This window comes from Sander vitreus, chromosome 4, assembly GCF_031162955.1.
Source record: "Sander vitreus isolate 19-12246 chromosome 4, sanVit1, whole genome shotgun sequence".
Lineage (NCBI taxonomy): Eukaryota > Metazoa > Chordata > Actinopteri > Perciformes > Percidae > Sander > Sander vitreus.
In genome coordinates, this window is record NC_135858.1 from 5,821,016 (window position 1) to 5,874,526 (window position 53,511).

The 53,511-nt window shown below is 40.9% G+C and overlaps 3 protein-coding genes and 2 non-coding genes across 5 annotated transcripts in view; all 5 read right to left on the reverse strand.

Annotated features, from left to right (window-relative positions):
* LOC144516528 (protein transport protein Sec61 subunit alpha-like 1) overlaps positions 1-6,354 on the reverse strand; it is a 6,697-nt gene extending 343 nt beyond the window's left edge. The window contains exons 1-12 of the mRNA XM_078247889.1: positions 6,244-6,354; positions 5,283-5,350; positions 5,125-5,190; positions 4,934-5,012; positions 4,563-4,694; positions 4,269-4,378; positions 2,897-3,050; positions 2,159-2,319; positions 1,832-2,029; positions 975-1,166; positions 807-883; positions 1-694 (exon numbers count right to left, since the gene is read on the reverse strand). The exon at positions 1-694 is cut by the window's left edge and continues 343 nt beyond it. Coding sequence (XP_078104015.1) covers positions 508-694; positions 807-883; positions 975-1,166; positions 1,832-2,029; positions 2,159-2,319; positions 2,897-3,050; positions 4,269-4,378; positions 4,563-4,694; positions 4,934-5,012; positions 5,125-5,190; positions 5,283-5,350; positions 6,244-6,250 — 1,431 coding nt within the window. The 5' untranslated portion in view covers positions 6,251-6,354 and the 3' untranslated portion in view covers positions 1-507. The remainder of the gene's footprint in view (positions 695-806; positions 884-974; positions 1,167-1,831; positions 2,030-2,158; positions 2,320-2,896; positions 3,051-4,268; positions 4,379-4,562; positions 4,695-4,933; positions 5,013-5,124; positions 5,191-5,282; positions 5,351-6,243) is intronic.
* A 10,380-nt stretch (positions 6,355-16,734) lies between these two features.
* Positions 16,735-24,139, reverse strand: LOC144516529 (inositol hexakisphosphate kinase 2-like). The gene is made up of 5 exons (XM_078247890.1): positions 23,624-24,139; positions 22,016-22,196; positions 19,520-19,680; positions 18,848-19,023; positions 16,735-18,177 (listed from the first exon to the last, which is right to left on the reverse strand). Exons 1-5 carry the CDS (start codon positions 23,892-23,894, stop codon positions 17,551-17,553), a joined length of 1,416 nt encoding a protein of 471 aa, XP_078104016.1. The 5' UTR covers positions 23,895-24,139; the 3' UTR covers positions 16,735-17,550.
* Positions 24,140-43,275: 19,136 nt separating this feature from the next.
* trnaf-gaa (transfer RNA phenylalanine (anticodon GAA)) lies at positions 43,276-43,348 on the reverse strand. The gene has a single exon. It is a non-coding gene; the product is annotated as a tRNA-Phe (tRNA).
* A 2,522-nt stretch (positions 43,349-45,870) lies between these two features.
* Positions 45,871-45,943, reverse strand: trnaf-gaa (transfer RNA phenylalanine (anticodon GAA)). Its single transcript has one exon. It is a non-coding gene; the product is annotated as a tRNA-Phe (tRNA).
* Positions 45,944-50,562: 4,619 nt separating this feature from the next.
* LOC144516176 (G-protein coupled receptor 22-like) lies at positions 50,563-52,092 on the reverse strand. Its single transcript, XM_078247373.1, has one exon. It carries the CDS (start codon positions 52,090-52,092, stop codon positions 50,563-50,565), a length of 1,530 nt encoding a protein of 509 aa, XP_078103499.1.
* Positions 52,093-53,511: the final 1,419 nt, after the last annotated feature.

Below are 53,511 nucleotides of genomic sequence, written 5' to 3' on the forward strand. Positions count from 1 at the left end.
TATTTATACTTTTCACATCCTACTATAGGCCCCTAGAAACCTCAAGCAGGATTGCTACTTGTGATGAACATGACATGGTTTTCTTTCAACTCCCCCGAAATGTCCAGGCAGTGCTTTCAGCTTGAAATAAGCACCAACACATTGTCGTTGTCCTAGTGTTCTTTGAACATGCTGCAATGAACAATGCCTGAGGTAGGTCAAAGACAGCACCTCACCCTTGTGTGCGTTTAGACATTCTTCAGCTGATAAGAGAGCCCGCAGAGAGAGGGGTAATAGCTATTGGAGTAAAAGGACTGAAGACGCACAATACTATGCTCAACGCTGGGAATAACCAAAACGGTTTTCTCAGCATTGACACGCTGGAGAGGTAATGGTGGAAAACACAGGTGGTGGAGAAAAATGACATATGTCAGCTGCAAAATGTACCGATTGTGCAAATTGCAAAAAAAAAAAAAAGAATGATGGGGGGGGCTTTGTGTCTGATGTGTGTCAGAAGGTTGGAATTTTCTAGAAAAGCAGCGCTCCCATGCTGCCCATTTCGCTCTGCTCCTTCACAAAGATTTCAAAGTACTGGTAGATGATTGTCACAGCCAAGAGGATTCCTGTACCCGAACCAATGGCACCCAGGAAGTCAGCCATCACAGACAGCCCTCCTATGCAGAGGCCACCAAAGGCAGCAGCTGTGGGGATGTACCTGTGAATAGTAAATCCATTATAAATACATGAAAATTGTGGAGGACAACTTTCCATATGCTGCAAGCAACAAATGTGAAACCTGAGACTCTGTTTGCAAGGTTGCTTTGTACCTGTTAAGCTCATGCACCATAGAGGTCTCTCTGTGTCCCCTCATTACCATCTGCTGCTCCTTTAGCTGCTTCGCCACCTGAGACACACAAAGTGATAGATACGCAGGTTCATTTCATGTGGGACTGACAAAAAGCAAGTTGCAAATGCTTGTACAAACACAGACTTACGTCTTTGGCAGAGGATCCTGAGACCTCAATCCAGGTCTTGGAGAAGAAGGCGCAGGAGCCGAGCATGAAGACAATGTAGATAACCACATGGACCGGGTCATCCAGGACAGAACCAAACGACTCTGGAGGAGAAAGGTAGTAGCAGAGACCGCCGACTGGGTAGGCCCGAGCTGGTCCACTACTCGTGGAGTCCTAAACAAAAAAGATTTAGTTAGTAATGGCGTTTTTCCATTACATGGTACCTGCTCGACTCGCCTCGCCTCGACTCTACTCGACGCACTGTGCGTCCGTTTTCCATGGCAGATTTTAGTACCGCCTCAGCGTGGCTGGTCGTCTTATATAGCAGCGCCGTAGTAAACTGCAGTGACCTAATGCGACACACACACAGAACGTCGAAGGTGTGTTGTTGCTGCCACAGCCAGAAGACACATTTTGTTTCAATTGAAGCTGGAGGCAGCAAAAAAAAAAAAACTGGCTAAACTATTTAAAAATGCCAGGTTTGTTCAGGACACCCCCGTCTGTCGCTTTCACGTCACCTTTTGGTATCAGCTCAGCTCGCTTGGAACCTCGACAGAGGTGGTACTAAATAAAGTACCTGTTAGCAGGTACCAGGTACTTATTTTCGTAATGGAAAACCAAAAAAGGCGAGTAGAGTCGAGGCGAGTCGAGCAGGTACCGTGTAATGGAAAAGCGCCATAAGATGCTGCAAGTCCATGGCAAACTACAACACATGGAACCTGACTGTGCCCTATTTATGAAAATAACTAGGACTCATTAATACAATCTCCAGGTCTTTAAACATGTTTTAAAGACTGAGACTGGATGTGCTGGAGGCAAAGCACGCATTATATACTTACAGACCAGGTTCCCAGGAGGTTGACGAGGAAGTTGCCGCTGAAACGCGTCGAGAGCATCTGAGAAATTACGTAGAGGTTGGAGACGAGGGCAGACTGCAGGATGATGGGGATGTTGGAGGTGTAGAACAGTTTGATGGGGTAGGTGTTGTATTGACCACGGTAGCGTGCTGACTTTATGGGCAGGTCCACCCTGAAGCCCTGGTGAGGTAAGAAAGCGTGACCGTGAGTAAGCTGATATTTGTTTCAAAACATTGGCATCCAAAAGCCTTTAGTGCAATGAAAGCAGGTAAGACACTGGGCTGTATTTAGTTGGTGTTACCAGCTCACCTGGAAGTATATGACCACTGCAAACACAAAGACGGTGGCGATGAGGTTCATGAGGTTAGGCAGGTTTTGTCTGTAGAAGGCCTCTCTCAGGGCACGCACCTTGTCTGTGCGGGTGGCCAGAAGATGAAAGAGAGCAATGATGGCTCCCTCAAACTCAGTACCTGGATAAAAGACAGGAGTTCCAGGGTTAGCCATTATAATACAGATGAAGATGTAGGGATCGACCGATATGGATTTTTCTTTTTTAGTGCCGATAACGATTTTTCTTCATCAGCCTTAGCCAATGACAGATACGGGCTGCCGATTTTCTTGAGCCGATATTTGGAGCCGATACTGCTTTTGCTCCCTCAATTTCCATCATAAAAATGTAAAACCTGCCACACTGGATTTGTTTTTTGGAATCTGCTCTGCCATTTCTTCAAAAATAAACAAAAACACAGATCAGTGTCACTTCTGCAATCATCTTACATTCATATCACCCAAATTATGTGTGCAATGTGCATCATATGGATGGGTGCAGCGTCTCCAACACAGAGCTGCCTGTGGACGCCTGTCTGTAAATAATGCCGGGGAAAAAACTATCGGCGAACGCAGCAGCCGCGTATCGGCCGATGCACGTGAAAACGCAAATATCGGCCCGATATATCGGCCGGCCGATAAAATCGGTCTATCACTATGAAGATGTATCTCCTTTATCCTCATTCAGCTTTAAAATGTGTTCGTTCCCAGTACCCATACCTCTGCCTGTGTTGACAGTGGTGGGGCTGAAGGCCTTCCAGACAATCGTCTCACAGATGTTGGTTGCAATGAAGAGAGAGATACCCGAGCCCAGACCATAGCCCTTCTGGAGCAGCTCGTCCAGCAGCAAGACTATCAGACCTGCAACAAAGAGCTGAAGAAACAGACATGAGGTTTTGTATTGAGCCGATTCAGTTCAGTTCACTTTATTATCCCAAATGGGAAACTTGATATGCAGTCAGGAGTGAACGATAAAAAGAAACAAACACATTCAAGCAACATACAGATAGAGGCAACAATCCAAGACATAAGTACAACAAAAGGTTTCAGGCAGACAACCAGCTCTTTCAAACAGCTGCGTACAACAAAACATTATGACAGTCACAATGAACCAGCCAGTAGGGGTGTGCCAAAAAAATCGATTCATATTTGTATCGCGATTCAAGCTCTACCGATTCAAAATCGATTCATAGAATTGCAAAAAAAAAAAAATATATATTTTTTTTTTCATTTTATAATGGCATGTATACTATTCTCCAGTCCTGAAATGAGTTTAGCTCGCCATTCCCATAGATGGCACTGCATCGAATTCACAGTGACGCCTGGGCACTCTTGTTATAATCAAAAGAAGAACAAGTGCAGCAGAAGTAGTTTAGTCGGCTCAAACAATGGCAAATCTCACAGAATCGTGCTACATGCAGGCTTTGCAAAGTGAAAGTATTTTGGAAACACCACAAACTTGAGAACTCCCATGGTACGCCATCACCCAAAGATGAACATTAAAGACGTGGACCAACAACAACCTAAAGGACCTAACATGCCAGTCAACCAACGCACTCTTTCAATGCTCTAAACTCCCACCCAACTCTGAACGAAAAGCTCTTTTTATTGAACAGCTTTATTTTTATACTTCAATTAAATGAATTTGAAAGCTGGCCAAAGCTCGGCACTTTGCAGTTTTTAGTTGCAAAAGTTTTTATTTTTGTATGAAGACATATAAAGTAATATTAAACTACATTTAATTTGTTGTGTTTCTTTTCTTTTAAATTGTATGTCTATTGCAATCACATGGGAAAAGTAACTACATTAACATACTGTGAATCAGGTAAAATCGAGAATCGTTTTTGAATCAAATCTTGAGCCTAAAAATCGATATGGAATCGAATCGTGACATTTTCTGAATCGTGCAGCCCTACTAGCCAGGGTTTGATTTTTTGATTTTAGCAGGTAACGTTTAAGGATTTGTTTTGTTTGTATTTTAACACCTGTATAATTTCAGACAAAAAACCTAAACCTTAGAAAAGTGTGTGTCTGTTTCAAGATACATTTTCAAATTTTTGCCCGGAGAGCAGCACTGAGAGTTTGTATTAACCTGGATGATGATGAGCAAACATATCCCAGCACCCATCTCTGAAGGGTCTCCATACATGCCAGTCATAACATATACAATAGCCTGTCCAATGGTGATGATCATTCCAAACACTGCAAAAACACAGAAAAAATTATTTGCAATTGGCAATCTTGCATGGACAGCTACTACTGAGGGTACTGGGAAACTGAACAGTGTATTGTGTCTGCTTTCTTCAAAGCAAATAAAACATCATCACAGGTTTAAAGGTATGTGACAAGTTCTAAAAATAGCAAAGGTAGCGAGTAGTAGACCTACATTTCTGAGCTCCATTGAAGAGGGCTCTGTCCTTGGGAGTGTCTCCCACCTCAATGATCTTGGCACCAGCCAGAAGCTGCATGATAAGGCCTGAGGTGACAATGGGTGAGATGCCCAGCTCCATCAGCGTACCTGCAGGTACAGATTAGTGTCATAGTAAGCCTCAGTTAGTACAACAATAGCAGCAGCACCAGAAGCAATGACTAAGGGCTTACGTCTCTTGACCTTTGACTCATCACATAAAATAATGAGATTATGTCAGGTCTGATAACAACACTGGAGTTTGATTGTTTTTACTTGTTGGAGCTGCACAGGACATAAAAGAACTCTGTGATTAACCCTGTTTAACATACAGCCTACGATTCAAGCACCTCTGTTGGAAGCCAGGATTACTCTCATCCAGTAGAAAGGATCTGCTGAATCTGAAGACATGATGCCAAAGAGAGGAATCTGAATCAAGGAAAAGATACAAAACAGTGTCATAAACCACACACATCATCATGAACATGAACAGAACCAGCAGCTTGGTTGTCATTAAGGTTTGTCATCAACAGATACTAACCTGGCAGCACACCAGAAAGATGAATAGTGTGATGGCGGTCCATAGTACCTTTTCTCTAAATTGAATCTGCGAGGATTAAAAAAAGTGCAGATGTCATTCAAATCCATTCATATATGCAGTGTAGACATAATGCAACATAATAAAATAAATAAACATACCTTTCGTTCTGGTTTTTGAATTTCTGGCAAGACAGCACAGAACGGCTTGATGACCTCCAAAAATTTAACTGCAGAAAGAGATTAGCAGACATTAAAAGACAGAAGTTACATTGCATTTACACCACACACACACACACACACACACACACACACACACACACACACACACACAGAATACAGTATGTTTGTGTCATCTTGAGTTATTGGTCTTCTTAAAATCAGGTTAGTTTAGATGCTACGTCATCACTAACCAACAGCTAAACAGCTGCCAACATTACTGGTCAATGCAGCAAAAAGCTGTATTTTCTTAGCAATATCTGGATAAACAAATAAATAAATCTGAGCAAGGTTGGAGTAACTAGCATTCAGTGCGCAGTCACTTTTAGACCGTTTCGTCTTGGAGTTGATCAGCTGTGTCAATCACAATCAATGAAATAGACTTTGACAGCAAGAGATTTAATATATAGCCACTGAATTCTTTTCTGGCACTCGACTAGTCAATTTGGCATTGCAAATCTACCAACGTGCATATAAAAAAACGAGAAGAAACCAGCTTCAAGTGTCTATACATTAACGTTAACTATCCTGGTTGCACAGTCCATTCAGCTAGCGTGATGCTAACTAAAGTTAACGTTCAATCACAAAACGAGTGAGCAATCACTTTAAAACAGGACGCGTGGACGCCTATTTGAAAGACAAAGGCAAGATGTTAGAAATGGGCTCTGAATGTGAAGCTCTGCGTGTGTGTGTGCAAGCTATCTCAGAAAGATGGAATTTGAAAGCTTCAAATTAGCTCCAGTAATAAGCTAGTAACAACTATCCACCTAGCGCTAACCTGCCTAAGGTTAGCTAATTAGCTTGCCGGCGAACGCTTTAAATCCGTTATTGTTCGAGATTAAAAGGACGACAGGTATTTTCGACTACCCTCAACACGTGTATACAAGAGAAGAATGTCACTTACTCCCCATAATGTCCGTAGGCCGAGTCCTGCGGTGTTACTGGTTAAAGTATGAGTGCTTAGCGGAGTCGGTGTGGCCCCATCCAGCAGCCGCTCCGCCAGAAAAGAGAGAGGAGAGACACGTCACCAGACAAGCCGCTAACACACGTCACATCTCTGAGACAGAGACCCTTCATGCTACACACTGATACACTGAAGGCTGTGTACAGTCGTATCATAGATATAAAACTGCTATACTTTAAAGTTGTGAATTGAATAAATAAATTGCCTGCTGAGAAAAGCGACATTTCCAGTCAACTCGGAAAACGCACGATTTTAATGTTTAACATATATAATTTACACAGAGATCTTCCATCCTCAAGAAGGCGCCATACTGTTTAATACAGTAAATGCTCCAGACTCATTACTAGCTTTGACCAGTAGGCTATGGTTGGAGCCGAGCCACTCCTCTGAGAAAGATCCATGAGCACGAACCGTGCATATAATGAAATATATTATGAATAAATTCAGGATCAGGCCAGGAATGGATGAAGACAAGACAAGTGTAGCCTATACTGAAAAACTTCCAGAAGACAGATGATACAAAACTGTCATAAAGTAACCATCAGTCTTGATCTATCACCAGATAGATAGATAGATAGATAGATAGATCGATAGATAGATAGATAGATAGATAGATGCACCTTTAGCATATCACCTAAGTGTGGCAGCAGCTAGAGTATAGCTTACATTGTTTATAAACTTAGCACAATAAGTAATGACATTTGTGTTTGGTAGATTATTTCTCTGTGGTAACAATGCTTTTTGGCAATAAATCTTATACCGCTGGAAAGCCTGTTTAGTTCCCTTTCAAATGGTGCCCCATTTGTAAGGAACATGCATTTGTGGGATGAGCAGCAGTGCTGAGTATGTGGGTTGCGCCCATGAAAAATTTGCCAAATCTTCTCTGCCAATGCCAAACAGCTTATTCTGCCATTGAGTCGTTTGGTGTTTGGTGGATTGGATGATTGAAGTTTGAAGAAACAAGACATATTGGCAATTTAACCATTTATTCATTTCACAAACAGGAGCCTCAGTAGCTTGTGGAAGAACCATACAGAGTCACAACAGCCTGGCACCTCCTCCTCATGCTGGTCACCAGCCTGGTCACACTTGCAAGTCAGCCAACATGGTTGTGTTGGTCACTCTGGCACAAACAGCACGCCCAAGCTGATCTGAAGTGTTCAATGGGGTTGAGGTCAGGACTGCTAGCAGGCCATTCCATCCTCTCCACTCCCACATTCTGGAGGTAGTCTCTGATAAACCCCGCCCTGTGGGGGCGAGCGTGGTCATCTTGGAGGATAGAGATCGGTCCCAGACTGTGGAGATATGGGACTGCCACTGGTTGCAGAATCTCATCTCTATATCTCTCTGCACTGAGATTGCCTCCAATGATGACAAGCCTTGTTTTTACAGTGGGGGAGATGCCGCCCCACACCATCACACTGCCTCCACCAAAAGGTGTTACCCTATTGGTGCAGCAATCAGCATAGCATTCTCTGCGTCTTCTCCACGCTTTGAACCTACGATCTAACTGCCGTAGGCAGAATCATCCAATCCACCAAACACCAAACGAGTCAATGGCAGAATAAGCTGTTTGGCATTGACAGAGAAGATTTGGAAAAATGTTCATGGGCGCAACCCACATACTCAGCACTGCTGCTCATCCCACAAATGCATGTTCCTTACAAATGGTGCCCCATTTAAACTAAACAGGCTTTCCAATGGTATAAGATTTATTGCCAAAAAGCATTGTTACCACAGAGAAATAATCTACCAAACACAAATTTCCTTACTTTTTGTGCTAAGTTTATTTACCTTGTTCAGCTTTGGTGTCCTTGTTTTTAGCCATAGGCCTAATAGACTATCTATCTTTGTATACTTTGAGGGCAACAAAAAGCCAGGGTCATATTCCTTGTTTGTTCACAATTAGCTACTTGGCCATTAGGACATTAAAGCTGATTCTGACTCTGATTCTGATACCTTGGCATAGTATGTACTATATGACTATTATTGTTGTAATTACAATATATTGTAATGATTGTCGTGTGTTATTGTTGTTGTTATTTATGTTTTTAGCAGTACAGTGCTACATATAAGAGGATATCAACTATTTAGTGGGCTTTTTACAGTGTACATAATTTCCGAATGCATTTAGTTCTAATAGAATTCTGAGTGAAGCAGTCTCAGTTTTTTCTCCCGCATCATTTCTCTTGAAAAGTTCTCACCACTAGAGCTCAGTGTTGTTCCAAGTCAACTTTATTGTCAATTCAGCAATATGTGCAACACACGTGTGTGTGTGTGTGTGTGTGTGTGTGTGTGTGTGTGTGTGTGTGTGTGTGTGTGTGTGTGTGTGTGTGTGTGCCGAAAAATCCTCCCAACTTAGAAACTGGAAACGATCAAAACAGTTGTGTCAATCAACTAAGTGATTAATCGGCTAATCATTTCAGCTGGACTTGTAGGCCGTTATATTGTTGGGCAGTTTAATTTATAATACAACATAATATGTAATAGTTTTATAATTTTGTGTGCAAACATTTTAATTTGGAAAGTAACTAGTAACTAAAGATGTCAGATTAATGTAGTGGAGTAAAAAGTACAATATTTCTCTCTGAAATGTAGTGAAGTAGAAGTGCGAAAGTTGCATGAAAAGAAATGACTCAAGTAAATGACAAGTAAGTTCCTCACATTTTTTGACGCAAGCAAATACCACACAAACCCCCTCCAGTCTGCGTTTCACAGTTTTATTTATTTATTTGTATTGATATTTTGAAAAGACCACAGAATAAAACACGTTACATGTACAACACCTCGTAACGTTCGTTCACTGTCCCATTTTTTTAAAACTGAAAACACAGACAATATGCTATTACACAAAACAAGTGGAGTATAATAAACCTAAGTCATAAACACAGACGCATGCCTCCCCTAAATTAAGCCAGGCTGCTTGCAGCTTCAACATGAGATACGTTCATGGACAACACAAAAACATGAGAGCCCCAGACTTGTTAAAAAATATACATTGTCCCCCCATTACTCTATGTAGCTCATTGAAATACACAGAAATACAGCATGTGTACAACAGTACTAGCTTCTTTCTCACATCTCCAGCAGGTGTGATTTTCACAGAGTTTTGACTAACCTATTACTGTACAATGCTTCCTGTCAGTCATAAGTAAAGTGGTCGACTTCAGCTTCGATGTTTCAAACAGAAGTTATTATTAGTTGGGAGGGAATTTATTTCTGAATGAATCACACTCATGTTTAATGAAAATAGAGCCACCCAGAAATGACTGCAGTGCTTTAATGATCCAATAAGGATAACACAGCCTAATACAACATGTGTAATCAGTCCCTCAGCACCAGATAATGCAAATCGTCTGTGGCAATGCACAAACAACTATTTATCAACTTTTTGAGAGAAATCCATGCTAAAACTTGCTGATCCATAGTTTTTTGAAAGCCTGCTTAGTTTCCCTGTCCCTGTGTGTACCAGTGGGAGACATTGTGTCTGTCTGCAACCTTCAATTATGTGTGTTTCAGTGTGCGCCTAACACATGGAACCCCGGGCAATGGAAATAGACCTAGGACCATATTATTTACATTCTAAATTGGGATTGAGACCAACTAAAGTAAGAGGACATGTGCCTGAGGCCCAGGTGCTCAAAGAGAAAATGGTCATGGATTTCTCTGTACCCAGGAATCAGCATTAAATCCTGTTTTAAACTCTAGATCTCATTATCTTAAATCATGCTTTATAAACTTTGATATATGACCAGATTAGATTAAACACTCATTGTTCATTAAACCAAGTGAAATTATGTGAGTAGAAACTAATTTACAGTTAAAGCAAAGGGTAAGGTCTAGTTCTTTCTGTTGTGCACATAAGTATGAATCTAGGGTTGGGTATGCAAGTCATAATAAACAAGAATCTTAAAATGTCTTCATTTTGTATGTAGCTACATTTGAACAAATGGGCTAAAATAACTAAATAATCAATCAATCAGTCAATCAATCAATCAATCAATCAATCAATCAATCAATCACATTAAATCATACAAGGCACAATAACAGTCAGGATAGTAGCCATAAGTTGAGCACTTGGGGTAGCTTTCCTTTAAGTAAAGACAGGCTGAAGTTGTGGCTAGTTGTTCCAAAGATACAAACGGACCATTTGTAGCATTTCTGCTGTGACCTATTTGACACACACTATTTCATTGATAAAAAATCTCTATGTTGGCTACATTCCAGAAATAACTCATCATGACATATTTTAAAATCAATTTAGCACATAATGTCCATACAAAAGTATAGAAGTTCATAGAAGATGCATTTTCACACATTGACACTGTGGGCTTTTGGTGTGTGTTGTGTGCTGTTTTATTTTTTCTGTACTATCAAAGTACTGAGACAGAATTTTAATGAGATTCACATAAACATGCTACTTTCACTAGATGTTGTGCTACTTTGACAGAAACCACACCACAGATTGTCCAAGAATTCAAGGCTCTCTATAAACAGCACAAAGCATTGATATTCGTATTAGTCGGGTAATTTGCGTCTGTTCCAGATGAGTCAGACTTTTTCTTCCTTATTTTTAGAGATAGGTAAATGTAAAAATTGAAGTGCTCCTGCGTGTATGTGGAGGCATGATTGTGCAGTTTTCATTAGTTAGTGGGCAGTTTCATTAGCAGACAATAGATAATAAATAACTAAAATAAAAAAAGAGTTACTGGCAGGAAATATGCTTTAATATGCTTTATAAAAAGAAGACACTTAGGAACTCTTCCTTTTATATTTATCTATATCTTTAGTTTTCTATAATGTTTTGTTTTGCCTTACATTTGCACTATTTAGAATTTATAACTGTATTGTACATATTACTTATCTTTGTTATCTTCATTTGTATATATTTCTTATATTTTATTTTATATTTGTTAACGTGTCCTTATTGCACCGCGGGTCGGAGAGAAACATATTTTCAATTGCTCTGTATGTCTGGCACATATTGCAGAATTGACAATAAAGTTGACTTGACTTGACTTTAAAGCAAAAATACTACAAATTGTAACCAGACTGGAAAATACAAATATGAAGGGCTTATGTTAACCCACCACTGAGGATAGAGTCTTGTTAAGTAGGGGAAGGGGACAGATATATTTTATTCATAATACGTTTGTTATAATAACACCATGTCTGGCACCTCAGTCTATAACTAAAACTATGACAGACTGTGGACAGCTGAGGCTCTGTTTGGAAACCACAACCACTTATGACTAATAACTGTTTCACAATGGTTTTATATATTCATAGTATTTATCTATTTTTCAAGCCTTAACCCAAACTCCTGTAATCCCCAACTAATCCAATCGAGGCCTGGCAGTGTGACAGTGTAATGCGAGGCCAGAGTAAAATTCATGGAGTAATTCAAGAGGGCAGAAAGTCTTCCTTCATTTGACCTTCATGGGTGAGCTTGGATAAAGAGTGTGTTGAGCGTTAATCTGTGCCTCTGATGGTTCATTAAAGTAATTAAAAGGTCAGTGTAAATGAGTTTGACAGACCTGCATGCCATCGGTACAACAGGGGCCTCAGGCCAGGTCGAGGCCTGACGCCTGGCAGACAGCCAGCGTTATCTAACACTTACATCTTAGCTCGATTTTGCTTTTCCTCTCTTGATTTTGTTGTCCATTTCGCTGCCTTTCTCTGCTTCTGTGACTGGACGAGCAGACCGAGCCTCCGTGCACTGTGTTGTCATTCCAGTCCATTTGATTTTATGTAGTGGTTATAACCTACTAGACGTGGGTTTTGTTAGTATTTATATGGTTTAACTGCAGAGGCTGTAGCCTGTGCATGTGTGAGAGCAGGTTCAAGCGAGAGTAGGGATTTTTTGAAGTGAATGATTTAGATTGGAATGGGGTCATGGTGTGATTTTATCTTCCTGTGATAACTAATCCTTGGTTTCTGTTACATCATGTTGTAATATTTGTTCTGATTATTTGATAAATTATTCCTGGAGGCATTGTTAGTCTCTTGAGTTTTTTTTTTTTATTTTTATATTCTTTATTTATATGATATAGACTATTTTTACTTTTATACACTATATTTTAGCATGAGATTGCTGTTTATACTTCAAGTTTGAGCTTGGAAGTTCATTCTCAACCATAGGAACAGAAGTTTAACAATATAATACATTTTCTTTTCTCTCCTGCAAGTTCCACAAACAGTTATTAAATGGACTTTGAGTTACTATTGTTTTTAGTCATGCTAGCGGCATGGCTATAAGGATGCAGATATTGGTAAGTGAAGTCCTCCACTTTGGTCCAGATTAAAATATCCCAGTCTAACTATTGGCTCTATTGCCATGAGATTCTGTACATACATGCATTAACATGCTAAACTAAGGTGCCTTATATGACTAACATTGGCTGCTAAACATCAGCATGTTAGCATTGTCATTGTGAGCATGTTAGCATTGTCATTGTGAGCATGTTAGCATGCTTGCTGATATTAGCATTTCAGCAAGGCAAGGCAGCTTTATTTGTATAGCACATTTCAGCAACAGGGCAATTCAAAGTGCTTTACATAAAACATTAAAGAGCAGTTTAAAAACAGATAAAATACGAGAATAAAAGTTACAGTGCAGTATAAGAAATTAAACATTAAAGAGCAGCTAAAAACAATTAAAAATATACAAGCAGATAAAATACGAGACTTTAGGCTGCTAGTATGGGACAATGTATAAGCCGTTGCTCTATACACGTAACCCACCCGCAATCCTTGCCGTTCCCAGAACGGGCCAGTCCCACCGGTCTTACTTTTTAATTCTCTTTATATGCTTATATAGATTGGCATACAGTTTCAACAATGCAACTTCAGTATAAGAAATTAACAGTTATTTAAAGAAAGGCAACATCAAAAAGAAAGGTCTTCAGCCTTGTGCCTTAGTGCAAAGTAAAGTCTCACAGATCCGCTAGCATGACTGTAGACTCTTATGTCTTTGTGAGTTGTGACAAGTTGGCCTGATTAGTTCAATCAGGGCAGCAAATGGGAGCTGCATTTGAAAATAAATCCTTTTGTACAAAATGTGTGTACACATCGTTGCTCATACTGTATGTATGTGTATGGAAAAGGAAGGTCACTTTAATATGACAGACTTCATTTATCACAGGTGCAGCCAGTTGGTTTTAATAGACATAATTAGCTAAATGGAGATCACCTGTGTGTCGTCAAAGCTGTCACTCAAATGCAGCCTCAGGAGTCTTGGGGATTTATCTGTAGCATACATTCCTGCTGTATTATTAAACCATCCCCACACTAAAGCACAACTACCTTTAAACTCTTCTGACCTCACCTGAAAACCTACTTTGGTGTACTCGATCACGTGCACACATCATTAGCAGATTTTAAGCAGGTCGAGAGATTAATCTCTACACAACCAAAACCATCTTAATCACATTTGTTTTGTCTGCATATGAGTGAGAAAGAGTAGAAAGGCTTTTTTGTCTGTTTTTCCTGGCTTTCTTTTCTCCCTCATAACATTATTGACCCGTTTATGTAACTGCCTGTGCTGAGCTTGTCACTATTGAGTAAACTCAATTTAGCACAAACAGAATTGGCTGTATTCCTGAAGTTCTCGCTTTCTTTCGACACTGCGCTGCTCATTTTGGCAGTCGTGTTCTACTCAATAAACTAGTCTTTTAAACAAAGTGTAAGTTTACTGTTTGATAAAGACACATTAAAACCTAATGAAAATACTGTACAAAGACATTTTGGTATGACTGATTGGTGCTGTCTTAGGGAATAGGGAAAGCTGAATAGCACCTCGTACCTTGGCCACAACAGTGTTGACTGGTTGAAACCTCCACTCTGTTTTCACAGCCAAATACTGCAGCGTCCACTGCACGCTTGTATGCTAAGTAATGTGACTGACGAGGCAGCAATTCTTAGATGGCAGTGAGAGGATGCAGTGGTGCGGAGGCTCATATGTAAGAGTCATCGGACAGCCTTCAGACCACATAGATTGGTTGTATTCACTAATTTCCCTTCTTAACCAAAGATGCCTAAAAAAGGTAAAAACTGTGTGATGTTCTAGGCCATTTGTTGTTGTTTGTGTCTATAAGTATGTGAAAACAGAGAGGATGTGGGTGAGTTTATGCAAGAGGAATTCGGCTTAAATTATGCAGCATCTATCAGGATTTAGGGTGAGAAAATGATAAATAAATTCAAGGACTTACAAAAGGTGTAAAACACGCACAAACAAACAAACATACATACATGCAGCCTCAAATGCAAACACCCAAAAATAAAAATAGAAAGCTTTGCATGTTTTTCCTAATGTTTGTGTCCTGTCATATCTGTATTTGAGAGGCTGTCAAGGACAAGTCCTACAAACATCAAATAACCAAGAGGAAAGTGGAGCTATGGTACTGAAACATAAATTTGGTCTGGACTGTCCCCCATATGCAGGAGAGATGTGGAATAGTTAGCTGCCTTTCAACAGTGTAATAAGCGAATACGTGCTTCAAAGTTATTAGATAATCATGAGGGTGCGGATAATGAGTGAACTGCTGAGAGATAAGGAAATTAGTTAATGGCAGTGAACAAACAAGGGGAATTAATTTTGCATCATGCATGACATTGAACTTCAGTTGGTACTGTAAAGGACAACCTTTGCCAGGCAAAGTAATGGAATTATTATGGAATTATTGTTTTTGGAGGTAAGAAATACATCAATCACAGGAACGTGTGCTTTGAATGGAAGTGTACACCACTATGTCTACATGCAAGTGTGTACAATGTACAATCACTGACTGAATGTTCATGAGATGGTGGAGCAGACTTGATGAATGAATGAAATGTGACAGAGTGCATTCATATTTTGATGAATGGGGGGTGTGTCTCTTGTTCGCCCAAAAAAAGCGATGACACTGTTTCACTGCTGCTGTTGCCATGGTGATTTTAATTGTGGTTCTGCAACTGATCCATTTGCAGTGGCAGCCTTCACAAAGAAATGGGCTACGAGGACGCACATGCACACACGTGTCATACAGTGGCATGAAAACACTATGATATAGAATAACAGTGAATCTTAAGTATGTGCGTGGTGTAATATACATATGCATACACACAATATGACGATAGAATGTGATAATTCTGATGGTTAAAAGCAGCCTACTGATCCTGAGGCTGTGACGCAAAATTGGCTACTACCCCCGCAGTAGAGAGAGAGGGGGGGTTCTCCATCCTCTCATCTATTCATCTTATTATCACTTGCCATCACACAGCACAGAAACATCACATGCATATCCTGCTTCAGGTCTGACTGTGGCTCTGCAGCTGATCTTTGGAATATTGTGGTCTATATGTGGCGTGTAGTTACGGTATGTGCTCATAAACCACCCTAACCCTGCCCTGGTCTAGACTCTTAAAGATTAGAGTGTCTGTGCTTTACTGGTTTACAGTCCAAAACCCATGCAGCATGTGGTAGACAGTGACATGCAGGAGGCCACTATTCTTTTTTAGCATTACCTGAAACAGCCTTCATAATATGATGTACTACTCTACCCGATATAAGTGTTTTAACTGTGTCAGATATTTAGAATCTAATTTAACAAAATAATGTGTGTAGCTGTGGTAGGGTACACCATGCATTAAAATTGAAATGTGAAACATCAAAATGTATCTTTAAAAAATGACAACGCACATAAAACTGTGCTTTATATTTCACTGATTGATTTAAAATGTGTGTGTCAGATGGACGTATGTGGCAGCAGTAGAGAACATTCCAGAGAGAGGACACTGATGTGGTAATGGTCCGTGCTCTCTGTTGATACAAGCCTGTCTGCTTAATAGCTCTTCTCCATGCCGACTGCCGGTACTCCTCGCATGACACAGAGCATGTGACTCTGAGAGCAGATTGTTCAACTCCCCTCGGTCTGCCTTAGACTGGTTCGAGATGACCAGGACTGGCTGAGGCAGCCCAAAATGTCGTCATCCTCCACTCATGTCATAACAACCCGTCTCTATTTTAACATCCCTGCAACAGATACATTCTTCTAGATTCGGGGAAATAAGTCTAAATATATGCTTGGGGAATCTTGTGTCAAAGCTGCACTCAACATTACATTATAGGCCTCAGGCTTGGCATTTGCTCCAGTTATTTGTCTGCACAGCAGGTGCTAAGAGTGGGCCTGCTCATATTGAATGCAGTCCTATCATACTTTCCAGGGTATTTGTAGAGATATGAATTATAGTCATTATGTGCTTGTACTGACTCATGCTCAAAAAGCTGTCATTTGTGCACACACCCAGGGGACGACCTCCCATCCTGGATATTACATGAAATGTAATTGCTGCGACATTTAAATTTCCCATAAGCAGGAAGTCTGTGGTTTCTTTCTTTAAGCTGATGATCTCGTCAACATGTAGCAGCACATATAAAAGAAGACACAAATGTTAACACAAACCCAAGTCTTTATTTTCCTCCCCAACAGACTGTGGACAACACATACTGTACATACAAGGTAGAGGTATTTAAATGTCAAATAACAATATTAATTAATGTCATTATCATAACATTAATAACATGGAATGTAGTACTCTTCATTCGCTCTCTTTTTTTTAACTTTCAGTTTATTTTATGAAATATGTCAAATAAAGAAATAACTCTATATCATCTGTCCCTGATACTTATATGAATATAGTCTCTTTAAGTAAAGATGAACAGGGAAAGAAGGATGGCAGAATGAACAGGCAATAAAGAAGAATGGAGGGTGTGTGCTCACTACCTTTCCTTCTATCAGCTCTGTCCTCATATACGCTCTTTCACATTGCCCCATCCCAGTGTAAACACACAACAGAATGTGTTTGTGTGTGCAAAATGCTGATGCCTTCTTTGGAATCGGAAGTAAGAAAAACATTTCTACTGCCTCGAGACTTCAAACTGCTTTTATTTGCTGCCAACCCTTTTGGTCCCAACAGTGAACCGGGTTAAACAGAATGATGACAATGGGTAAATCACTCCATCAGTCACACAGATGTCTCGTCTATGTTATGTGCAAGTCTCTTTTATATCCCGTAGACGGACACAAACAACAGAAACATTGAGAAGCACCAACGGCAGAAACAGGAACTGGGTCCAATGAAAGGCCAGCTACAACAAGGTCTGATTTTGAAGCGGAGAGGAGAAAACTCTCTCCGCTTCTGTAGTCCAGTCCTGTTCTGTGTTACTGTGCATCTGTGTCTGAATGTGTGTGTGTGTCACGTCAGTCTTCAGTCCGTACTGTGGTTCTCCAGCTCGGAGATGATGGTGATCAGGTTCTGAAGACCAAAGATGTAGCCGCTGTCCAGGCCCTTGTACACCACGCTGTCCCCTTCGTAATGTCTGCAGGTAGTGTGGGCAAAATCTATCATTCTTACATCCACCAAGGGGCTACGGGGGTTTGAGCGGGACAAGCGAGCCTGGCTGACACCTGAGATCCCGCCACTGGTGCTGCCATCGCTAGACGTGGAGGGTCTGCGAGGAAAACCAAGTGCACCTGCTTCTTCACCCACCTCCTCCTCTTCTTCCTCCTCCATTTCTGGTTCAGCCTCCACCTCCTCGCCCTCTTCTTCTTCTTCTTCTTCTTCTTCAGAGAGGCCGTCCTCAGTGCTTTTTTGGTGGGGTGCGCCGTCGTAGATAATGAGCAGGGAGCTGGAGTAGAAGCGATAGGATTCACAGGCTTCCAGGGCAGCTTGCACCTCTTGGAGCCTGTGCAGCACCGGGGCGAAGAGTTCGCGTCGTAGACGCTGTCCGCTGTGAAAGAACTGGAACAAAGCTTCTTTGAAGTCTGGCACAGTCAGCCTGCGGCCATGGAACTTGTTCATGAACATCAGCTGGCCCGTGTCATACTGGTACACCTGAAGGGATGGAGAGACATAGAGGGGTTTGAAAAGTAGAGAAGGAATAGTGACTATGTCTATAACACCCAAAATTAGTTTTCCAACAAGGTTTTGTGTCTTATTCATATTTTTTCCTAGTTTCTGCTTAAATAATCATGGCAGTGAAGGAAAAAGTATTCCAAAATGTACAGATCAACTGTTTTGATTGGTCATTGTCAGAGATGTTGAACAGAGGTTCCATTGTTCTCAAATAGTTCATGGCCAGTGGGTGACCTTTACTGATTTAATGGCCAAAGACAAATCTTACCGCCATTTGGTGCTTGACAGGTGCCAATTTCAGGTCTTTGTTGCAGGGTATATTCATAAACAATACATGGTAGTCAGGTTATTAAAGGAATAGTTCCAAAATGAGACAAACAAGATGTAATGTGTTAATTTCAGAGCTTAAGAGGTGCTGGTAGTAGTTAGAGAGAGCCAGGCTGGCTATTTCCGCCAGTTTCCAGTTTGTGTGCTAAGCTAGGCTAATCAGCTGCTAGCTGTAGCCTTATATTAAACAGATTAGAGAGTGGTATAGATCTTTTCATCTCAACTCTTCACAAGAAAGTCAATAAGCGATTTCCCAAAATGTCTAGCTATTCCTTTAAAACAGAGCCATAAACACTAAAGCCAGTGTTGGATCAAAGCCCACCTGCATGCCAGAGAGGCAGACTCCTATTATGGGTGCTGTGCTGTTCTCACACTTGCGCATCTTCCTGGCCTTTTTCTCCTCCGTGACCTCGTCTCCATACTGTTGTGTGCCCATCTTCACGTCCAACACACACGGCAACGTGTGGCGCCACGTCAGATTCTCCAGCAGGATGAATTCTGGTAAACTGAGTCAAGGAGGCCAAAGTCAAAAAGCCGTGGCTTTGGTTCTACACTAATCAGCTTACAACTGCTCGACATGGTTAGATAAAAAAAAAACGTGTATATCTAAGCTTTTCCTTCCACAGGTTTCACTGCATTCACATGAATGCTATAATCCTTACAATACTGACTGTACAGGCAAGTCACAGCAAAATAAAGGAACTAATGGGAGGGCTTTGGAAGCACAACTCCACAAGGCAAAGACTTTGATAGCTAGACACTGTATTAGATAACAGGCACCAGGTGCATACTGGAGCCTCTGATTATCATGTATACTTTTCAACTGCATGTAAATAGGCAGGTTTTGAGGTGTCCTTGTGGCTCAGTTGGCTGGGGTGCGTGCCATGTCGCTGGAACCACTGAACAATAATCCTGTCTAGTTCCACTGTGATATGGAAAATTGCCAAAATAGGAAGAAGAAAAACTGTGTAGTTCTCAGTCAGTGAAAGGATACTGTATTGGTTGCAGTGCATGGCCTCCTCTTTTAGCTTCTGCAGGTGCTGCTGTTGAAGTGTGACAGTCCAGGGTTTTTGTTTGAGCTGTGGTACAGCATTACTGTGACTGCGCTCCAGTCTGTAGTAGAACACCTCGGCCTCCTCCTCCAGTTTGTGAACACTGGACGGCAGACGGAGAGAACATCATTAGTTTTAGGCACACACACAAAAAAACAAAACAGACTCAGTATCTGCTTGTGTATGTGGTTAAAGCTTTAGTGCGTAACTTTTGAATATTAATGAACGTCCGTTACATTCAAGTCATGTCTTTGTAGACAAATGTCTTTGTTCTATATATTTCCTGTTTGTATCTCACTTCTGGTTAGTCACCCTGAAGAAGGCCTGTGTATTTTTTACTTTTTTCTATGCCATCAATAAAGGCTTTTTAAAGCAACACTAGAGAACTTTTCCCGCTTCGGTCCCCCTACAGGTTGGAAGCGGAATTGTCCATTACATTACATTATGCAAGTTTGCCAGATCGGGTAGCGGATCTGTAGTTCGAATGCACTGGACAATGTAATGTAATGGACAATTCCGCTTCCAACCTGTAGGGGGACAAAAGCGGGAAAAGTTCTCTAGTGTTGCTTTAATATTTTCTTCAACAACAGTGCCTTGGTTTTCATGCTGTTCTGATACAATTGCCAAATAAGTTGATACAAAGCTAATTAGAACTATCAGCGCCACAAAACGCTCTCTGTATTTCTCAGTATGGCTATGTTTAGAAAATGGTGTCGTCCGGCCTATTTCCCGCGCAGAAAATCGAGCAAATATAATTACCTCTTCTGAAGAGTCCATCATGTTTTTTTTAATCCTCCATGTCCTCCTTGGTTACAAGCAACTGGGTAGAGGAGGGGGGAAGGCTTGTGTCATGTGGATGCGCCAACATTTTTGTTGTCATTACTTATAATTCCTCATGGGGGAGACAGAAATTACGCACTATAGCTTTATCTATTTATGTGGATAGTAGAGCACAAAACAAGAGGGCAGCAATGATATATTGGAAGAACCCAATGGAATAGTGTCTTTCAGTCACTATCATCCATCCAAAACATTTAAAATCAACCTCGTCATATATTTTGCCGTCAACCAGTATCAGCCTTCCAGCCGTTCCGGCACTCCAGGCCAGGGGACTCATTTATAAAACTGTGCGGCGAATTTGCGTCAGAAGTGGCGTACAGACGAAACACAGGATGTGAGTACGCATAGAAATATTTGGATTTATAAAACCGTGCGCACGTACGTCATACACCGGATTCCCTTTATAAATCACAATGGACGCTAAATGTGGCGCAGCTTTGGTGGCTTCATGTCATGGCCATAATTGCCCTTAAATAGTCACTGAAACGCCCCAAATTAATATGCATCCATACCGACATCATGCGCACAGAAGAAAACAAAGCAAAGGACTTTCACTCAATGTGAAGTTGTAGTTCTTGTTAGAGAGGTGGAAAAGAGGAAAATATGTCGTTGTGTTATGTAAAACAAAAATAAAACGATCTAAAGCCATAAAAATAAAAACACTATGCTACTGTAGGCTATATGATGACCATATTAAAACGATGTGCTCCACCAGACGGAGACATCGAAAACAGCATCAGTCTATTTGTCCTGTTTATCGTATTATTCATGAGAATAAATTCCATAACATGCCAAAATAATTACAGAACATTTGAGTTTTCTTCGCAAATATATTTCTTTGAATATACAATAGTAGCTTGTTTTATTTTGTCTGTTTTTCACCGCAGAGGGATCAAACAGGTGTTTGTGTAGGATATTAATTGTGAGAATGGCTTTGTGAATTCTTCATATCATCAATAAAGGGAATATTTCGATTTTCACAATGGTTAGGCCTACACAATGGTCTCAGATTCACACAGTTTCACGGGTTTCGTCCATCTGGCGTCGGTGTTGCCGTTTCTCATTTCACCCGTTTCTGTGCGTACGCCTGGGTCAGAGTGTCCGTGGAGGACCGCACATTTTCCCGTCAGGTTGGCTTTTTATAAATCCCAATTCTCTGCGCCACGTCTTCACACTTTTGTGCGTATGCCACGTTTATAAATGAGGCCCCAGGGCTGACTAAGTTTTGTGTTTGTGTATATGCGTGGACATGAATCTATTGCAGTTATGTAACCCTGAGGCTGTGATCCTCTCTCTAACTGCCAAGGCCAAGGATCAGCCTCTAACAGTTAGAGCCTTTTATGCCTTAAGCTGGATGTGTAAGTCAATGTGCATGTCATCAGTCGATTTATGAGTCTTCAGACTAAATATAGTTGTCTTTACCATTCATGGAAAACTAAAGATGGTTTTAAATATAGTACACCATGGTTGGTTCTGAAGTGACCAATGCATTATCTTGAATTTAATTTACATTAGCCTTGATTTAAGTGTGAAAGTGACTCACTTTGCCCTTGTCTGCTGATGCATTGACTAACCCTACTTTATCTCTTTTATCTCACCTCTTGTCTTTGTCTTTACAAGAGTGGCGGCTTTGGCCATCTTTGCTGTGATTTTCGCCGTCCACAAGCGGCGAGGATGCCATCATTTTCCCCCACATGAGATCTGGGTCACTCTGGAGGGGGTAAGCAATGAGGCAAAGGTTTCCTTCTTCATCCTCCTCAAAGCTCACTGACACCACACCTGAGAGCAGGACATAGAGGGAAACAGAAAGACACCTGTTAGACATGTGTGTCATGGAGCAGTGAAGAGAATACGTCTCGCATAAAGAATCAAAGCACAATAAAGCTGCCAATAAAGAGAACACAAGCTCTAAAGTGCTAAGAATCTCTTATTCCCATCTTGTTGCTTTTTTACAGCAGTTACACTTAGAGAGTACTGTGGATCTACATCCACATCTGCTTAAGACATCTGTCCTAACAATACCTGGACAAAACTATAACAGGGGATGGGACAGATAGTGAGCTATCAAAGCAACACAGAAAAGGACAGAATGAAAGAACAATCAATGGATATCAGTATGCAGGCAGTGGGTTGTAATTTGTATACACAAAAACAGACCATGCTTTTAAGTAGGTCTAATGCTAAAAAACAACATAGAGAAGATAACAGCTCAAACACAAATGACACAAGGCTACAAAATGTAAGTTCTATTTGTTACCAAAAAATCTGTTGGACAGAGCCAGGCTAGCTGTTTTCAGTGTTTGTGCTAAACTACACTAACCAGCTGTGGGGTGTAGCCGTATATTTAACAAACAGATATGAGAGTGCATATATCTTCTCATCTAACTCTCCACCAGCAAGTCAATCTCACACAAAATGAGGAGCAGTATACAGTACATGAATATCATACTGAAACCACAAAGCATCACTGCACACATACAGAAAAAAAATATGATGCTAGTCTACAGGCTTCAGCTATAGATGAAGAGCACAACAAGTAATAGTCTGCAGGAGAGCAAAGGTTTCCCAAAGCTTATCTGTATCACAAACAGCCTATCCTCCCCATGGTGTTTCCATAATATGGCTAAAGAAGGAGGGAAAATAAGGTGAAGGAGAGGAGGACTGAGATTGTAAGTAAAAAATAAGGATAAAGAGTTGAAACTGCTGAAATGAAAGCACGGTTGCCAGAAAATATTAATAGCAAAGCAACGGAAAGGGAAAATAGAAAATACGAGCCTGATTTAACATCAGTGCCCGTGCTCGTGCCTATGTTGACCTTTTCAGATGACCTCATAGTGGATTTCCAGAAAAAGAAATGGGGGCAAGCCTGACTTACCTGTGTTAGTACAGCCTCCTACAAACAGGACATCACAACTGGCTGGGCTGTTTGTAAGAGGCCCACTTGCAGTCTCAGCTGCAGCACCCTGTGGTACAATTTGACACGTGCTGCCGTCAAGCACAGAGAAATAACACTTGAGCAGACGCAGGGAGCTCTTTTTTCCTAAAAATCTAAACATGTACACTTTACACACAACCTGCAAAACTTAATTTCCCACCTGATTTGCACATATGCACATAGAGCAGTGAAATAAATAAAGAGCTATGCATAACAACACAACAAAACACAGCAGCCACAACACAGGTTAGAAAAGGATAGTTTGCATTACCTCTATACTGGGGGATAAACTTCCTCATGGAAGCAGGCACACATTTGTAGAACTGATGTTCGCGGGGGATGAGGGGTTTGCAGATGGTCTGCTCCCCGAGGCTCAAGACGCAGCAATGTCCCCCCACTTGGTGTAGGAAGGGCTCAAGCATCACTCCTTTCTCCATGTAGCACTGCTGGTGCTGCAGCTGGTTCGGTTGCTGCTGCTGCTGCTGTTGCTTTTGCTCTAAATCCGTGGCCTTCTGGGCCTGAGCCTCCACAGCCGGACCCATCCCCTCGCCCTGACCACACTACTGTGGGCATCAGGACAGGAAGGAGGAAATAGAAGAGAAACAATAAAACGCCAAGGTTTAGTGGATATTTAATTCCTTTTTAATTCCTTGTCTGGCAGTTCTTGTAGCTGAGTAGAAACAGAAAGCCACATACAGTCCTCTAAACGTTGAGGTTTGGACTAGTGCTGCAGCGGAAGATAAAGCAAACAGAGACAGATCCTGCTTGTGCCTACACTTCAGACTGAATGTTCTCTGATTGCTGAGAACTGGCTCTCCACTGGTAAAGCTCTCACACTGGGCCCACCCTCATCACAAGCAATCCTCCAATCAGGAGCACCCAAAGCAGGCTGTTGGGTGGTAACCCTTCCAGGGAAAAGAGCAAGCAAACAAAGACAGGGGTGGGAGGGGGGTATCTGGGGGAAGGGAGAGAGGAAAGAAAAAGAAAAACAAGGAGGAAGGACAAAGCTGAACCCAGCTGTTTTTCTCTCTGTGACAGTTTTTTAACAACCTAACATAACAAGCATCACGATTTCTTCATATAATTATAATTATTTCATTTTGCATGTGTATTTGGTAAAAAACAAAAACTTAAATAATGTCAAAACATCAAGCATTATATATGCGTGACTTCCTGGCCCCTGCCTAAGTCATTTTCTTATGACATTTGTTGCAAGAACTAAATATGCAAGATTCTTCATCTGCAATACGTCAACATATTTGGTCATATTCCTGGTTAAAAAGTGGGATATGCCAAGAATAACTATTCTAAAAATAACACAACGTGGCCCATATATTTCAATTTAATTTAGAACTGACCCGAATGCTTCGAAGCTTCGATCGTTTCCATGGTTATCAATGTCAGAATCAGTCTTCGAATGCTGTGTTCTTTTCTCTTTTAAAATATTAGCCTATATTATTTAATGTGTCACCCCCAAATATTCAGAATAGCCCATTAAATAAGGAATAGTAATCCAACATTATTCATTTATATACATTCATTTACTACATTCATTATTATAAATGGTTATTCTCAGACGGATTGCTGTTTGTTGTGTGTGTAAGTTTCTTCTATGACAGCAAGATTCAAAGATTCAAAGTTACAGTTTTTTGGAACATAAACTACAGCAAAGCTGATTCATTGATGACTGGCGATTTAAAATCACACCCAGTTTACGACACGTGCGTGTTTTGATTTGTACATAGGAGCAATCTGCAGCCCCTTGAGAACATCAGCACCCCACAGAAAGAACCAGAAAACAAAACTGGATCCATCTTCATTGCAGTGACTATACATGCTACACACAAAGCCACCATTCAGACCATAACCGGGCAGAATGAGAGTACGTCAACTGGGTCGATGTTTCATTGTATCAAGGCTGCGGCAGCGCCAGAGGGCTTTACAGCACATTCAGGCATCCTAGAAATGTGATCGGCAGATATGTCTGTATTAACGAGAACGATGGTTGGTGAGGGCGAGGGGAGGGGAGTGCAGGAAGGAAGTGTTGGTGAGGTCTGTCTTTTGCCCATGTGTGGCAACGGACATTGGAGGAGGAGGCTAATATGAAGGTGGTGAGTAAATTTAGATATAAAACAAATGAAAGATATAGAAAGAGGCATTAGAGGGTAACGTGAAGGGCAAAATAACAAAGAGCACACACAACACACACACACACACACACACACTTTTTATTTATTTTTATTTATTTTTATTTGGATAGGTTGCATAGTTCTTACTTCAAAACAAACAATCTACTCCTCCATACATACATGTCTTTAATAAATGTTATGTGCATGCTCAGTATTTTTCATGGTTCTGAGAACTAGTTTGTTGTGTGTTTTGTACTGCTGACCTACTTCAAGAGCCTTAAAAGATTAAGGATGAGACAAATAATCTGAATGAGGTGGCTTGAGTCTGGATTTACCTGGACTGATTTAGGCGGTGTCCAAGGAGAAATGTGCGTAGACACATCGGCTTATAGTCACACCTGAAGAACACTCGGAAGCCATGAAGATCACATATGCAGTCAGGCAGAAACAGAGCAACACATACACAACAATCAAATACAAAGCACACAAAAACAATGAATCCCTGCAAAAACACGTAAACACAAACACAAAAGCTGTACCTCTGCTGGCCTGGCGCGGTGCAGTGGAGAAAGGCTGATCTTACCTGTGTGGTGATTTGCGAGGTCATTTTCCAGACTGATCTACTCACATGACATCCCACCAGATAAACCCGCTAACCAAATGCTCATGGGTCACTAAACACTTAAGCCCCCAATAAAAATACCACATGATGTAGGTAATTCAGGCTGTGGACTAGCTATTAATAAACAGTTTGCTGCATGCCAAATGCAAGAGACAAATAAACACAGGGATCATACAGAGGGGAAACAATTCACTGGCTGCCACCACAGGCCAAGAGGACAGACATTGAAGTGGAAAAAAAACTCACTTGTCCAAACATCTTTGCCCTCAAAGGGTAAACTATTCAGGGTAATCTAAAATAATATTCAAATACAAAGTTATTTTGTTTATTTCTGAGAGATACAATAATGCCTGCAGATCCATACCATACACGATAGACTATTAAAGCTGGGGAAGGCAGTTTTGTTTGGCCTCTTTGGGCAAAATATTCCATAATAACCTTTCAGCAAATATAATTCAAGTGTTCTGAGAGAAAACTAGACTTCTGCACCTCCTCTTGCCTGTGACGGGAGACTTTTGCCAAGCACAGATCATCTCAGAGAGAGGGCATTCCTGCCAACCATAGCCAAAATAGAATGGCATCGGGATCAAAATCACGATCGGGACGATTGAAATGAATGACTAGTACTCCATTATATATACTATAAGTGCATTTCTTTGTCTCTAGATTGATAACAGACATGCCATTTAGACCCATTTCAATTTGCTTGGAACATGTCATACATTTCTTAAATGTAGATCACTGACCATACCTGGTACAGTTATATACTGCTGGAGCAAACTCTGATTGACATTTCTGCCAAAGATGCCTAAAATTAAATGAATACATTCATATTTCATAATTCAGCTTATTGTACTTATGTGTTCGTAGCACTGTATTGTCTCAAGGCATAAAGATAGTCACATTCTATTTTTCATACATTCAGACCCTGCCCACTGTCACACCAAATTTGGGATAAATCAGAGCTTGAATTATGAAATTACTCGAGTTCATGTGTATAAAATCCCATTCGGTATGGTTTTACTTATTATGTGTGTATATCCACTTATTTAATTTATGAGGTGTGAGATCTGTCAACCAATTTTGCAGTAAACTATTTGTATACAATAAAATGGGGTGGATAATGGGGCTGAAGCCTGTGTTCGGTTACATAATTAGGGGCCTTGACACAGTTTTATCATATGTCAACAACACTTTATGTATGTGTATGTATGGTGTGTGTGTGTGTGTGTGTGTGTGTGTGTGTGTGTGTGTGTGTGTGTGTGTGTGTGTGTGTGTGTGTGTGTGTGTGTGTGTGTGTCTCTTGGCATCCACCACCCTACCTCAGGTGATTGAATGGAGGGGAGGGATGCACATATCCTTTAGCATGTTGGCACATCTCTCACACCATTGTATACAAATATAAAAAGACGCATCTCTCTTACCATAAATAACAGCACTCATACACCTTATTGTGTAGTATTTTAAGCTGGGCACTGACATAAACACAATGGCATGCCCTCCGTGTCTCCAGACCAAAGCTCTTTCCAGACACTCCTTTCATTGTTGTGCATAGCCAAACAGAATTTAGATGCAGCTATGTTTTACCATGAAAGGACAGCGCCATAGTCATAAAAGATTTTAGAATAATTTAGAATATGAAAAAAATATATAGACAAAAAAGAAAAATAGGAAGACTGGATGAAGTAAGATCGGGACACCAAAGGAAAAGATGAAGAAACAAGGAAGAATAGGATTGCATGATGGGAGAACGAGTGGAATCCAATACAAGATAGACTGCAGGAAAGGTGAAGCTATGGTTTGAAACCTAAAATCCTCATATTAAAAGAAATGTGATCATTGCTGTGAGAAGATAAACAACCACTTCATCCAGGACACCCAATACTGTAAATCAGCTCAGCATGCAAAGGTCCCCTGCGGACTTCTACCCAGATGAATATTAATCCTTGGAAAAAGACCGCACACGTGCAAAGACATAATACGGTAATACAAGGCTCTACGTCGGAGTACAGTTACAGCAACTAGAGGCTGCAAACTGACCTACTAAAATACATGCACATACTCTCAACATGCACGAACAAATGCAAGTAAGCATGCACAAACACGCCATGTCACATAAATAGATAGACACCTGAAAGTTAGTAAGTCTATTTATTGTGACAGAAATTAGAGACGCTTGGGGCTATCAGACACGAGTCTTGTGTGCTACCGTGATACTCTGCTGGATGGTTTGACTCTGCTGTTCAGTCTGTTTGCAGTGCAGGATGCCTCTGACTCTGAAACATACAGTCCTATAACCAGGATAGTAATAATTTGTCACCTGCAAAATGCTTGTAGGTGTAAGATCTTGTTCATTTAGCCCTTAATGGACTTACTTTATGTGGTAATTTAACCCAATATCAATTTGATGATGCATAGTTGCAAGATGCATTTTCTTTTTCTACTAAACTTTAACTAAAACTTACATATAGCCGTTATTTATTATCCAAAGCAAAATACATATAGAGCTATTTTAGTGACATTATTCCAAATCATTTTATTGGAAAGCAAATATGTGATTCCACAACATGATTCCTATAATTACTGTGGCACCTACTGCTCAAAATGTAGGAAGAAGTAGTATGGCCTTATGGTGGAGGTTTTATGTGGTATGCAGCAAGGCAAAAGAGGGTGACTGGGAAGAGTCATAAAGCTCCATGGTAGCACAAGTAAGAAAAAAGTGGGGGAGATTTATAGAAAGGTCTGTGATCAAATGCATAGTGTGTTTACAGTCTGTGTGGGTAGGGACTTTGGTGGGTGATACAAAGCAGTGTGGGCTGTGTTGGCAGTAGTGCAGTGTGTTACTGTACCACTAGTCTCGCTTTGCCAGACCATCCACACACTGCGGAGCGGAGTAGGGTCTGGCTAGTCCACACAGCATTCGGGATGGGAGAAAAACGTGCTCTGGTTTATTGGCATTTCTTTAAACCAATCACAATCATCATGGGCGGCGCTAAGCTCCGCACAAAGCCGCTGCAAAATAGTTGTGCTAGAGAAAAATCTGATTGGACAGATAGTCTTGCTAGCTGTCTCAATTTACCATGCAGAGATCTGAGAAGCAGTCAACAATAGTCCTCATAAATCCACCGAAGTTTAAAATTCCAACAAAAAGAAAGTGGAAGGAAACGGAAAGGACATGCATCCGGCGGAACTTCCTGCGGCACTGGAGCAATCCCGGAAGTGGAAGTATATAGACTACTGTACCACAGACAGCCCTGCACAGAAGTGCTTGTGTGTGCATGTGAGGAAGAGCGCAGAAGAGATTACAGAAAAGCCCATCCAACCCCCCCTCTAAAGACCCCCTCCCGCCCTTCAGACAAAATCTACACCCTTGCAAGGTTGTAATCGTTAACGAAAACGAACGAAATAACGAAAACTAGGTGGGAAAAAACATTGTCGTTAACTGAAATAAAAATGTCTTTATAAATGTCCTTAGTTTTCATCTTTGTCGATCTTTCATAGAGCAAATAACGTTATATCTCTCCGACCATGACATTTCCCGTAGACATGTATAGTTTCCGATTGGGAATCCAGAAATTCCGGATAATCCACGTCAAATTGAAGACAGCGTGTCTTTGGCTCCGTGCCTCTCGCCTGGCATCATGGCGGTACCGAAAGTCGGAAGAAAGCGGTAGTCCTATTTGATTATGACTGTGTCAGATAAAAGCGCCTTGCAGTGGAAGGTGGTAAAATATGTGGACAATTTATTACAGGGAAACATCCCACGAATTTGAGAGTACATTTGTGAAGCGCACACAAGCTAGGAGGCTAACCTAGCTTACCTTAACAAGGTAAAGGAGAACGCAAAGCCCCCTTTCCCCGAAACAGAAGCTAACCCCGGTAACGTTACGGGCGTGGATGTATGGATACAGGGCCAGACAGCATGACAGAGACAACAGCAGGACAGAGAACACTACAGGAGGGCTTTCAGCGGCGAACTGCTGGTTAGTACATACGCAGGAACACCAAAAGCGGGAGGAAGCGTGGCTTAATACGTGGATTGATACTGGGATGTCCACACAACTGAGTGACTCGACTGACTTCAAAAAGTTCGCCACTTTACTCCAACCAAAGTTGAAAACACCTGTTCATGTCTTCTTTAGTCTGTTGGTTATTTAGGTTTTTTTCCTGGAACACGACACTTACACATTTTGCACATACTGCGTCTTGTGTAGACTGTTTACATATTTATGACCATATGTAGGCTACATTTTATGTACTGGTCTTATTGTTGAATACATTGTGAATACATATTTCTAAAATTGTATGATGTTTTTGTTGAGTTATTATTACACAATACTTTTTCTGATCTTTTTGAATCGCCCGACAAATAACCCATATTACAAAAAAAGACTAAAACTAATAAGAACTAAACTAAAACTAAGCATTTTCAAAAAATAAAAACAAAACAAAACTAGCAAACCCGCTTTAAAAACTAATTAAAACTAAACTGAATTTGAAAACAAAAACGATTTAAAAATTCAAAACGAAATAAAAATAAAAACTAATGAAAAATGCAAAACTATAATAACCTTGCACCCTTGCTGCACTAATGCAGCCCTCCTTTCTATCCCTATATAATTACATTTAGCGACTTTTTAGACATTCTTAATGACATTGCACTAGTACCCTCAAACCGGCATAACGTAGACAACATTCAATCCACTACCACTGACATCTAAGGAAACGTGGGGGCCATCCACACGGAAACGCTTTTTGGTGTAAACGCACAAGTTTTGCATCGTTTTGGCCGATCGTCCAAACGAATCCTGTAAACGCACCGCCTGAGGCCCTGTTCACACGAACATGGTTATTTTGAATAAACGGTGACATTTCCCTTCGTTTGTGCCCTTTGTTTACACGCAAACGGAGAATTCGCCTCTGAAAACAAGTCTTTCTAAAACTTATGGCCCGAGTGGAGATTTTGGAAAACTTACTTTGCACGTTTGCATGTAAACAGACAAACGGAGGTTTAGGCAGCCGAGGAAGTGAGGAAGAGAAGAGAGAGGAAGTGATTCTTTGCTGTTGTTGCTATTTTCGGGACATTGGCTAATGTGGGCTTGAGCTTCTCGTTTCACTGCCACCTACAGGTTTGGTATGCTCTTTGGCATTGACGGCATATATACACGGGTAAATGTAAACTAACACTTTTCTGAAAACTGACAGCTGTGCACAATGTTATTTTTGAAAATGGAGAGGTTGAAATGTCCGTTTATGTAAATAGCCGGCCACGTGTAAACGTAGCATAAAGACGCACTTTTTTGAAACCTGGTCCCAAGTTGAAAAAATTAGAAAACGCCGCCCTTGCGTCTTCGTTTGGACGGCGAAGCCCCATACTTGCGTATCGATGATGTCATCGCCACACCCCTCGACCTCTAGCCTTCGACCTCTTATCCCACGACGACGTCTCATAACAACAACAATGGCGGACTACATGCTTGTGTTCCTGCTGGAGAACATATTGAGCCTATTAGGGTTACTAGGGCAACATTTATGTATACAGCTCGCAAGCTTTATGCGCATGCTCTGCCTCTTCTTCTCTGTTTTTTGGTGAATTTCTGTAGCAGAAAAAGCGCCACCTATAGGCCTGGAATATGAAGTAGCGTGTTGAGTCATTTACAAATGGATCCGTTTGGACGCAAATATACTAGAAACGATGCCAGGGATAACTGAAGTACCCCCCATTAACCTCTCATCCATCAGTTATGTTAAAATCAAGATACCTCTCGGACTCTCCTCTCGTTACTCGTCTCTTTTTCTCCTGAGGTTAAGTTCTGTACCTGGATAGTGAGCAGTCCGGGTGATACATAAGCAGGGTGGTGGAGAGGGCATTGCGAGCCCTGGGGTTTGGGGTGCTGGGCCTGATGATGGTTTCTGAGTGGGTGCTGATAGGAAAAGCTTGACCTTGTTTCAGTATGATGATTGAACACCTGAGGCCCACAGAGAGACAGAAAGTAAGGACAGCTAAATGATGTAGAGTGGAAAGGTTCTGCGGCCTCTTCTATGTAAAACTGGACATTTAAACATGTATTCTGGACACTAGTTCCCCAAGATAGTTTAAAAAAAAAAAAAAAAAAAAAAGATTTACTGAAGGTGTAGCGACCGGAGATCTGAGAAGCCATAGGGTACAGAATTACCCGTCAGATCTTCTCAGCTATGATATGTTACGTATGTTATGAGAGCTGTAATTTCTAAATCAGACCAAGAGTTTATTCCTCTGATGACCTTCTTGTGAGGCATTTATGTCTTAACACAGAGCATATCAACTTTCTGTCCAAATCCATCTACAATGTTCAACCCCTCACTTATTTCAGAGCCAGGACAATATTTGACATTTAGATGAACATAGCTGGTGTTACAATATAGTGGACCATAAAGGACCACTAACAGGCTTATTTTTACCCCCTGGATGTTTGGATCCACAGTGATCCATATCCCCATCTGCACCTCCCAGTCCAATACTTACATAACATTAACATGACCTGGCCTAGTAAAACAAATGAGGAAGAAAAAGAAATGAGTAGCCTAAAGCAGTGAATTACGGAGGGTGAGTTGCAGACAAGTGAGAGTCCAGAGAGGTCCTTGTCTACCTGAAGCTCAAATGCCTTTGGCCTGGTTTGGTGTGCTTCATGGACAACTCCTGCTATGTCTACCTGCAAAACACAAAGAGACGCATGAACACCACTTCAGAGTTATGACTGTATCTGTTGTTGAACAAAAGGTCAACAGAGTTAAACACACACACACACACACACACACACACACACACACACACACACAAACAAACAAAACCAACCCCACAAATAGAAACTGTTGTTTCAATGCCACTAACCTCTTCTACCATAACAGTGTTTCCGCCAGAGTTGCTTAAGTGCATTTCTCCAGAGGCCAACCCCACAACTTAACTTGTAATGTGTCAGTGACAAATTAGAATTCACTCTGCCTAACTCTCTCATGCCGGGTACTAACGGAACCTAAAACACAGCGCATGCACACACATGCATGAGTAGTGTCAGACAAGGCATGAAAGGTGCATGTGTGCAAACAACACATTGAGGGCAGTCAGGCACAAACATTTCAGAAATACATCTGATGTCTGACTAATCAGATGCAGCAAAATGATGGGAACACTAAGGCAGTAATTCTCTGAATGTTCAACTCCACAGGAAAATACTATTGACAAAAATAGATAAAAGAGTGACTGTATAATCAAGAGGGAGCAAAGTCGTCAGACAGGCTGAAAATGTGGAGACAGTGAAGGGAGTCAGACGGACACAGAGATGGCTTCTAAATGAGCTGGCAGTGTCAACAACTGCTTTGACAGTCCAGTGATAGTGCAAACAGAGGCTATATATATAAACTCAGTAATCCCTCAACAAAAGGGCACTTAATGAGAGTCTGCCTGAATGGTAGGATGTGAGCTAGAGGGAGAGAGGTGGAGGGAGAAATGTAGCTGGCAAAGGCCCAGGATTGTGCCACAGCTACCCTGAGCAGGTCGGCCACTCATCGAATGGAACCCCTTCATGCTCAGTACCCTCTCAATGACAAATACCACGCTCTACTTCTCTGTCCAAATGGTTTCCCTGTCATAGGCCAGCAATCCACCATACTTCTCCTTTCACTGCTACTAATCAAAAAAAATTAAGCCGCTGAGGGGATTATCATATGTAGTCTCAGGATTAAAACTCGTCACACTTTCCATGACTGAGAAAGGGTGACTAACTGCTAAGTCACAGCCAGCCATGAAGGGGGACGATAGCCCTGACAGTCACCCTGTTGGATTGGATAAGTACCTGAATTATGCAGAGAGGTCAAAGAAGCACTGTTGGCTCCAGGCCTAGGACATGCTTTGATACTTGGGCCTCAAATATACTGTGTCGGCACAGTGTTAGTTTCGCTCCACAAAACAACCCTGATGTGGTTTCATCTTGTTCATATCCAGTGTCAATTGTCTATTTCCCTACATTTTTAATCTCAGAGGGAAGCGCTTCTGTACTGCTGTGGAGATATCGACCAATCTTTAAAGTGCCCATGTTATGAAAAAAAAAACACTTTTTCTGGGATTTGGGGTGCTAATTTGCATCTCTGGTGCTTCCACACACATACAAACTTGGAGAAAAAAAACATCCATGCTGTTTTGAGTGAGATACGGGTTTCTGAATGTATCCTGCCTTCAGTCTCCGGATGAGCTGTTCAAAAGGGGCAGGGCCGTCTACGTTATCGGCCGAAACATTTGGTGTGTGCTAACCACTTTAGCTAATACCTCATCAGCTAGCTGTTTCTCCAACTTCGGTCAGTACAAGGCAGGATTAGCTGGTAGACTTCTTCTAAACGAGGGCGCACTTCCAACTTTGCGTGGAATACCTGCAGACGAGGACATGTAAGTAATTCTATAGTGTTGTAGCAGTGTTTTGCCATTGAGAACGAGGTGGCTAACCGCTAGCAGCGCTAGCTTCTAGCTAGTAGTTGTTACCTAGCCACAGCACATGTGCGACTCCCAACAAAGATAGGATAGAAGTGAGATGTCTCACTCTGTAGCTAAAACAGAGAGCTCAACACACAGGGTCAAAAGAGGAGCTGCAGCAATGTGCAGTACATCAAAAATATGGTGTTTTTTGAAAATTAAACCATGTAAACCTATTCTGGTACAACCTCAAAATACAATTATGAACCTGAAAATGAGCATAATATGGGCACTTTAATGGAACTGACACCTTCCTTGAGTCAAACAGACTGTGAGAGGCATGAAGGAGATCAGTATTCTAAGGTTTTTTGACACAGCACATTTGTGTTCATCAAATAATGTTTCCGTCACTAAGCCACTGTTCTCTATCCCAGTGTAACCTTTTATGCCTGAAAATCAAGATAAAAGTATCTGACCATGTCTCTGTGACAACTTTAGGTGTATAGACCTATACATATAGGATCACTGAGAAATGCCGTAGAAAGGTAAATCAGCTCAGACATATGAACATAAAAAACATATACATAAAGAGCACACTAGTTGGTTTCCCAGCTAAAACCTCTGTACTCTTGGAGTATGTGTAATAGAGCTCCCAGATCAAAGGTTTGGGAGACTGACAGAGCTAAATGTTGGACTGTAAGAAGCTGCATGCCTGAAGGGGCCAAAGATTCAGATGCTGGAACATAAGCAAGAAAAGTGGCACTTAGATAGTTTAAGCACTCCAATAGGTCCAGCAAAGCTATAAATGTTGCTACGAAGGTACAACAAAAGATAACCTACTTATTAACTGAACAGCCACAAATAGCACAAACTCTTGCACTCGCACAAACCGAATGTAATCGGGTGACTGCAAACATGACCACAGTCTTTTCCTCAATACAGTGTTTCCCTAACTACCCTTGACGTTATATACTGTAGCTAACGTTATAAATAATTTCTCCAAGAAATTGGATAACCATAACTTACCTTACGCAAATTTGTATTTGGAAAAGAAATGCAAATCGTGTGATGTACATGTTACCCTACTGTCTTCGAACTGCTTATTTGGTACTATTATTCTTTGCTCCTCTTCCATACCCTCCATTTCTCACATACTGCTCCTAACTTTAGACAGCAAGCAACTGCACTTTAAAAAGCTCACTGTTGATTCTAATGTTATACACAAACCACAATTGAAAATAAAAACCAGTTTTAGGTCCAATCATGTTGTTACATTTAGTACAATGGTTGAGGATCAGTGTTACGCAACAGGTCATGAACTTGAGTGTGCATAGAGAGAGAGTGGGGGAAGACGAGCTGCCAGGCCTCCCACATTCCAGACAGATATCAATAGACAAACGCTTTTTAGAGGGACACTCAATCCTGCCAGTAGGTTTAGTGTGTGTGTGTGTGTGTGTGTGTGTGTGTGTGTGTGTGTGTGTGTGTGTGTGTGTGTGTGTGTGTGTGTGTGTGTGTATTGGTGAGAGAGAGAGGAGACACTTTCTCTGTATGAAAATGTTTGATTTCTGGACACAACCCTACAGTGTAAACTTCTCATCTCAGTTTTTCTCCTGTATGTATTACTTATAGCTTCTATTTTAAATGTCCTCATTTATTAGACAGATTGACAGATGGTGGGAAAACCACAGATGCACCACCCATGTAAGCAAAAAATGCACACATGCTCAAACACACACTAACAATGACACACACATTCACACCAGAGAAGGAATCATGGTGAACACAATAAATACTGTCACTTGGAAGTGTGACTGCTCTGCTGACATGTTGGCATGGTGCGTGCATTAGGTAACTATAACCTCAGTTATTAGGGGCCGAGCACCGGCAGTGGCGAAGGCCCTATTGGAACTGAAGGAATTCTTTTTTCCTTTTTTTCTGCAAATTAATCACCTTTTTGAGGGGCTTAACATACCCAAAAACTCTCCAAAATTGGCGGTCGCAACAAGCCTGGTGAAAATGTACATATTTTGCAGCCCCTGCAGTATGTTTAACGTAGACTAATGAAACGTGGTACACATTATGTAGCATGTCAAGACACAAAAAAAAACATTGGACCCATACCAGTGGCGGTTTTTGGCACGGGTGAAGCGGGCACCCGCCCAGGGCGCATTTTTTTATGACTCATGGGGGGCAGCACGAGCACTTAAAAAAAAAAAAATCCTCGAAGCGGTTTTCTACAGTTTTATCTATTATTTCCCCGTGTGGGGAATTGGCAAATTTGCGCCCCTGCTTGCTGATAAGATGCCGTGCGCACACTGCACAGAGAAGCTGTGTGAGAAGGGGAAAGGGGAGTGGGGGGCGTGGGACAGTTCACCTCTGGGTCGAACGGGTTGCTGGGCATAGGCGCCGATACCGTTGGTGCTCCGCTAATACTGAGCACCCACGAAGCTGATCGCTGTTATGTGTCAGTTAAACTTTTCATCTCAATCCTATCCTGAGTTGAAAGAGCCTTGCCTATGTTACGGCTTTATTATCGAGTTGATAGGCGTGTGTGTTCGTGTCGGCCGTCTGAAATGCAAACATCATTTTTAGGGCGTGCGCCCCTGAGATAGGGGAGCAGATTTCATACAATAACATCATTGATGAGTTTGCATCAAGGAAGGCCAGAAAGGTCAGGTTTTAGTTTTAGTTTGTGTTTTCTGTTCTTAATAGTGTAACAGTTAGATTCTCTTTAGTGTGTTTTCACATTTGTGTGATGAAGGATTTGTGCTATTTAGAATAGGCCTATTTATTCTATATTTTATTTGTATATTATTCTTAATATTTTATATTATTGTTGCTCTCTGCTATTGTTACAATTTTTATATATCTGATTGTATATATTTTTGGCACATTTCTATATATATATATATATATATATATATATATATATATATTATAACATAAGTGAAAGAGAAAATTATATTTCTCAATTGCACAAATCTTTCATTAGAACATTTGAAAAACACACTTGAGAGAATCCAGTTATTTAACTATTGCAATTACAACAGGAAACACACTTTTTAAGTTGCACAATCTCCACCGCCAACATTTTCAAAAGACAAAATATGACAGTATAAGTTATCAGAACTTAAAATAAATATACACTATAATATAGTAATTTTATTTTTTGGGGTGGGGAGGGGTGGGGGGTGCTCGAAGGGGGTCTCGCCCTGGGTGTAATTCAATGTAGAACCGCCCCTGACCCATACCTTGATGCAACAGGAAGTCTGCCATTTTGATTTGAAAGTTCGAAATTTGTGTGATTTTGGCCATTTCCACGTCGTACTTTAACAAACTCCTCCTAGAGATTTCATCCGATTAACGTCAAATTTGGTCTGTGCCATCTTAAGACGTTAAAGATGAAAAGTTATTAAAAGAAAAACTTTTCGTCATAGGGCGTGGCCGTGGTGGGGCGGCCATTTTGTGCGTTTCGCCATCGAAACAGGAAGTGGGTGTAACTTGAGAAAGATTAATTTACCAGTGTGATGATTTTACCACAGCAGAGAAAGCAGACTTGATAATATTGGAATTCTACAAATTTTTTTCCACACAAGCACTTAAAGTTCAGCCCCATTGTTTGGTGAAGAGAACAAATGCAAACCTTTCTCAATTGCAGCTTTGACTTAATGACGTAAATCAGCACCCAGGCATTTGCAAAGGTCAGCGCAGTTCAGAGAAGGAACAACACAAATCTGAATAACAGCATCTACACAGATTACACAGAGAAACAAGCCTCCCCACTGTCCTTGGAGCTTGTTCGTTGAACAGTGAGTGGGTTTGTTACTTTCTACTCAGTCAGTCTGAGAAGACAATGCCTCCTTTTTGTCTCAAAGGACAAACGTGAGGTCATACTCTGTTCCCTTATACAACCTTCCCAAGTTGGTGTACATTTGGACTGTATGCATCATGGTGGGTTATGTCACAAGAGCTCTACAACAAGACCATCTTAGAAGTACTACTTTTCTGTAGGCCAGATCTCTCCCATTTGGGAACACACGTATTTGAGTCATGCAGCAACTAATGAATATTAATTACATTTCGTTCTGTTCTCTTACTTTGTAATATTTTGACTGTTATGCACCACAACAGTGTGTTTACATGCAAAGCAGTAACCGGGGTCTTACCCATTCTCCTCGTATACATAAGCGGGGAAGAAAGGGAAGAATGACGGTTACAGTAGGTGGCGCTCTGCCAACTTACAACTGGTCAGAATAAGGTTTTTTCTTCAGGTTTACTTTTATCAAAATCACAAAAAACGTCAAGAAAAGAGTCTTTTTTATAGTACTTGCCATGGGGAAGTCCTCAGTGGATTTAAAGCAGCGGTCTTCAACGTTTTTAAGGCCAAGGACTCCTCAGTTGAAAAAGAGATGGAGTAGGGACCCCCTACTTAGATATTGTATGAAATAGAGTTGCATATTAAAAGTGATGTGATAACATTTTTTGTCACATACAGAAAATATCTCCTCACTATCCGAGCTGCCTGTCCCCTGAACACACTGTAAAAAACGCAGTCTCTGTAGACAGCCCAGGCTCCACAAACGGCAACAAAAACAAACTGTGCCAACCTGCACCATTAAACATAACAAACAGTGTTCTAGCCAATAACCGACAAGAAGGATTTGGGGGTGGGGCTTGGGGGGTTAGTGCGCAGAAGGGAGGGAGAGGGGATGGGATGAGGAGGAGGGAGGGGCGAGCTAGCCTCATTTTGTTTGACAATACTTCGAACGTCAACAAGTAGTAACGTCACCCAACATCGCTTAGAGCACCTTTAACCTGGGCCTACAATAACGTATAGGGCGGACTAGAGTCTTCATACATACCTTTTATGGTGCCTTCAAAACTAAGCTATTAAAATAATAATTGTTGACATATTCATATATTTATACGTCATGTTTTAATGTTAGAATGTGGCATAGTGAATCCTTAAGCTTAACTTTATCTGTGGATGGCTACCTTATGGCTATCTACAGTACCTATAGGCACTTAAGCCTATCATCAATGTTGTGTAAATTAAAAAAAAAAGATTTATTATTACAAATAATATGTTGGATTCAAGTTTTTTTTGTTTACTATTAAACAATAATTGTGTGGCCACCCTGCAGCTCCTAGGGGTCTTGGACCCCCTGTTGAAGATTTCTGGTTTAAAGGTTTAAACCTTGTGCTGGGGTCCATAGAGAATGCTTATATGTTCAGCATCTAGAACTTTTAGCTACCTACGCCTTTGAGTGGAGAGCGTGGAGAGGTGGAGAGGGTGGACAGCTTCAGATAGCTGCATCACAGAGGACTTTTCATGGTCCTCTCATGTCAGCACCTTGGTGAAGAAAGCCGGTCAGGGTCTCTACCACCTCAGACGCGTCAGAGACTTCAGCCTGGATTGGGAACAGGAACAAGAGGGATCACCCAGCCTGCAGAGGGTATTCAATGGCTGTGGTAGAAATACTGTATTAAAAAAATTGGCAGTGTGGGAAAACGTTACACAGCTAACTGTATCCAGTATCATCCATCGCTCACTGTCATTGCATTACTGTACCTGACAGTAATGCAACTACCTCACAACATTGTATATTTTTCTACTCTATTTTGTGTATACAGGTTGAGGTGAGGCCATATTGCCTTGCAATATGACATCAACCACTCTACTACTTAGGCCTCAACCTGTTTTGCAAGTACGAAAGAAACAGGGGGAAGGTTTGTTGGGTGGAAGTTATGTAATGCCAGATTGGCTGGGGCATCTGTAGGAGCTGCTTGGAAGTGAAACTAGACTGAATGGAGTTTTGATTAGTTAGAGCAAAAACATTTTCTCCCCACAACCATGCATCCGTTCAGCTGTCTGGACTGTTCTCCACCTGCAGATTTCTTTCAACCACCTAAATGAATGGGTTTAGAGCTTGACTGGCATCATCAGGCATTCTTTGTAGGTCTCCAAGAGCAGTCGGAACAAAGCCACAAGGAAACCATACTACAGCAGTGGAAACACACAGTGCAAGACACAATCAAAGGGGAGAGTGAGTGAGAGAGATCTTGCATAACCAACAGCACAGGATATTACACGGCAACAAATTACATAGCAACGAATGAGAAATGAGAAAAAGGCACACGATTAGTCTGTAATCTGTGACAAATGTACTATAAGGAATCAGAAGTGCATTGACGTACACACATTATAAGCTCAGCATCATTCCCCTCAAACACAATTACAGTGTGTTTCAAAAGCAGGCATACATGCAAGGTTACAGTACATTACTGTATTAATAAAACACTTATTTGCAAAGACACTTTTAAGAAAAATATGTTTATGTTGCTGTGGGAGGGTTTTGGAGAATAGAAAGTGTGTACAGAGACACACACACACACACACACACACAAAACCCTGCAGCTCACCAGAACATTTTGCACCTTTCCTATCCCCTTCTGCCAATCTTCTGCATTGTTAGTTCTCAGAACCACTCTCTGTCTGTTCATTATCAATGCACTGCTGATTATCACATCACCACAGAGAGCCGGTTGGCCATTCATTCAGGTTTCAATGGGAATGACGCAAATCCCTGACCTGTTTGGTGCCCCGTGGCCTGGACCTGTTCTCTTGGACTGTGGCTCTATTGCATCTACACAACGACAGGTTGGAACAGCTGAGCGATGGTGGTAAAACCTGCTGCAGTCCTGCTGAGTCTCTCCTGGCATGATCTTATCTCTGATGTGACCTAAAGTATGTGGTGTTTTGTTACATAATTGCTGCTTATTTAGCACCAAAGTGTTTCAACTAGACCTGACAGAAACATATTAAACCAAAATACACATCAATGTTTGTCTCTGCTACCTCCTGCATGTTGCTGGTTAGCTGGCATTACATTACTCTACTTTTTTATCCATTACTTAAATTTAGGTACAGTTAAAAAGCATTTCTGATGTATATGTATGTGTGTGTGTGTGTGTGTGTGTGTGTGTGTGTGTGTGTGTGTGTGTGTGTGTGTGTGTGTGTGTGTGTATGTATGTGTATATATATATATATATATATGTATATTTTATATATGTATATTTTCTGCATTCGCACGTACATGCACGCACCCATCATATAACATACCTATTTACGCTGTCATTATATCAGTTGTTACAGATTAAACTATCTATGACATAATGACGTAATGATGTAAGGAAAGAGAGTCGTCCCTGGCTGCACTGACCCCCTGCAAAACACAACAAGTTGTCGTTACTTTTGTTACAGCAGTATCTTTCAGTGGTGGAAAATAACTGAGTATATTTACTCAAGTACTGTACTTAAGTACAAGTTTAAGAGACTTCTACTTCACTTGATTTTTTTCTTTTCATGCTACTTTATAGCCTACTTCTACTCCACTACATCTCAGAGAGAAATATTGTACTTTTACTGCAATACATTTATTTGATACAGTTTTTTAGTCAGGCAACTAGTTAGTTAGTTTTCATTTGAAGATAATTTCAAATGTTATCAACAAATAAAATATGACATATTATAGATGAAGCTACCGGCAGTAAATAATCAGATCTAAATACTTTTTCTCCCACCTGTATCATCATTTTATTACATACATATGTGCCGGTATGCATTTTCCTTTTTCACCACTTTTCCTCCTTTTTTATGCATTTATTTAGGTTGTTTATTAATATAATAACCCCTTTCTTCTCCTCCTCTTCCTAGCGCATACCTGCATATTTCTCTGGTCACACGTATGCAAATGAACATACATCACACACTTTCATACATGCACAGAAACATATACAAATAAAAAAGAAATGTGATTATTGACTGTATGTTTTGTCCCACCTGTCTAATTTGTTTGTCTAATGTGTCACCTTCTTGCACTTCAAGAAGTAGTTCTTCTTATCAATATATAGTCCAAAGACACCCATAAAAGATGGTTACAGCTCTGATGAACCAATAGGCTACTTTTTGTAAATATGCTTGGAATGGGGTATTAAAAATAAGAAATACAGTAAAATGTGTTTGTTCTCAAAACTGACCTAAAATTGTGTACAGGTGCAATAATCCATCTACTTCAGTTACAGTGCGTGTGGCTGTAGTGTTCAGTCTCAGTTACGAGGCTGAAACTCTGCATGAGTTCTGCCATCTACTGGTTGTTAAATGTACTACTGCTGTATTATTATCCAAAACGTTTTGTCCTCTGAAAATGCAGTAATACAGTAATAAATCAATAACCTATACAAACACGTTTAAAGCAACAGTATTTTGAAGTAATGTTTTATCAAGTTAATGTTTAATGTCATGCTGCAAATCCCCATGTATTTCTAGCACTGCTTGCCCTGTACTGTATAATTCAGAAGTTTCCATCTGTATTGCATCCAAAGCATAGATTGCATCCCAAAAACAGCTATCATACCAAATTTTGATTTTGCCTGTGCCCTCAAAAGTTGCCAACTTAATAATTTATTAATAGCCTACTCATGTATCGGTTTTAACATTCTGGAACAAGATACATAGATGCTTTCTACGTTTTGCTATGGACAGTTTATGATAAGCACCGAGGTATAGCAGGTTGTTAATTAACAAGCTGTATTGAAAAGTTGAGGCCTGTTTAAAGGTTTCTTGCTTTTATTTGATTTAGTCTTGCCTTTAACGTGTATTTCTTTATTTTGTAAGCTGTGACATAATGACTTAATTTGCATAAAACAGTTTTCATTAAAAACATCCCTGCCGAAACCCGGGATCGAACCAGGGACCTTTAGATCTTCAGTCTAACGCTCTCCCAACTGAGCTATTTCGGCTTCTCAGAAGTACAGATGCAATGTAGAATCATTGATACACGATAGAGGGCGACCTGGCCTCACGAAAACGGCGTTGGGATTTAAATGTTTTTTGATTTTAACTAAATTATATTAAAATGCAAAAACCATCCAAACTTCTAGCTGTGGCCTCTTTGTTTTCGTTACCTTACCTTTCTTTTACCTCTCGAAATTCACGGAGCAACCTTTAAACGCGAGGGAGACAAATTAAGCGATTTGATTTGACTACTAAAGATTGAACACGCCATTTGATTGGCGTTTAGAAAGATTTCATTTGCCGAGTAGTTGGTTGTCAAATTATTGATTTAGACCTTTGATTTACTGGTGAAAGATTGAACACGCCACACCACTGTTATCCAATGATAAGAGGGCGATTTCAGTTTACATAGGCTACTAACTTGTTGGGTGCAATATTGGATTATAACCGCAGAGGTGCCCTTGATCTATAGCTACTGTAGGTTTATAAATCGTCAAAATTAGATAGACTAGATTAAATTACATTACATTATTATTTTTTCTCACAAAAACTGTGTTTGATTTTAACATATATCAAAGGCAACTTTCCTTTTCCCAAACTTTCCCTCTTCAGTCCCCTTACAGGTTGTCTCATTGGAATTCCAATGAGACAACCTGCCTTTAAAATGCAAAATATATCAAAACTAGTAGCTGTGGCCTGTTTGTTGTAAGTGTAAGTGCTGCTGAAATACTTTTAACCTTACCTGTGCGACATGTGGATGTAGCCACCAGAGATCGGTCTAGCATAGGATGTTATGCACCAGGCACTATTGACAGCTATAAGAGATATTTGGATTGTTTCCCCATATTATTCATAGCAAATGAGCATTTTAGCATCTAGTGTCTACAAAACAGTTTCCTAAATTAGAAGGCTCAAATGACCTCTGATATGTGTGGCTACGCTTCTGTTGTTCTTTCAGTGTGGTGTAATATGCTGGTAGTACTATAGTACCATAAACTGCATGTTTAGGGTAACGTTAAGGGTTTTACAAAACCCACATGGATGTGCATTGACTCATGCAAATTCACACACACACACACACACACACACACACACACACACACACACACACACCCCTTTGCCTCATTGTTTAATCTTGGCTTTCATGAGGAGTGTTGGGTTTTAGATGCAGTCTCTGAGCAACAGAGGCCAGTGCACTGCACCCAAAGTCAGACATGATGATATTGAAATCAAGTTTAATGTTTGAGTTAGCTCTTATAGTGCTCAAGCCATCTCTCATATGATACTCCCCAGTTTGATTGCTAAGCTACTGGGACACACAGTGACAACAACCATAGAAATAACATTGATTTAATTATATTTCCATAGTAACAACACTATACACAGCTATTTATATCATTATTTACACAGCTGCTTTATAATCAAACAGGGCAAGGAACAACAGCATTGATTTGAAACACATCTGTATGTGTAATAATAATAATAATAATAATAATAACAGTGAACTTTATAAGTCGTAACCCAAAACATCTTTTGTAAACATCCATTACATTTATCAGAGCAACCCCAACATTTACCTTGAGCTGTACTTGTGCAAGTTATGATGTTCAAATCATAAAGTTCAAATCTGAGGGTGTCTTTGACAGGCTGGGGAAAGACAGTGGTCCACAGTTAGCCAGACATCAAGTTTGCATGGAGTCCATGATGGAAGAGGTCAGTTATGATGCAAGAGCCAGCAGATGCAGGCAGCATGTGCGGCAGATGTTGAACTAAGGGCAGAGAGGCCATAATTATATTTGTAGGCATTTTCACTAACCAATGAAGGGTCTGAACTGATGTTATTCAAACAGTGATTCGGTTTATCATAACTGTTTTATGGTGTCTAAATTCCCCCCAACATTGTCTGGTTGTTTTGAAGAGCACTGAACAGCCCAGCAGCCTTCCAGCTCATGCATCATCATATGAGCTTCTAATGCACAGTAGTACTGTACATTGTAATCATGCTGTTTGCCTCACAGTGGGGTTTCCCACTTCCTTTCAGTACTATATTTACCCTTTTAGCATTCACCAATACAAATCCTTTGCTGTTATAAAATCGGCATACTATACACAAGTTTATAATACAGGCCTACATATATACATTTTATTTCATTCATAATTTGTAGGCTCTGCACATGACCTTTGAGTTTAATTTTCTCATCTCTTTCTATTAAATTCAATGTGTGTGTTAACTTCAAACTCTACTCTGAAATGTTTTTTAAATCTATATCGGTTTTCACATTCTGGAACAAGATAAATAAATGTTTCCTATGGACAGTGTATGATAAGCACTGAGCTATAGTAGATTGATGATTAACATGGTGTAGTGTGAAGTTGAGATCTGTTTGAATATTGTTTACTTGTATTTAGCCTTGCGTTTGATTAGAAACTCAAACGTTTATGTCTTTGTTTTGATAGTTGTGACCTTAAGGTTGTGACATTATTATCTAAATGGCATAACAGCGTTCTTTTTGCATTAAAAGACTCCTGCCGAAACCCGGGATCGAACCAGGGACCTTTAGATCTTCAGTCTAACGCTCTCCCAACTGAGCTATTTCGGCTTGCATACCAACTAGGTGAAATGTGTAAGTATTATTATACTGTAGGTTCAACTTTAAAATGACTGTCTAAAGAGTTAACAATTTTCTCAGAAAAACTGTGTCGGAATTATACAGTTTTGAAATTTATTTATTTTTTATTTTACCTGGATTTGAAATTATATTAAAATGTAAAAATCATCCAAACTTGTAGCTGTGGTCTGTTTGTTTTCGTTATACCTAACCTTACCTTGTCTTTTCGTCATGAAGGATGAAATGTGTTGATGGTGCCGCTGTGTTTTAATGTGCTGGGTAATGTCATTTTTCCCCACCGTGTGCTACATTAAAATCAATGCGACACACCTTAGAAATAGCGTGGAGGTTGTCTATATGACTAGGTAAGATGCATGTAAATTGTTGCGCCCAACACTGTTGAAATGTTAAGCTATATTTCGATTTATTTGCGGGAACACCGCCTTCACCTGCCATTTTAATCGGCTCGTTTTCGGGTCTGAACTTTCCGCGAAGCTTGCGCAGAGATTCACTGCGCAACTGGGTTATAGGTTGCCAAGTTGAGGTGACAAACGGGTTGAAAATTGTAGGCTATATGGTGTGTGGATTGTGTGAATAGTATGCGTTTCATACAAGATATGGCAACTGGTCAACATTAGACAAACATATTGGTCCGATTATTTATAAAGGAGTTTGGGCCATGCAAATTATGGGAGTTTCCCGGGAGAAATAACAAACCGGGAGGGGTCCGGGAGATAGGGCAAAAAACGGGAGAAACCCGGGAAAAACGGGAGTGTTGGCAGGTATGGTTTAAAATGAATGTCTAAAGAGCTAACATTTTTTTTGTTTGGAATTATAATGTTATTTGTTTTTAAATTATATTAAAATGTAAAAATAATCCAAACTTGTAGCTGTGGCCTGTTTGTTTTCGTTATAGCCTACCTTACCTTTCTTTTACCTCTCGAAAACCATGGAGGAAAGTCGGCAGCTTACGCGACAGAGACAAATGAAGCGATTTGATTTCCAGGATTTAAATGTTATTTGATTTTAACTAAAATGATATCAAAATGCAAAAATCATCAAAACTATAACTGTGGCCAGTATGTTTTTGATATGTTTGAGTGCTGCTGAATTACTTTGCCCAGCAGGCTTCATCCCACATGGATGACCTTCTTTTTCCCATTCTGCAGAAGTCTGTATCGCCTCCCTCCCACGCAACAAAAAGCCCAAGTTTTCAAACAGCATGCTGGCAGCTTTTCAACTAATACGTTCACTATAGCTCTCTGGGAGGAGCATGGCATGAACACTGCAGGTAGGCTACTGGAGGTGCTCAGTGCCTACTGAGGGCACCCATACTGAACATGGGTGCACCCACTTGAAACAGTAAAGGATGGCTTCTCATCAGAAAGCATAAAGCCAGTTCAACAGTGAAGTTTGCTTTCACGAAGCCAACAGTGACACGATAATGCTAAAATTAACATACAAATTGTACCGCCTACACACTATATAATTGCCTACTTTCTGGTTGTTATAAGTGCACAATCGTACGCAACTTGCAGTCCATTTTTAAAACAGACCTCATAGAATCACAATAAATAAACATGAGTATCCTATATGTTTATTTATTGCAACAATGTGCTTGTGTCTATGGAGAACGTGATGTTCTTTAGCTCAGCAGTATATCACTGTGTCCCTTCCAGTACCAAGGGATTAATCATGTGAGCTATATGGACAGGGTGTACATTGTCCTCATGCTGTTGTAGGTTTCATCGTAAGTCAAAGTCTTTATGTGGCAAAATGCAGTTATCACAGCTACACCCGAGGCCAAGGCTTTTTTTTATTTTTTGCAATCCACAAACTCATCGCAGAAAGCATACAGTACATGAATTCAAAAAGACATGAGTACAGGACGAAGGCATGAAATACAGACCTCAGTTTCCAATTTCATTTTTATTCATATAATTCAACATTGCATGGTGATACAGTCACATAAAAACAACACCATGAAGAAAACTTAGCATATTCTTGGTGTACATACGATATAATATATATTTGTTTCATGTGTTTACATTCAAGAACACATCAATTGTGTGTGTCATATATTACACAACCTCTGAAATGAGCCCCAGTGTGTGTACATCATCAGAACGGGGAACACAAGTCCTATAAAAAATCCTACAATCTGTTAGTGCTCGGCTGTAGTGACAGGTTGAGTTGACCCATGGGACCACATGTTTGGATGAGCCAGCTGCAACTGAAACACTCTAAATCTAGAAAAGTCAGTCTATAATCACATACAGACCAAGTGACTTGTACTGCTGATTTCACATTAAATACATTTTAACCTGGTCAATATTTACAACATGTACATTATTGTTATTTCAAAGGAGTAATGCATGCTTTATAGTATGCCAAAACCCCAAACTAAACCACAGTGGAAAATTAAATATAATGCAATCCAAAAGAATTGACCTGCAATGAATAATATTTGTTTTTTTAAGGTTGTAAGTATCCTTTTTGTTTTGAGAATGTGTCAGAGAGGTGTTGATTGAACTCGGTTATTATATTATATATATTATTATATTCTATAAGATTGTCATTTTTGGTGATGCACTGGACTGCATTATATTAAAAGGTTTTCCTGTTATTTCTCCTTCATCTGTCTATTTTACAGTATTATAGCTACTTCAGCACAGCCAGCTGACTTTACCACATAATTCTGTCAACATTTAAGAAATCATTAAATAGATTTCTTTTTTTTTTTTACTATTAGCAGTAGTTAGCAGTTTGGGCAAAGAGGCATTGCTAAAAGAGTTAGATGAGACGTTTGATAGCACTTTCATGTGTGCATACATGGCCGTGTCCGAAATCGCATAGTATCAGTACGTACTTAATATGTATACTATTGTTCAACATACTTTTGTGTGAATTATCAGTAGCCCATGTATCTTTTAAGATGCACTGAGCTGTAATTACCACGTCACTTTCTGAGAGCTCTTGCCCGTTGGAGACATGTAACCATGGTAACCCGTGCCCCCTTCAGCTCTACCTGCATCACCAGATAATGCTTACATTACTGAAAAAGGTAAGCAACTAGTCCAATGGTCGCAGATTTCTAACAGAAATGTAAATTGAAGCGTTATTGACATAGAGAGGCAAAGTCCCTCCCCTTCTGGTGGACCACCATTGGACCTTATTTTGGGGGGGAAAAACATGTACTGTAGTGCATGGGGAGAGAGAAATCATTTTTTTATCCCGTTTGAATTGAGCCATGATATAGCTACACATATGATGTTTGCCAATTTAAAAGATCATTTTGCAGTCTCAGTTTCTTGTAAAACTGTTGAAGTATAAGAATGGAAGACTACTCACCCCAAAGTCGCACGAGTGACGTCTCGCTAAAGCTACAATGCCTGTGTGTTTTGTACAGGAATGTAATGATACTGACACAAGCAACAGGTCTTGCTTGTTCTTTTGCTTCCCGGCTGATAAAAAGACACTGGATAAAACACATCAGTTAAGATAATGTTACATGTGTTGTAGAAAAGATCTAAGCTAGCTAGCTAGACGAGATATGTAGTTTACTTAGCTGTTTCACACAAAAGTGGTACTACGGAAAACTGACTTTCTTCACTTGCAAAATTCTTATCTTTTAAATTGACGAAATGTTTGTGCTAAGCTAAGCTGTTGGCTGAAGCTTCATATTGATTGTACACACAACCGTGGTATCAATCTTCTCATCTAATTCTCTGCAAGAACGCCAATAAGCCTTTTTCCCAAAATGGCCTTTAATCAATGTGCTTACTTTCTCCAAGTAGTATATGCAAAACATCAATAAGACATTGCACCATTTGATACAAATTTAAGAGCAAAAGAGTTGCATTTATATGAAAGAGCATTGCAAGATTTTATGTAAACACTGTAACATTGAGAGTTTAGTAACTACTTATGATAAAGCAAAACTGCATTTAATAATTCACACTAGCCTTTTATTGTTCTCTGACTTATTCACCTCCTACACCCGGAAACATTTACATCTCATCATTCTATCATCTGTGTCTTGCTTGTGAATATCCAGCATGATCTCTTTTTAGTTCAAAATACACATATACTATCACAGCAGAACTAAGACAGAGACAATATTGAATACATTCAAAGAGTTTGATAAGTATTTATTTGTTCGAAGTGTCAATGTTTATTTTAAAGCTGCCTGGGGGCATTTGAGTGGGTGGCAGACCAGTTTATCTGCTGCTAAACACATTCTTTGGAGCAGTTAGGTAAGCACCACTATGATAATGCTCTATTATACAACTCCATTTGTTAACAGACTTCACAATTTGAAAGAGTGCAAATTATATACAGTTTTGTGTTTGCTGTTGTATGATTTTCTTCAGCAGCAGAGGCTGTGTGCACCACAGTGACGACAACATCCTGCTCTCACTGATGCCTGAGGTGAACATTAGCTCTGTTAAGCATGGGCTTTCTGCTGGTGGTTACATTTAAACATCTCCCAGAGGTGGAAATGTGTTTTTCACATACTGGCTTCACGCACCAGTGAGTTTCATAATAGAACACACCTGCAACTCTATCCTGCTTTTTAATTGTACTAGCCCGGCCCATGTGTGTCAGTCTCAGAGGCCCTCTGCCAAGCAGCGGTCAGTACCTTTGCTTGCTTCCAGCCGCACCTGCCGGCTGCTTTTTCTGTTCTCCACCCAGGAGTTGTGTATGATGGTGCCCCCTGGTGAAGGGTCTACCTGGAGCAGGGACACTACCCTTTTCTTAACCTTAGCACGGAGCGCACGGCGTAGCTTCTGTCGGGTGAAAGCGTAGAGCAGAGGGTGGGAGACAGTTGTGCCGTAGGCCAGGGCTAAGAACCAGAGGCGTAGGCTGACCAGGGCGTCACTGGGGCCTATGCCCAGGATTAGCATGTTGGTCACAGAGAGGGGAGCCCAACAGCCCAGAAAGGTGGTGATAATAATGAGGGACATCTTGAACACCCGCCTCTGCCGCTCGCGTCGATCCCTGTGTCGCCGCACTGCCCGCCTCAGGGCAATGATGGCCGACACAGAGGCCTGGACACTCGTGGTGGGCATTGCGGTCGCAGCGCCTGTGTCAGAGGTGACTAGTGGAGCAGAAGAAGACAGCGCAGGCGGGGAGGTCGCTGTGGGGGTGGGGGAGGAGGAAGGGATGAGGGGAGGATGGCTGAGCTGTTTAGTACCATCTGTGGTGCACTGCTCCCCTCCTACCTCCCCACCACTATTATTCATTCTGAGCCCCACCTTTTTTTTCTGTCTCTTGTGGGGCCCCCTGAACTGCTGGCCCTTCTTCATGTGGGAGCCAATGCGGATGTTTAAAGCCCTCAGAATTCTGGAGTAGGTAAACAGCATGACTGCCACTGTGGTGAAGAAGATGGGTACCTGCAGGATAAGATGGAAATACATACCCAGGCCTGTGTGGTAGTCCTGCCCGCCAACACACAGCAGTGTCTGGTTACGCCACGCTGGCACCACGGTGGAACTGATACCATGTGAGGACAACGACAAGCGTGTCACCTTCCCTCTCTCCTCTGCTCCTTCTCCACTGGACCACTGCACCTCTAAGAATGGGATAAAAAACACAGCTACCGAGGTGACCCAAACGGCAGCCAGGAGCAGCGTTGCTCTACGTGTGGTCAGCAGCCTGTTGGCAGGCCGCACTGAGATGTCATATCGGTCCAAGCTGATGACCAGGATGTTGATGGCTGTGGATATGCTGGCAAAGGTGACACATGCCTCGTGGAAGCAGCAGAGCAGGGCCAGGTTTGGTCCTGGAGGCAGCAGCACAATCACCAGAGTGAGGGGCAGACACAGCACACATACCGCCACATCCAGCACATGCAGATTGACAGTCACCATATTGCTCACCGAGTCCACTAAATTGGATTGAGAGAAGTAGAGCACCAGCACCGTCAGGTTGCTGCTGAAACCCAACACTAGCTCCAGCATGAGGAAGGAGGTGAGTGACACCTGGAAGCCCAGCGAGTATGGCGTGTACCAGGACGCCGGGCTGCTGGGCAAGCCCCCTCCTTCATGCTCCTGAAGGACTCCCATTCCCTCCAGGCCGGCCACCGTCCCGAGCCAGTCACTGGAGGCTGGGCCTGGGGTGTAGCTGTCAGTCTCCATGACGACCTCTCAGCCCTCATATATTGTATCTGTCACACTGTTGATGAGCTCCCATGATGCACCAGGCTGAGCCTCCATGATGCAGGGATGAATAACAGCTTGGTGACAGCGCTGGGAAGACAGGAACACAGTCCAGACAGATGAGAAATGAAATGTCGAGGAGAAAACATGTCAGACATCTCAACATTACTTTGGATAGAAAAGTCAAAACAGACCCATGTTGACCAAAAGAAGAAAATCTATCTATCTATCTATCTATCTATCTATCTATCTATCTATCTATCTATCTATCTATCTATCTATCTATAGATTGATTGTTATAAATATGCATATATCATCCAGCGTCTGCAGGTTGAACAGGTGCTGCATTATGCATCAATCCAGCCTTCAATCTGTCTCCTATCAGTATCCCTGATTACCATTTAGGCTCAGCCACAGCCTGAGACCTGCACACAGGCTGTTAGAACCGCAGGCCGCCACAATAGGCCATCAGTATGTGTACTGGAGCTCAGGGGAATGGGCTTTTGAATGAAGATAAGTAATCAGACCAATCAACAGCCCTCTCAGTGGATCAGTAAAAACAACACATTCAGCAACGGACACAAAAAATTGGTTACAATCTCTAGTCTGCCAGCTGTAGCAGACCACATGATTTATGTGAAATCCCTCTACTGCCAAAAGAGTATATTTATTACATAAGTGTTGGAATGTTAACGTGAACATAAACAAAAATGTAAACATGCTTTTAGGGGGAGTTCCTGTACATGCTGTAACTATTTCTTGACAAACAACAATCTGTCTGCCAAGCACATACTGTCTGTGCAGCATCTCCGTTGGTTGACCAAAAAACTCACTGTAGCAACAGTGTTATTGGTCCAGAAATAGAATTAGTTACACCACTCACGACGCTGTAAAACCACAAATTGTTGTTTTCATATTTCATATTTGTGTGCTGATAACACAAACTGATCTTTAGTGATCAAAGTGATCTTAAGAGGTGGTGGTAGGCATATGTGTGTTGTTTTGAAAGAGCTAGGCTAGCTACTTTAAACAAACTATTGCTAAACTAATTACGTTACGACTCTAGCTTTATACTGTACATTACAACCCAAACATGGGCTACATTCACACCGCAAGTCTTAATGCTTAATTCGGATTTTTTGCTCAGATCCGATTTTTTGTTTGGCTGTTCACATTACCTTTTAAAATGTGGCCTATATCAGATTCCAGTGTGAACTGTTTGAGGTTTCGAACTGACCCGCATGCGCAAAAGAACAATAACAATGATATCAGATGCAGCACGCTGTTGCGCTAAAGTTAGGAAGGTTATGGAGGAAGTAAGCATTTGACACTGCAGCCACGTTGTCCTGTGTCCCCGTTCTTCCATCTCGTTTGCTATTTTTTCAAAAACGGAGCAGT

Coding starts and splice junctions, on each gene's coding strand:
- LOC144516529 (XM_078247890.1), bottom strand. CDS start 23,894: ATGGGTCCGGCTGTGGAGGCTCAGGCCCAGAAGGCCACGGATTTAGAG. Junction 19,681..22,015: donor TGTAAAGACAAAGACAAGAG/GTGAGATAAAAG, acceptor TCTGCCGTCCAG/TGTTCACAAACTGGAGGAGG. Junction 19,024..19,519: donor CATGCACTGCAACCAATACA/GTATCCTTTCAC, acceptor TCAGTTTACCAG/AATTCATCCTGCTGGAGAAT.
- LOC144516176 (XM_078247373.1), bottom strand. CDS start 52,092: ATGGAGACTGACAGCTACACCCCAGGCCCAGCCTCCAGTGACTGGCTC.